The following is a 72,089-nucleotide window of genomic DNA, read 5'->3' on the forward strand; positions in this document are numbered from 1 at the left end:
CTTCTAAATAACTTAGTTCTGCCTTCATTTAAACTGCTGATCATGCAGCATGCCTTCTTTAATCAATAAACATTCAAAATATTCTCTGTTTTTAAGAAACTCTTTTTCACATTCTACAACTCTACCTGAGCCCTAGTTAACCGATTTAGTAGTCACTTCCTAGATTATATTTTGCCTCAGCTCACAATTCTTAACATAGCTAGCCACCTCGTTCCTATCTTTTCCCATCCCGCCCCCCCCCCCCCTCTCCTACCTTTTTCTACGGTTTCGTCTACAGCGCTCACCAGGCCAACTTCCTATGAAATTTTGCCCATGTCTACCATTATGTAGGTATGCTGTTTAGGTTTTTTTGTTGGTTACGCCGCCGCCACGTAGCGCGGTGTATGAAAATCACTGGATGTGCCGTGTGCAGTCTGTGGCTGGTTTGCATTGTTGTCTGCTATTGTAATGTTGGGCAGCGGCAGCTAGATGTTAACAGCGCGTAGCGTTGGGCAGTTGGAGGTGAGCCGCCAGCAGTGGTGGATGTGAGGAGAGAGATGGCGGAGTTTTGAAATTGGTAAGACTGGATGTCATGAACTGCTATGAATATTATGACTACTAAGGTAAATACATTGTTTGTTCTCTATCAAAATCTTTCATTCGCTAACTATGCCTATCAGTAGTTAGTGCCTTCCGTAGTTTGAATCTTTTATTTAACTGGCAATAGTGGTGCTCGCTGTATTGCAGTAGTTCGAGTAACCAAGATTTTTGTGAGGTAAGTGATTTGTGAAACGTATAGGTTAATGTGAGTCAGGGCCATTCTTTCGTAGGGATTTTTGGATGTCAGATTGCGTTGGGCTAAAAATATTGTGTGTCAGTTTAAGCACAGTCATGTATAATTTTTCAAAGGGGACGTTTCATATGTCGACCCTTAGCCGAGGATACCTCACTGGAATCTTCTGATTTTTTCTTGTAGTTTGTGTAGTTAGTGTAGCCTTTGTTTATTGCTAGCACGTAATTGTAGAGAGAATTTCCTCTGTAGTGGCAGTCTTTCATTGTTGTACAGTAAAACAGTTGTGGCATGCATGTAGTTTTGCACGAAGTATTTCGCAGCTGCGCTTGCAATTAACTAGACATTATTTTCAGTGCTATGTTAATGTGTTCTCTTATTTTTGCTCTTCAAATTGTGTTTTTCTGTGTTGTCTTGTGAAATATTGTGACAATAATGGGGTGTGAAAAACGTAATACTAGGCTCCAAAGTAAACTGAGAAATGACAGTGAAGACGAAAGCAGTGTGTTAGCGCCACCATGTAATGAATTAACTAATGTTCAAAGTAGTAATTTGGTAATTGTGCATAGGGAAATGGAGTGGGTTGCAAATAATGGCAAATAATGCAAATAACGGTGTAGGCAGTGAAACAATTAGTGAACAGGGAAGCATTATGGATCGATCGGTCGGCAACAGCTCGCCTCAGGTTTTCGAAATGATAGGACACAATCTTGCAAATACTGTAGATTCAGATTTTGCGTCCTCACCGTTTTCTCACATAAGTCAAACTGCGAATATTGCCGGTGCAAATACATTGCCAAATAGCACTAAGGAACATGTTTCAGACACCAGTGCATTGTTATTACAATTAATGCAACAAATGGGTCAAAAGCTTCAAAAGTTAGACACAATGGAACAAAATCAGAGACAAACACACCAAAAGCTTCAAAAGTTAGACACAATGGAACAAAATCTTCAAAACCTAGACACAATGGAACAAAAGCTTCAAACGTTAGACACCACGCTTGAACAAACACGTGAAGATTTAACTACTGAGTTAGATAACATTGAATCGAAATGCCAAAAAATCTGTAATGAGGTAAAAAAACAAATTTGTGAGCATTTCCAACCTATTTTTTCGTGGCATGAAAATGCATTACAGAATCACGAAGCAGCCATAAAAGAACTGCAAACCGTTGCTCATGAAAATTATGAGACCTTGCAAGCTAAAACTGACTCAGTTGCATCTTCCGATTCAGTTATGCAAGTTGCAAAAACTCAGGAAAACTTAAAGGACACAGTAGATACGATTTCAACACAAATGGACACTCTGAAACTTGGTTCAGAAAAACACACAGAGGAAATAATTTCACTATCGGATAAAGTAGCCGAACTTTCAGATCAGTTCACTAACTTATCTACAAAGGTAGATGATGATCTGAATGACACAAAACCTGTATCTTTCATTGACACTGAAGAGTATGAACAAATTAGAAAATTCAAACACAATCAGAATTAAATTAATACGCAACACCAAAGAGAAATCCGGGAAGTACAAGATTAGCTGACACAGGTAATACAAGAATTACGTATTTCAAAGGACACTTAAGCTCCAACACGGGAAGAGGAACTTAGAAATACGGAAAAGCCACAAAATAATAACACAGGGCATTTCGGAAATCATGAAAGAAATTGGGAAGGTACACCGAATTTTCCGATGGAACCGCCGAAACGACCTAACAATGACCGACATGCGACTCGCCGACATGATGATTTTGACTATAAGCTGTTCATTACTAGACGTAGTTTCAAAACATTAAAGAATTCGGGCAACGAGATTCATCCACAAGCGAGGCTTCATCAATTCTCTCATTGTTTTCCTCCTAACTGGTCATTAGAACACAGATTAGAATTTATGTGTGGCTACTTGGAGCATGAACCAGCTGTAAGAATGCGATCAGTCATTCACTATTGCCACAGTGAAAGAGAATTTTATCATGCCTTCCTCTCAGCATATTGGTCTCAAGCTACACAAGACCGAGTAAAACATGACATCATAATGATGAAACATTTCGAACAATCTCAATTTTCCAGTCTTGTGAAATATTTTGAAGACATGTTGCACAAGAATCAGTACCTGTCAAACCCATACAGCCCCTCAGAACTCATCCGCATTTGCTTAATCAAATTGCCTGAACGTTTACGACATAGTATTTTGGCAGGACATTGCAAAGAGGACATTGAAGCTTTTCAGGGATTGTTAAAAGAATTGGAAATTGAAACTGACAATTGCGGAACGCGGAAAGAGGACCACAACAAGTACAGGTCACATCCGTCGCAATTCCGCGATGAAAGAAATAATAACTGGACACGACAAGGCTATTCTCACAACACAAATCGTGTCCAAAACAGACACCACCCATATGACAACCACTGTCAGAGTAATAATAGTTACAGAGAAAGATAGCATTTCCGTAGTAATGAGTATGACAGAGATAACCATAGAAACAGACAATATGTGAACAAAAATAATTACTATCAAGGGAGACAGAATAACTTCAGACGCAACGGTCCTCCACGCAGTTACAATTCCGGGAGAAATTCTCCACCACATAACTGACAAACAAGAAACTATGTAAGCTACCAACATAACGATAGACCTGAATTCCATCAGAACTGGCGAGCTTCAAACAGGGCAGGGCCTTCTCGTCAAGGTGAATTTGTAGAAGTTAGGTCTCCTAATCCCAATAACGGCGAGCGCTAACAAAGAGACAGACAATGAACGCACAGCAGGCAGCCGTGTGCGCCGGCTGGCACGGTGAAAAATAACATAGACGCTAACCTTGAGAAAAACTCAAGTATTCTTTACCGATGTATACCACATGATAGTTGCTTTCAAGTTCAAACTCTGAGTACTATGAAGAGTAAAGGTTTACACCACATTTCACATGTAAAACCGGTTATTGACAGATAATCTGCTTTTTAACTTTGTATTTGCCATATAACATTTCACTTTACATTACTAGTATGCTTTGTCAGACTTAAGAAATTGCTAACATGCAACAATGTTTTGAAGTTAACTATCCAGTCTAGAACCTAGGTAACATTTTTAAACAGAAATTACGAATGCATTGTTATAGTGAACAGACGACACAATGTTGTTATTTGTACATTCTTGCTTGTTAGTTGCACGATTACGTAACGACTATCAGGCTTACATACTTAGGGCGTATACTGGTACTGCTAATGAGATTTTACTGCAACATTTTGGTTTACTTGAAGATACATTCTGGATTTAAAGTACTTTCTGCAAGATACCAGGTGACACAGTGGTTAGTTTATTTGACAGCTACACGATTATATCACGACGCTAGTAGTGAGTGACACAATGTTGCTTTTGCAGTGTATCTGTTTTATATCTGAACAGTTTTTCTGAATTCTTCTGGAAAGTAAGTACATTGACTTCTGCAGAACTTAGCTTTCGGAGGACGATAACTACGACACTTCCACAGAGATTATCTTACAACAAGACGCACAGTTTATCGCTACTGTACACGTATCTGAGTGATTAATTTTGTACTTAAAACATTTATTTTTAAAGATATTTGAAGTACAATGATACAAAGGTTTTCCATGATACATTTCATTCCATTGCTGTAATCTGTAACACCTGAGGATATAATTACATTAATCCTCAGGGGGGTACACGCTTACTTTGTGTTTCATGTGTCTGGCAAGCACAAGGAGCCCTAGCTAATATGGTATTTGCTTATACAACTTTACACATCGGTACCATATTTCTCTAACACATAAGTTACACAGCTATCTGATCACTTAACTGAGAGAGACAAATATTTATTTTACTACATCAGTGACAGATGTTTACGTAATTACATGGTTGGATAACTTCACACTTATGAAATTGTATTTCGTCTGTACTTTGTGAAATGTTCATATTTTTTCAGAACCATTGTGATACTAAGACAGCTTTGAATGATGTATTTAGTATGGGATCATGATTTTTAAAGTACGTTTGGGGCAGATGATACTTTTGACACGAGCAGAGAATTTTTTTCAGGTTTTGAAATTATCGGAGGAAGCTACGACGATCTTGAGAGTTGACTGAGGTGTTATGATGTTATTATTACGATGACTATGTGTATTATGCTGTTGCGGTAAGTTTATGATCATTAAGCTGATACTATATGAGTTATCTGATTATGCTACGTATCTGTTATGATGAAATATTGAAGAAGTGTCGACGAATAAGGTAAGGAATAATGAGTAGTGATTAGGGACTCTGGTTTGTGAAAAAGGATGTTGGAAACCAAGAGTTATGAAATGTGTGTAAATGCGTAATGTATCACAATGCCAACGAAAATTTTTTGGACTCTGTTATATTTATAGGATTTTGTTTCTACACATTTGTAACGTAATTCTCAAACTGTGAAATTTTTTATATGAGACTGTCACTGTAGCGGAAACTGCTGTCGTAAATATTTCAGTAAGAAAGGTAAGTGACCGTGACATAATGCGTTTTGGGCGCCCAGCTGAGAGGTAGTCGTCTGACAAAAGAAAGCCATTAGGGGAAAAAAAGACCCATTATCCTCGCTATTGACATTCATTCCTTTGTAGAAAGCATCGCAAATACGACACGCTCAAACTTGAAAACATATGATTACTCGTACTTTGCGGAACGTACTGAAATGCTTATGAACTGATGGGAAATATTCGTACATCTGCATATCTGATTATGACAAGTGTCTTTCTACGACAATTGAGAGAATTTCTACTAACTTATGATATGCCTCATGACTACTGAATGATTAATTTATGCTTTACTTTGTACATAGTTGATTATTTTATTTGATATCTGTTTTCCAGGTGTGTTGCATCATTGCTTTTATAAAATAAAATTAATTGCAGTTGCTAATGTGAACACTTTCTGTCAACAGATCTGTCAGATAATAATTTTATGATCCACCTTCTTCAAAAAATAAAAAAAATGGAGGACTTGGAAAGGAAAGAACAGTATGAAGGGACTAATAACAGTAACTGCATACATAATTTACTTTTCAAGTACTTGGTAATTTTTATGGTAGAATAAGTTGTGGTTCACCACTTTAATTATATAGACATTAAGATGTGAATAGACATCTCCCTTATCTGCATTGTAGTCTTTAGTGTACTATTTTTTCTGCTTGAGCTTTGTCATATTTAGATATAAGTTATTGCCTTTGCTGCTGCTGTTTGCCAGGCTTAGTGTTACTGAATTTCACTTTGTATTACTCTGTTAAGCCAGTTTTATTACTGATTTATTTTTCTTGTTGCTGCTCATTGCTTCAATTAGTTGTAATGTGGCATTTGCTAAGTACTATATAGCTGCCTTTTTTCGGCCAATTTGCATTTTTTATTTGCTGTTTGTGTTAATTGTTTTGTGCTGCTGCATTGCATCGGCCCTTAATATAGCATCTGAGCTCAGTAGGTTTAAGTTAGCTTAAGAGGGGGATAGACTATATAAGAAACTAACTATGATGAATTGGTAGAGAAGCATTGAGAAGCTATAAGAAAATGGTTGGGCCAAAAAAGTTGTGTACAGTGGAGAAAAACTATTTTTGAAAGAGAATGTGAACAGAATACAGAAAGCATGCTTAGATAGGATTTTTTTTGGCTGGAGCAAATATTGAAATAAAAGGGACGATCTATGGAATGAAGTTTTGGGTTGGACTGCAGTACCAAATGTTACCCTGAAAACATACCCTGTTCATTCCTTTTGTGTTATCCTACTATGTGTTTGTGTACCATTGTGTATATATTGTCTTCCTGTCTCTGTGTACTGTTTCATAGAATTTTTTCTCTTCTAATACTAAGATACATTCACTATGATGAGGAATACTGTTATCCTCAAATATAATTTGCATTAATAACATGTTATTTACTTCGTAAAGATGTTTACACATTATTTATTCTCTTTTGTTCTAATGCTCATGTGTGAAGTTGATTTTTCAAAAGTTATTCTGATCTTTTATGTATGTACCTACGTCATAATTATTGTAACACTGATCTATATTTCTATTTCTATTCTTTTGTAAAGTCTGTGTTATTACAAATGTTATCTGTACTGTTATGTTCTTTAATGATGTATTTTGTACCTTTGTTATTGTATTCTTTTGTTATAAAATTGTAATTGACACCAGTTCATCGAATTAAGTAACTAGTAAGTTACATTTCACTGCATACATTTCTGTTGGTCATAGTCTATGGACAATATGTGAGAAGTAGGGACTGTTAGTGTTTGCACATGTGTTGATAATTCAGTAAGGGACTGGTTAACAGCATTGCTCATTCTAAGGACATTTCAAAAGCAATTTTTGTGATTGCACAAGTGGTGGTTATGGACTTCCTATATTATCCGCAAGACTCTTCAATGGTGATTGTGCGCCAGCACAGTCAAACAAATGGCCGCTGGCCATCTCTACAAGGACTACAGTGGGTCTACACCTTTGATGACTCACCAATACCATTATTTCTACAAGGACTGCAGTGGGTCTGCTCTGTGATGACCAACCTACCAATATTCTTCAAAACTTCGACTGACTTTGCTGTGGGTTTGTTCTGTTGTGGCCCATTACCCGTCTGCATGTCAAGAGTCAACACAGTCTTTCCCTTGGAAGGACAACACTACTTCTTCAAGACTGCATGGAAATCCACTACTTCTGTGTGCATTTTCTTTTACTGCTCAGACTTTGAGAAAAACACCGAAATTTTGCTGTGATGAACGATCAGGACTGTCTTTACGGACTGTGAGCTTTTGACCAACAGTGTATCAATAAGTGTGTGCATTTGATTTCTTTGTTATCGTAATTATGAAAAAAATTTTCAAATCTGTATTGGCCACTACCCAAAACAATTTGTAAACTTTTTTGTGGGGAGCGTGGGGGCTATGTAAGTAGGCTGTTTAGGTTCTTTTAATGGTAACGCCGCCGCCACATAGCGCTCTGTATGAAAATCACTGGCCGTGCCGTGTGCAGTCTGTGGCTGGTTTGCATTGTTGTCTGCCATTGTAGTGTTGGGCAGCGCAGCTGGATGTTAACAGCGCATAGCGTTGTGCAGTTGGAGGTGAGCGGGCAGCAGTGGTGGATGTGAGGAGAGAGATGATGGAGTTTTGAAATTTGTAAGACTGGATGTCATGAACTGCTATATATATTATGACTACTAAGGTAAATACACTGTTTGTTCTCTATCAAAATCTTTCATTCGCTAACTATGCCTATCAGTAGTTAGTGCCTTCAGTAGTTTGAATCTTTTATTTAACTGGCAGTAGTGGTGCTCACTGTATTGCAGTAGTTCGAGTAACCAAGATTTTTGTGAGGTAAGTGATTTGTGAAAGGTAAAGGTAAATGTTAGTCAGATTGCGTTCCGGTAAAAATATTGTGTGTCAGTTTAAGCACAGACATGTATAATTTTTCTAAGCGGGCGTTTCAGTTATTACTTCTAAATACCCCATCACTATCTTACGTAATTTTTTACACCCCCCTTTTACACTTTCAGTATTTCAACTGAGAACAGAATTTCCTTGTCCCATTTCTGTAGTAAATGCCCATATACTAGATTGCATTTCCCTCGCGTTAGAGTTCATATTGGACAGAACTTCCTTTAATCGCATCATTGTATCAACACCAATCACGTGTGTTTTATCTGATTTAGGAGTAATTTACCCACTAGTATCGTCCCTATCAACAATATCACATTCAGCTTTTGGACTAACTGGCCCACTAACGTTATTTGAACCACACAGACTGGGTGATTGCTTAATCGTGGGAAGCTCTCCATCACTGACAGTAACTCTGCCGGTCGACACATATTGATACTATTGGCACTATTGCTTACTTGGCGGTCATGCGGGCTGCTTCTGCCGCCCGATGCTGCTGCTGCTGAATGTGTAGATGCTGCCATTACGAGGCTGACGATAGAAGTCGCCGCTCGTACGCAGCGCTGCCGCTGCCGCCGCGTCCCAGCTGCTGCTGGCCGCTGCAGCCTCGAACTCAGCGCCCCTCTGCGTAGCCTCCTCCATTTTTCTTGAAGTTCCGCGCCCAGCTTCCCCGCATCTAACTTCTGCTACCGATCCTGAAACACGCAACTGCTCCAAAATCTTATGCTTTGAGGTCCCCACGCAGACTGCCTATCATGCAATAGATTTATGGACCTGGATCACAGGAATACTCTCTTTCGAATTCTAATGGTGGCAGGGGTAAAACACAGGAAGCGTAGGGATATTTACAATTTGTACAGAAACCAAAAGACAGTTATAAAAGTCAAGGAGCATAAAAGGGAAGCAGTGGTTGACAACGGAATGTGACAGGCTTGTAGCCTATCCCCAATGTTATTCAATCTGTATGTTGAGCAAACAGTAAAGGAAACAAAAGAAAAATTCGCAGTAGGAATTAAAATCCATGGAGAAGCAATAAAAACTTTGAGATTCGCCGATGACATTGTAATTATGTCAGAGACAGCAAAGGACCTGGAGGAGCAGTTGATTGAAATGGACAGTGTCTTGAAAGGAGCATATAAGATGAACATCAACAAAAGCAAGCCGGCCTGGGTGGCCGAGAAGTTTGGTTTGTTGTTTGGGGAAGGAGACAAGAAAGCGTGGTCATCGGTCTCATCGGTGTACAGAAGGATGGGGAAGGAAGTCGGCCGTGCCCTTTCAGAGGAACCATCTCGCCATTTGCCTGCTTTGATTTAGGGAAATCACAGAAAGCCTAAATCAGGACGGCCGGACGCGGGATTGAACCGTCGTCCTCCCGAATGCTGGCTGAGAAGGTTCTAGACACAACAGTCTGGAACTACGAGACAGCTACGGTGGCAGGTTTGAATCCAGCCTTGGGCATCGATGTGTGTGATGCTCTTAGGATATTAGGTTTACGTAATTCTATGTTCTAGCCGACTGATGACCTCAGAAGTTAAGCCCCATTGTGCTCAGAGCCATTTACCATTTGAACAAAAACAAAACGAGGATAATAGAATGAAGACAAATTAAATCCGGTGATGCTGCAGGAATTCAATTATGACATGGGAGGCTTAAAGTAGTAAATGAGTTTTGCTGTTTGGGGAGCAAAATAACTGATGATTGTCGAAGTAGAGAGGATATAAAATGTAGAAAGGCAATGGCAAGGAAAGCTTTTCTGAAGAAGAGAAATTTGTTTACATCGAGTATAGATTTAAGTGCAGGAAGTCGTTTCTGAAAGTATTTAATGGAGTGTAGCCATGTATGGAAGTTAAACGTGGACGATAAATAGTTTATCCAAGAAGAGAGTTGAAGCTTTCGAATTGTGGTGCTACAGAAGGATGCTGAAGATTAGATGGATAGATCACATAACTAAAGAAGAGGTATTGAATAGAAATGGAGAGAAGAAAAATTTGTGGCACAACTTTACTAGAAGAAGGGATCGGTTGGTACGGCATATTCTGAGGCATCAAGGGATCACCAATTTGGTATTGGAGGACACCGTGGACGGTAAAAATCGTAGAGGGAGACCAAGAGATGGATACAATAAACAGATTCGGAAGGTTGTAGGTCGCAGTAGCTACTGGGAGATGAAGAAGCTTGCACAGGAAAGAGTAGCGTGGAGAGCTGCATCAAACCAGTCTCTGGACTGAAGACTACAACAACACAGGATACAGTATAGTATTAGAATTAAAATTGCAATTCGAAAGGGATTAGACTCATATCCTGGACGAGAAAACCTTACCTGCGACGGTACCTAGTAATTACTGCTAATGCTCTTCGAAACAGTAACCCATACGAGCAAACGAGTTGCGTCTTTACTCGCGGTTACTTGTATGTTGGGTACTTGGGCTATGCATGGCTCTGTTTATAAAAATAGATGTAAGCGTATGGTCTAGTAGCGCACGGCTGATTTCTTGCCCCGCAGCTATTTCGCTGCAAGTAATGATCTGGAGTTGTGATCCTGCTGTCAAATAGTCTAGGCTTTGCCGGGAATCGCGAGTTAATAAAACACACACAAATACATGACAAAAGATAAATGATTACTTTAGTAACAAGGGTTCCATTCTACTGTCTATAATTAATTTAGACGACAGAGAATTAAGTTGAATAATATTTATTCAAGACAGGACGTCTCAAATAAAAGGGACGTGGTCCTACGATATTCAGTAAAAATAAGACAAAAAATACTCTTCTAAAACGCAATAATGATGCATTGAAAACGTTACAAGAAAGGTAGGAAAACCCTGAACCTAAAGTGTAATCAAAGGTACACGAGAGCTAAGTAATCATAACACACGAAATATTCACAAACTCAAAAAGGTTCAGAGTTCAACAAGACGATTTACAAATTATCGCCCGCGAGATGACAAGCAGGAACTCATACTCGACCATCCTCAATATAAAGTCCCAGAATCTATCACCCACTCCATCAAAAATCGCACGATACCAAAAGGAAGTCCCTCTATTTCCAGAATGAACCTCTAAGAGTCCACCTTCTCCGAGATGTGACGTAGAAGTTAGTCTCTCAGCGGCCGAACACCGCTGGGAACTATCAGCTACGCTGCCGAATAAAACGCTATATCACAGTCAAGTCCTCATTCTTCAAGAACTCGAAATAAACTGTCCAGAATCGCTCTCTTGAATTCTTCATCCAAAGCGTTCGAGTCTCCAGTAGACTCGCATGCCGTTCTACTGCTGCTTCAAGTTCCCTCCCTCTGATCTGAAGTTAAGTTATTATAACTGAATAATATGCAGGTGCTTGAAGGGAAACTCTTAGGCGAGAGGAGTCACTTACCCAGTATTTTTATACCACTATCTCCCATCTTCAGGTATAAAATTAATTACTGCACCTGGAAAAAAATCTGTGTGGCTCTGCAGAATTCCGGCTATCGTCGACTCTGAAAATTCTTAAAATTATCAGAGGCACAATCGTGTGCCGTGGGAAAGCTGTCTTGTGTGCTGTGACGTCCTCATTCTGCAGCATGGAAATCACCGTATAAGATGTGTATCAGTTTCGATAAAATCCAGAATTTAATCTCTTAAAATAGAGCATAAACGACCGTAGTGCATGCTCTACTGATTGCCCAGGATACCAATTTCCCTACGAGTTAGGACACATCAAATAATGTTTCGAGCCACAAACAAGGGAGAAATTAAAGTAACCAAAGAATTAACGTACCTTTTCCATTCACGAAATTATAGTTTTCCATAAACGATTTTCCGAGCTGCATTCCAGTATGCATTATCCTCTTGTATGAGACGAAATGTTGTCACAATTAAATTTAATTGCGTATTCAAGATGGCAGCTTACGACAGTGTCACTAATTACAGTTCCACTGCGATCCTATTCTCCGCAATTGTAAATCAGAAGTAAGTTAGGTCATTCTACACATAATGTTCACAATCTATGCACAGACTTTTTATCGCGAGTCAAGATAATCTGTCTCTCGCAGTCTGCGCCACATAAATTGTTTGCTTGGTTACATTCTGATGTTTGAGGTGTATATTGGCATGATTTTAAATGCTCTTTGTTGGCCGACCGTTTCGCAACTGCACTATCCATAAGCACTAAAGAAATTTGTTTCAATGTAGGCTGTCAGTTAAGTATTGGCTGAAGGGCATCCGTTCCAAGAGATGTTATGATTCGGCAAGTGAGTCACATTCCAACCATTTACTACATATACTCGTATAACTGACAATTTGTTCGAAACAAATAAGCTAGTATTCTTGCGCAGGTGCGCTAGCTTTAAATGACCAAGAATTATCATTAAATATTGTTCATGCAGTTATTTATACCTTCTTGACAGAAGCGTCTTTTCGTTGTCTTTTCAATTGTGGTGTCCACTAACACATGTGACCGAACATTTAAATCATCGCACTTTTTTTAGTAGCAGTTGCAATCAATATTTAAATAAAGTTACTTGGGATTGCTATTCGCTAAATAACTACTCATGTATGACAAGACGTGAGGTATTCACTCTGTTTACATTGGCAGTGTATATGTAGAGAGTATGATGTTCTGACAAACATTTGCGTAGTAAAAAAAAAAAAAAAAAAAAAAAGACGCAATACATCAATAAATAAGATAAATACAGATACCTAGGTTTCAGGAATGACTCCTACACTGCAATACTGTTATCTAAGACATCGCATGTTGAAATGAGATATAGCGTTTAAAAGTTATTAATCCAGAGGTTCGTTGTGAAAATGTTTATTCACTGTGAAATATTAATTTTTTTGTTTTAAAGATGTTGAAATTATTATTGTGTCATTGGACGCACCCCGTTTTTATGGGATAGCTGTAGTATTCATATTTGCGTTACTACGTAAATTATTAGAGACTCTCGAAGAGCTGTAAACCGCCATCTTGTCCCAAAGTCCGTCAATGCTGGCCATTCTGCATATTGCCAAGCGACTGACAGTAGTCTAGCTTTTCTCTTTTGGACTTTATCTTAATTCGGCTACACCACTATTCTTCTTCGGAGACTGGTCTAGAGTGTCCAGGCGTCTGGGCGGCCTGAACACGTAACGTTACAACGCCATGGGTAGCGAAGACATATTACAAAGGCGTGAAATTCCTGTCTCCTTCTAACTCTTATTATACCATACATGCTTCATCGATTGTACTGTGCTATATATTTTTCGAATCTCAACGGATGCCATATATTTGCATCGTGTTATAGTTGTTGTTGTTGTCTTCAGTCCTGAGACTGGTTTGATGCAGCTCTCCATGCTACTCTATCCTGTGCAAGCTTCTTCATCTCCCAGTACCTACTGCTACCTACATCCTTCTGAATCTGCTTAGTGTATTCATCTCTTGGTGTCCCTCTACTACTTTTACCCTCCACGATGCACTCCAATGCTAAATTTGTGATCCCTTGATGCCTCAAAACATGTCCTAGCAACCAACCCCTTCTTCTAGTCAAGTTGTGCCACAAACTTCTCTTCTCCCCAATCCTATTCAATACCTCCTCATTAGTTACGTGTTCGGCGAACCTCACATTTTTTACTCCTTCTCCATGAATTTTAATACCTACTCCTAATTTTTCTTTTGTTTCCTTTACTGCTTGCTCAATATACAGACTGAATAACATCGGGGAGAGGCTACAACCCTGTCTCACTCCTTTCCCAACCACTGCTTCCCTTTCATGCCCCTCGACTCTTATGACTGCCATTTGGTTTCTGTACAAATTGTAAATAGCCTTTCGCTCCCTGTATTTTACCCCTGCCACCTTCAGAATTTGAAAGAGAGTATTGCTGTCAACATTGTCGAAAGCTTTTTCTAAATCTACAAATGCTAGAAACGTAGGTTTGTCTTTTCTTAATCTTTCTTCTAAGATAAGTCGTCAGGTCAGTATTGCCTCACGTGTTCAAACATTTCTACGGAATACAAACTGATCCTCCCCGAGGTCCGCATCTACCAGTTTTTCCATTCGTCTGTAAAGAATTCGCATTAGTATTTTGCAGCTGTGACTTATTAAACTGATAGTTCGGTAATTTTCACATCTGTCAGCACCTGCTTTCTTTGGGATTGGAATTACACTCCTGGAAATGGAAAAAAAGAACACATTGTCACCGGTGTGTCAGACCCACCATACTTGCTCCGGACACTGCGAGACGCCTGTACAAGCAATGATCACACGCACGGCACAGCGGACACACCAGGAACCGCGGTGTTGGCCGTCGAATGGCGCTAGCTGCGCAGCATTTGTGCACCGCCGCCGTCAGTGTCAGCCAGTTTGCCGTGGCATACGGTGCTCCATCGCAGTCTTTAACACTGGTAGCATGCCGCGACAGCGTGGACGTGAACCATATGTGGAGTTGACGGACTTTGAGCGAGGGCGTATAGTGGGCATGCGGGAGGCCGGGTGGACGTACCGCTGAATTGCTCAACACGTGGAGCGTGAGGTCTCCACAGTACATCGATGTTGTCGCCAGTGGTCGGCAGAAGGTGCACGTGCCCGTCGACCTGGGACCGGACCGCAGCGACGCACGGATGCACGCCAAGACCGTAGGATCCTACGCAGTGCCGTAGGGGACCGCACCGCCACTTCCCAGCAAATAAAGGACACTGTTGCGTCTGGGTATCGGCGAGGACCACTCGCAACCGTCTCCATGAAGCTGGTCTACGGTCCCGCTCACCGTTAGGCCGTCTTCCGCTCACGCCCCAACATCGTGCAGCCCGCCTCCAGTGGTGTTGCGACAGGCGTGAATGGAGGGACGAATGGAGACATGTTGTCTCCAGCGATGAGAGTCGCTTCTGCCTTGGTGCCAATGGTGGTCGTATGCGTGTTTGGCGCCGTGCAGGTGAGCGCCACAATCAGGACTGCATACGACCGAGGCACACAGGGCCAACACCCGGCATCATGGTGTGGGGAGCGATCTCCTACACTGGCCGTACACCTCTGGTGATCGTCGAGGGGACACTGAATAGGGCACGGCACATCCAAACCGTCATCGAACCCATCGTTCTACCATTCCTAGACCGGCAAGGGAACTTGCTGTTCCAACAGGACAATGCACGTCCGCATGTATCCCGTGCCACCCAACGTGCTCTAGAAGGTGTAAGTCATCTACCCTGGCCAGCAAGATCTCCGGATGTGTCCCCCATTGAGCATGCATGTTTGGGACTGGATGAAGCGTCGTCTCACGCGGTCTGCACGTCCAGCACGAACGCTGGTCCAACTGAGGCGGCAGGTGGAAATGGCATGGCAAGCCGTTTCACAGGACTACATCCAGCATCTCTACGATCGTCTCCATGGGATAATAGCAGCCTGCATTGCTGCGAAAGGTGGGTTATACACTGTACTAGTGCCGACATTGTGCATGCTCTGTTGCCTGTGTGTATGTGCCTGTGGTTCTGTCAGTGTGATCATGTGATGTATCTGACCCCAGGAATGTGTCAATAAAGTTTCCCCTTCCTGGGACAATGTATTCATGGTGTTCGTATTTCAATTTCCAGGAGTGTATGATAATCTTCTTGAAGTATGAGGGTATTTCGCCGGTCTCATACATCTTGCTCACCAGCTGGTAGAGTTTTGTCATGACTGGCTCTCCCAACGTCAGTAGTTCTAATGGAATGTTGTCTACTCTGGGGGCCTTGTTTCGACTCAGGTCATTTAGTGCTCTGTCAAACTCTTCACACAGTATCTTATCTTCCATTTCGTCTTCATCTACATCCTCTTCCATTTCCATAATATTACCCTCAAGTACATCGCCCTTGTATAAACCTTCTATATACTCCTTTCACCTTTCTGCCTTCCCTTCTTTGCTTAGAACTGGGTTGCCATGTGAGCTCTTGATATTTATGCAAGTGGTTCTCTTTTCCCAAAGGTCTTTTTAATTTTCCTGTAGAGAGTATCTATCTTACCCCTAGTGAGATAAGCTTCTACATCCTTACATTTGTCCTCTAGCCATTCCTGCTTAGCTATTTTGCACTTCCTCTCAAGCTCATTTTTGAGACGTTTCTATTCCTTTTTGCCTGCTTCCTTTACTGCATTTTTATATTTTCTCCTTTCATCTATTACATTCAATATTACTTCCATTACCCAAAGATTTCTAGCAGCCCTAGTCTTTTTACCTACTTTATCCTCTGCTGCCTTCACTACTTCATCCCTCAGAGCTACAAATTCTGCTTCTACTGTGTTTCTTTCCCCCATTCCTATCAATTGTTCGGTTATGCCCTCATTGAAACTCTGTGCAATCTCTGGTTCTTTCAGCTTATCCAGATCCCATGTCGTTACATTCCCACCTTTGTGCAGTATCTTCAATTTTAACCATAGAGGTCATAACTAGTAGATTGTGGTCTTAGTCCACATCTGCCTCTGAAAATGTCCTACAATTTAAAACCTGATTCCTAAATCTCTGTCTTACCATTTTATAATCTATCTGATACCTTTTAGTATCTCCAGGATTCCTCCATGTATACAACCTTCTTTTATGAATCTTGAACCAAGTGTTAGCTATGATTAAGTTATGCTCTGTGTAAAATTCTACCAGACCCCTTCCTTTTACATTTCTTAGCCCGAATCCATAATCACCTACTATGTTTCCTTCTCTTCCTTTTCCTACAACCGAATTCCAGTCACCAATGACTATTAAATTTTCGTCTCCCTTCACTATCTGAATAATTTCTTTTATCTCATCATACATTTCATCAATTTCTTCATCACCTGCAGAGCTAGTTGGCATATAAACTTGTACTACTGTAGTAGGCATGCGCTTTGTGTCTATCTAGGCTACAGTAAAGCGTTCACTATGCTGTTTGTAGTAGCTTACCTGCACTCCTATTTTTTTATTAATTATTAAACCTACTCTTGCATTACCCCTATTTGATTTTGTATTTATAACCCGGTATTCACCTGTCCAAAAATCTTGTTCCTCCTCTCACCGAACTTCACTAATTCCCACTATATCTAACTTTCACCTATCCATTTCCCTTTTTAAATTTTCTGACCTACCTGCCCGATTAAGGGATCTGACATTCCACGCTCCGATCCGTAGAATGCCAGTTTTCTTTCTCCTGATAACGACATCCTCCTGAGTAGTCCCCACCTGGACTTCCGAATGGGGGACTATTTTACCTCCAGAATATTTTACCCAAGAGCACGCCATCATCATTTAATCATACAGTAAAGCTGCATGTCCTCAGGAAAAATTACGGCTGTAGTTTTCCCTTGCTTTCAGCCGTTTGCAGTACCAGCACAGCAAGGCCGTTTTGGTTAATGTTGCAAGGCCAGATCAGTCAATCATCCAGAGTTTTGCCCCTGCAACTACTGAAAAGGCTGCTTCCTCTCTTCAGGAACCACATGTTTGTCTGGCCTCTCAACAGATACCCCTCCAGTATGGTTGCACCTACGGTACGGCCATCTGTATCGCTGAGGCACGCAAGCCTCCCCACCAACGGCAAGGTCCATGGTTCATGGGGGGCGTGTGGTAGTATGAGTCTATAAATGTTTCTACAGCAGCGTCTTTCGTAGAAAAGCTGTAGGGTTCCTGTAACCTACAAATCAGAAACTGTGGTTTGCTGTACTTGCAACTTAGCCAGTATGATCTTTGCTGTACACAGTGCCAATCATCATGATTTCCTGATTTTTAAATGAGATGACGGAGTACTTTTTTCTACTTTATTTATCTACTACATTCTGAAAAATTGCATCCTTTTGTGTTTGAAGGATTTTATGTGATACATTCAAGACGTTTCATGTCTTTGACATTTTTTTTAAATTCTTAAATTTAATTGTGCTCACTTAAATGTGGCAGGTTACACGCTATAACTTAACTGTAATTACCAGTTTGTAAGAAAGCCTGTTGAATTGTAAAGGATTTAAAATGGAAGTCACTAATTAAACCAAAACAAAAATGGTTGTGTTTAACTATTTTCAGTGATTTTGTTTGCGGCTCCTACGAGTGCACCAATCTACAGTTCAATTTTCGTGGGCATTTTCAGCAGATATTACCCGTACAAAGAACCATTTACATTCACGTAGTAAGAATAACTGGCTTCTTAGTGTGTAGCGCGCCTGTAGTCTCCAGCCAGCTTTAGTACACAGTCTAACAGATATTACTTAAGCAAACAGTATTTGCTATTCAGTGTATGGACTACAATTTATAAAATGATCATACCCTTAATGGGTATAGTGTGACTTACTCGAAGTGTCTCTCCGATGCGTAACATGTTGACACTATATATTACTCTTGCGGGTATCCACACTACAGTACCCAGTATCAAAACGCACAGAGATCACATTACCTACATCTTTACCATGAGCTCTTCCATCTCACAATGTTTCAGTCAAGTCATCGCACCTTCACATCTGCAGTGACCGTAAATTACAGGCCGCTGGATTTTTCAGCGGAGCTGGTGCAGTACAGCATCCCAGATGTGTTCCATCTGGCTTACAAAAATCGAATTTAGTGGTCAATACATCACCTCGAGTTTGTAATTGGTATTTATTACAATCAGTGACTGCCTTGTTTCCATCTCTATTTTTTTGGCAACAGACTGCAAGATTAATAGTCTACGAGCTGGCTGACAAACGCTAAGTTTTCTTAAGAGGAACAGACTGGACCACCTAAATGTTCGAAGTCCAAGACTGCGTTTCAGCCCAGGCAGCCGGCGTAGTATTTACTTCCACAACCTCTGCATTTTAGGCGTTGGAAGGGACAGCCTCCTTTCCGTAAAAAAAATGTATTGTTCGAAGAAGCATTTTAAAAGTATAACAGTCAATTCAGGTGTTATTTTCGAGAGGCCAGAGACAGAGCCATCGTTTGCTTCAGCGTCCACACTAACGTTCTGTTTAAATTTCTAAAATATGTGTGAATACATGTAAGCTCCCCTATGCGTCAAGTTCAGAATAGTATCATGGAGAGGGATAAGTGTCCCGGTTTCTTCCTCTTGCCACAACACTATTGTATCATAATATCGAAATCCGCAAGACCAGCAGTTTGTTTAAACTTATTACTGATATTTTGCTGGACGCATCTAGCAATGTCTGTATCTGTTGGCTGGCGAGATTTCTGCTCCGACAGAAGCACTGAAGTTTCAGAACCCTATGATAGAACCTACCTGTTGCTCAGTGATGCGAAAGAACCCTTGCTGCTCAAGGAGATACGGTGTAACGCTTGCTGCCATGAGATCGTGGATTAAGCAATTCCTGCTTAGAGGGGCAGCAGTAAAGACTTCTTTCCAGGGTGGTGATAAGTATTGTCGTGGTACACAAGGGTGTCACCAGTAGAGTGCTGAGCACAAAAGGCAGGCAGACCGGCAGACCCCAGAGTCTCCAGCCAATGCCGCAGCCTCTTCCTGCACTCACGCCACCCAAATCTCGTAAGGTGGGCCAATGCAGCATACACCAGAGCGATAGAGACGTGTGGTTAGTAGCGCGCTTCAGGAACCAAATGTAAAGTTCTAACGTTTTCCTGACAGCTAGTTGCTTTCATTATTAACTTTGGATAGCTTTCTTGTCTTTGTACCTATTTTTCTGTGGTCTTCCCGTAATCAACTAACCACTGTTGCTGCCGCTTGTCGTATTCGCGAAATATTATCGTAACTATGCTTTCGTCGTGCCCGCCCTCCTGTACTAAGGTTTGATTTTACAATTATATTTTCTTGTCCAGTTATTAAATCTTCACTCACTTACATAACCGGGTAACTCGTTTACTGATATTTATCTATTACAGATAAACGATCCCTCCTCTCATTAATATGTCTATGTGGCTGTTGGGGTATCCACGTTTTCATGCTAGCTTGGGCCCCCATTGACTAGCAGTTCAATAAGACGTTCCATTAGTGCGATATTATCATTTCCTTTAAATTAACTTTTATTATTTTATGTGGCTCTTCAGCTGCCTCTGAAGGTCACTCATCATCTGCACAACTATTAATAAGACTATCCCCAGGGATACTTGCCACAATTGTACGCTGCCCAGCCCCATACATGTGAGAGGGCACGCATTGATGTTGTTGTTGTTGTTGTTGTGGTCTGCAGTCCTGAGACCGGTTTGATGCAGCTCTCCATGCAACTCTATCTTGTTCAAGCTTCTTCATCTCCCAGTACCAACTGGAGCCTACATCCTTCTAAATCTGCTTAGTGTATTCATCTCTTGGTCTCCCTCTACGAGTTTTACCCTCCACACTGTCCTCCAGTACTAAATTGGTGATCCCTTGATGCATCACAACATGTCCTACCAACCGATCCCTTCTCCTAACCAAGTTGCGCCACGAAATCCTCTTCTCCCCAGTTCTATCCAATACCTCCTCATTAGTTATGTGGTCTACCCATCTAATCTTCAGCATTCTTCTGTAGCACTACATTTCGTAAGCTTCTACTCTCTTCTTGTCTAAACTATTAATCGTCCATGTTCCACTTCCATACAGGGCTACACCCCATACAAATACTTTCAGAAACGACTTCCTGAGACTTAAATCAATACCCGATGTTAACAAATTTCTCTTCTTCAGAAACGCTTTTCTTGCTATTACCAGTCTACATTTTATATCCTCTCTACTTCGACCATCATCAGTTATTTTGCTCCCCAAATAGCAAAACTCCTTTACTACTTTAGGTGTCTCATTTCGTAATCTCATTCCCGCAGCATCACCCGACTTAATTCGACTACATTCCATTATACTCGTTTTGCTTTTGTTGATGTTCATCTTATACCCTCCTTTCAAGACACTATCCATTGCGTTCAACTGCTCTTCCAAGTATTTTGCTGTCTCTCACAGAATGACAACGTCATCGGCGAATCTCAAAGTTTTTATTTCTTATCCATGGATTTTAATACCTACTCCGAACTTTTCTTTCATTTCCTTTGCAGCTTGCTCAATATACAGATTGAATAACATCGGGGAGAGGCTACAAGCCTGTCTCACTCCTTTCCCAACCACTGCATCCCTTTCATGTCCCTTTCTTATAACTGCCATTTGGTTTCTGTACAAATTGTAAATAGCCTTTCGCTCCCTGTATTTCACCCCTGCCACATTCAGAATTTGAAAGAGAGTATTCCAGTCAACATTGTCAAAAGCTTTCTCTAAATCCACAAATGCTAGAAACGTAGGTTTGTCTTTCCTTAATTTTTCTTCTAAGATAAGTCTTAGGGTCTATATTGCCTCACATGTTCCAAAATTTCTACGGAATCCTAGCTGATCTTCCCCGTGGTCGGCTTCTACCAGTTTTTCCATTCGTCTGTAAAGAATTCGCGTTAGTATTTTGGAGCTGTGACTTATTAAAGTGATAGTTCGGTAATTTTCACATCTGTCAACACCTGCTTTCTTTGGGACTGGAATTATTATATTCTTCTTGAAGTCTGAGTGTATTTCGCCTGGCCGGTCGGTATGGCTGTGCGGTTCTAGGCGCTTCAGTCTGGAACCGCGTGAATGCTAGGGTCGCAGGTTCGAATCCTGCCTCAGGAATGGATGTGTGTGATGTCCTTAGGTTATTTAGATTTCAGTAGTTTTAAGTTGTGGGTGACTGATGACCACAGATGTTAACTCCCATAGTGCTCAGAGCCATTTGAACAATTTATTTTATTGTGACTATTTCATAGATCTTGCTCACCAGATGGTAGAGTTTTGTGAGGACTGGCTCTCCCAAGGCCGTCAGTAGTTCTAATGGAATGTTGTCTACTCCCGGGGCCTTGTCTCGACTCAGGTCTTTCAGTGCTCTGTCAAACTCCTCACGCAGTATTGTATATCCTGTTTCATCTTCATCTACATCCTCTTCCATTTCCATAATATTGTCCTCAAGAACATCGCCTCTGTATGGACCCTCCATATACTCCTTCAAACTTTGTGCTTTCCCTTCTTTGCTTAGAACTTGGTTTCCATCTGAGCTCTTAATATTCATGCAAGTGGTTCCCTTTTCTCCAAAGGTCTGTTTACTTTTCCTGTTGGCAGTATCTGTCTTACCACTCATGAGATAAGCCTCTACATCCTTACATTTGTCTTCTAGCCATCCCTGCTTAGCCATTTTGCACTTCCTGTCGATATCATTTTTGAGACGTTTGTATTCCTTTTTGCCTCCTTCACTTGCTGAATTTTTGTATTTTCTCCTTTCATCAATTAAATACAGTTTCTCTTCTGTTACCCAAAGATTTCTACTAGCCCTCGTCTTTTTATCTACTTGATCCTCTGCTACCTTCATTATTTTATCTCTCAAAGCTACCCATTATTCTTCTACAATATTTCTTTCCCCCATTCTCGTCAATCGTTCCTTAATGCTCTCCCTGAAGCTCTCTACAACCTCTGGTTCTTTCAGTTTATCCATGTCCCATCTCCTTAAATTTTCACCTTTTTGCAGTTTCTTCAGTTTTAATCTACAGTTCATAACCAGTAGATTGTTGTTCCTAAATCTCTGTCTTACCATTATATAATCTATCTGAAACGTTTTTGTCACACATTGGTGATTTAATTAACATTGATAGCGAGAGGGAACATGTAATGTGTTTAATTAGGGTTGAGCGATATAGTCAGGAGCAGGTGAAGAGGTGATGGAAAGACATATGAGGGGCGTTTGAAAAGTCCGTGCAAAGTCCGAGAGATGGCACCACCGTCGCATTTGGAAGTCATGTTTAGTTAGTAGCATCTTTGGAAAGAGCGCACACCAAGTTTCAACCATATTGGTCTATTTCTTTGTGTTTGGCATTCGTTTGAATCAAAGAAGTAGATTAATTGTCAAAAAATGGAAGAAAAAGAATTTCGTGTGGTGATTAAACATTACTTTACGAAAGGCAAAACGTCTCAGCAGACTAAAGACAAGATTGATAATGATTACAGTTACCCTGCACCTCCGATCAGAATAGTCTATAAGTGGTTTAAAATTTTTGATATTCCCATATGGGCACAAGTTATGCTGAACGTTCTGGACGCCCTGTGGAGGTTACGACTCCAGAAATCATTGATAAAATTCATAATATGGTGACAGATGACAGAGGAGTTAAGGTGCGTGAGATTTCTAGTGCTGTGGGCATCTCGAATGATCGGATGCATAATATTTTGCATAAACATTTGGACATGAGATATCTATCCGCAAGATGAGTCCCGTGATTTCTCACGCTTGACCGAAAACGGAAACATGTTAAGTGTTGCAAGAATGGTTTGCAGCATTTTAGGAAGGATCTGCAGGACTTTAAGCGTCGTTTGGTCACTGTGGAAGAAACATGGATACATTACTATACTCCTGAGTCCAAACAAGAATCTAAACAATGGGTTACCATGGGAGAATATGCACCAAAAAAGGCGAAGACCATTCCTTGGGCTGGAATGGTTGTAACCTCCCAACAGTAAAAAAATATATAGTTATATCATTCACATTCAGTGTAACTACCCAAGAGATAAATCCTGTAACATACCAATAATAAAAAATGTGAGTAATCTCTGAATAGAATTGTGGCTCACTTAAAACCTTTCAATAATGACTGTGGAATTAAACTGGTAAATTTTGGACATTAGCAGCGTTGCGTCATGGCGCTGAAAATTTATTCTGAATCAATTGAAAATTCTTACCTCAATAAGGTCGCCGGATAACGCGTACATATCTCCCCTATAAGAAATTTTTCTGGCACAGGTCTGTGCAATGTTGCCCGATAGATTTGTCGTGTATAAAAAGAAACAACTGATTTTTCCTTACAATAACCGGGATGACCATGTATTGGAGAAATTAGTAAAATCCTTAAATTGAGTTGAATTATTGTCAAAGTTAATTTTTATAAGAAAGATTATTATTCTGAAAAAGGTGAAACGTCCCCTTAGAAAAATTATACAAGACTGTGCTTAAACTGACACACAATATTTTTAGCGCAACGCAATCTGACTTTCAAAAATCCCTACAACAAGAAATGGCCCTGACTAACATTAACCTATACGTTTCACCAGCTAAATAAAAGATTCAAACTACGGAAGGCACTAACTACTGTTATGCATAGTTAGCAAATGAAAGATTTTGATAGAGAACAATCAATGTATTTACCTTAAAAATTATAATATATATAGCAGTTAATGACATCCAGTCTTACAAATTTCAAAACTCAGCCATCTCTCTCCTCACATCCACCACTGCTGGCGGCTCACCTCCAACTGCCCAACGCTACAATGGCGAGTATTACAACAATGACAACCAGCCACAGACTGCACACAGCACAACCAGTGATCTTCATACAGAGTGCTATGTGGCGTTACCAATAAAAAAAACCTAAACAGCCTACTTACATAGCCCCCATGCTCCCCACAAAATATTTTACAAATTGTTTTGGGCAGTGGCCTATACAGATATGAAAAAAATTTTCATAATTACAACAACAAAGATATCCAATGCACACACTTATTGATACAATGTTGGTCAAAAGCTAAAATTTTCTCACAGTCCATAATCACAGTCCTGATCGTTCATCACAGTAAAATTGCAGTGGTTTTCTCAAAGTCTGAGCAATAAAAGAAAATGCACACGGAAATAGTGCATTTCCATACAGTCTTGAAGAAGTAGTGTTGTCCTTCCAATGGAAAGACAGTGCTGACTCTTGACATGCTGACAGGTAATGGGCCACAACAGAGCAAACCCACAGCAGAGTCAGTCGAAGTTTTGAAGAATATTGGTAGGTTGGTCATCACAGAGCAGACCCACAGTAGTCCTAGTAGAGATTATGGTATTGGTGGGCCACCAGAGGTGCAGACCCACTGCAGTCCATGTAGAAATAATGGTATTGGGGGGGGGGGGGCATCAAAGGTGCAGACCCACTTCAGTCCTTGTAGAGATAATGGTATTGGTAGGCCATCAAAGATGCAGACCCATTATAGTCCTTGTAGAGATGGCCAGCAGCCATCTATTGCGACTGTGCAGGTGCTCAATCACCATCAAAGAGTCTTGCAGAGAATATAGCAAGTCCATAAACCACCACTTGTGCACTCACAAAGTTTTTTTTGTCCTTAGAATCAGCAATGTTGTTAACCAGTGTCTTGCTGAATTATTAACACACGTGCAAACACTATCAGTCCCTACTTCTTACACATTGTCCATATACTATGACCAACAGAAAAATGGTTCAAATGGCTCTGAGCACTATGGGACTCAACATCTTAGGTCATAAGTCCCCTAGAACTTAGAACTCCTTGCAACTAACTAACCTAAGGACATCACACACACCCATGCCCGAGGCAGGATTCGAACCTGCAACCGTAGCAGCCCCGCGGTTCCGGACTGCAGCGCCAGAACTGCACGGCCACCTCGGCCGGCTATGACCAACAGAAACATGTGCAGTGAAATCTAACTTACAAGTTACTTAATTTGATGAACTGGTGTCAATTACAATTTTATAACATAAGAATACAATAACAAACGTACAAAATACATCATAGCCCGCACCTTGTGGTCGTGCGGTAGCATTCTCGCTTCCCTCGACCGGGTTCAAGGGTTTGATTCCCAGTGGGGTCAGGGATTTTCTCTACCTTGTGATGGCTGGGTATTGTGTGATGTCCTTAGGTTAGTTCAGTTTAAGTAGTTCTAAGTTCTAGGGGAGTGATGACCATAGCTGTTAAGTCCCATAGTGCTCAGAGCCATTTGAACCATTTTTGGACAAAATACATCATTAAAGAACATAAAAATACAGATAACATTTGTAGTAATAGGGGCCTTACGAAAGAATAGAAATAAACACATGAATCAGTGTTACAGGAATTATGACATAAGTAAAGATATAAAAGATCAGAATAACTTTTGAAACATCAACTTCACACGTGAGCATTAAAACAAAACAGAACAAATAATGGCTAAACATCTTTACGAAGTAAATAACATATTATTAATGCAAATTATATTTGAGGATAACAGTATTCCTCACCATAGTGAATGTAGCTTAGTATTAGAAGAGAAAAAAATCTATGAAACAGTACACAGAGACAGGACGAAAACAAATACACAAGGGTACACAAACACATAGTGGGGTAACACAAAAGGAAAGGACAGGGTTTGTTTTCAGTGTAACATTTTGTACTACAGCCCAACCCAAAACTTCATTCCATAGATCGTCCCTCTTATTTCAACATTTGCTCCAGCCAAAAAAAAAAAAAAAATCCTATCCAAGCATGCTTTCTGTATTTATTTGTTCACATATTTCTTACCTCATTATTTATTTTCCATCATCTTACCTCATCATTTATTTCCAAGAAAGTCCTACGTAAACCTGTTGTCCCTAATCCCTACTTTTTTTGTTCCTATCTTCTTTCAAAATACTTATTTTGGACAAACCTTTTTCTTATAGCTTCTCAATGCATTCCTTCCAATTCATCACAACTCATTGTCTTATATAGTCTACCCCCTCTTAAGCTAACTTAAATCTACTGAGCTCAGATGCTTAACTAAGGGATGAGGCAATGCAGCAGCACAAAACAATTAATACAAACAGCAATGACAAAAAAATGCAAGTAAGCAAAGCAAGCAGCAATAAATGTAATGACTTATACCCAAACATGACAAACCCACAAGCAGAAAAAATAGTACACTAAAGACAACAATGCAGATAAGGGAAATGTATATTCACATCTTAAAGTCTATATAATTAAAGTGGTACACCACAAAAACTTATTCTATGAAATAAATTACCAAGTGCTTGAAAAGAAAATTATGTTTGCAGTTCCTGTGAAGGGAAATGTCTTTTTTGTGCTCCCTCATTTTTTTTTTGAAAGTAAATCACATTATTATTATATACTGGATCTGTAGACAGAAAATATTTATATTAGTACGTCTATAAAATTTTATTTCATATTAGAAACTAGATATTAAACTAAATAGGCAAAGCAAGGTGTGACACGTCATTCGCTAGCCATAAGGCATTTCATAATGCAGTAAACAATCTTCCAACTAGCAAGACAATAGACATGAAACGTTTCTCATCATTTCATTTCAGTAAATATCATAAATTAAGAACTTTAGAGTGTAATCATGTTTTCAAGTTTGAGGGTGTCGTATTTATGATGCTTTCTACAAAGGAATGTCAATGGCCTCTTTTTTTTTTTCTTCTTCTCCTCCTGTGCCTCTGAAAGGCACACACTAATGGCTTTTTTCCAGGCATCTGTCGCGCAGCTGGGTGCCCATGATACATTACGTAAAGGTGGTCACTTAACTTTTTTACCGAAATATTTACGACAGCAGTTTCCGCTACAGTGACAGTGTCATATAAAAATATTTCGCAGGTCAAGAATTTGCGTTACAAATCTGCAGAAACAAAATCCTTTAAATATAATAGAGTCCAAAACATTTTCGCCAGCGTAGTGATACATTCAAGCATATACACACATTTCATAACTCTTAAAGTACGATTCTTGGTTTCCAACATCCCTTTTCACAAACCAGAGTCCCTAACCACTACTCATTATTCCTTGCTTTATTACACATATACATATTCGTCGACACTTCTTCAATATTTAATCATAAGAAATACGTAGCACAATCAAATTCCTCATATAAGGTAGCATCATCTTATTGATCATAAACTTACCTCAACAGCATAATACACATCGTCGTCGTAAAAATAACATCATAACACGTCAGACAAGTATCTAAAACACTGTAGCTTTATGCAATAATGTCAAAACCTAAAAAAAATTCTCTGCTCATGTCAAAATTGTCATCTGCCTCAAATGTACTTTAAAAATCATGATCCCATACCAAATACATCATTCAAAGCTCTCATAGTATCACAATGGTTCCAAACAAATATGAACATTTCACAAGGTACAGACAAAATAAAATTTCATAAGTGTGAAATTATCCAACTGTGTAATTGCCTAAACATCTGTCACTGATGTAGTAAAATAAATGTTTGTCTCTCTCACTTAAATGATCAGATAGCTGTGTAATTAATGTGTTAGAGAAATATGTTACCGATGTGTAAAGTTGTATAAGCAAATACCATATTAGCTAGGGCTCCTTGTGCTTGCCATACACATGGTACACAAAGTAAGCGTGTACCCCCCTGAGGATTTATGTAATTATACCCTCAGGTGTTACAGATTACAGCAATGGAATGAAATGTATCACGGAAAACTTTCTTTGCAATTCAAAAATCTTGAAAAATAAATGGTTCAAGTACAAAATTAATCACTCAAATGTGTGTCCTGTAGCGCTAAATGTGCGTCTTGCTGTAAGATAATTCTGTGGAAGTGTCGTAGTTATCGTCGTCCGAAAGCTAAGTTCTGCAGAAGCCAATGTACTTACCTCATGATAAACAAAAGTGAATCGCTTTGCGTATAAATATCTTAGTTATTATGCTAATTGCTATGATGAAGAAAGTACTGTGCTGTAACGTATTGTTGTGCTACGGAAAAGGCTGTCTCATTGTAGCTATACCACAAAAGTTACTACTAGAACATGTTTTACTTTACAGAAGAATTCAGAAAAACTGTGCAGATATAAAACAGAAACACCGCAAAAGCAACATTGTAAATTGTCACTCATTAGTAGCGTCGTGATAAAATCGTGTAGCTGTCAAATAAACCAAATACTAAGTCATCTTTAATGTCACAAAAACTACTTGAAATAAGGAATGTCTTTTCAAGTAAACCAAAGTGTTGCATTAAAATCTAATTAGCAGTATATGCTCTAAGTATGTAAGCCTTATAGTCGTTAGTAATTGTGAAACTATCAAGCAAGAATGTACACACACAGTAACACTGTGTCCTCAGTTCACAATAACAATGCATACGTAATTTCTGTTTAAATAAGTTCTATTGGTTCTTGACTGGATATTTAACTTCAAACATTGTTGCATGTTAACAATTTTTAGTCTGACAAAGCATATTATTAATGTAAAGTGAAAAGTTATATCAAAGACAAAGTTAAAAAGCAGATTATCATTCAATAAACGGTTTTATATGTGAAATGTAGTACAATCCTTTACTCTTCCTAGTGCTCAGAGTTAACTTGAACGCAATGATCATGCGGTATACGTCGGTAAAGAATACTGGAATTTATCTCAAGGCTAGCGTCTATGTTATTTTTCTCTGAGCCAGCAGGAGCACGCGGCTGCCTGCGGTGCGAGTCATTGTCTGTCTCTTTGTTGGCGCGCGTCGTTATAGGGATTAGGAGACCTAACTTCTACAAACTCACCTTGACGAGAAGGCCCTGCCCTGTTTGAAGCTCTTCAGTTCTGATGGAATTCAGGTCTGTCGTTTTGTCGGTAGTTTACATTGTTTCTTGTTTGTCTGTCATGTGGTGGAGAATTTCTCCCAGAATCCTAACTGCGTGGAGGACCGTTGCGTCTGAAGTTATTATGTCTCCCTTGATAATAATTGTTTTTGTTCCCATATTGTCGGTTTCTATGGCTATCTCTGTCATATTCATTACTACGGAAATGCGATCTTTCTCTGTAACTATTATTACTCTGCCAGTGGTTGTCATATGGGTGGTGTCTGTTTTGGTCACGATTTGCGTTGTAAGAATAGACTTGTCATGTTCAGTTATTGTTTCTCTCGTCACGGAATTGTGACGGATGTGACCTGTAGTGATTGTTTTCCTGTTTTCGTATCTGGCTACGGTCTGTGTCAACTTCTAATTCTTGTAAGTATCCCTGAAAAGCTTCAATGTCATCTTCGCAATGTCCTGCCAAAATAATATTTCTTAAATGTTCTGGCAATTTGATTAAGTAAATGCGGATGAGTTCTGAGGGGCTGTATGGATTTGACAGGTACTGATTCTTGTGCAGCATGTCTTCAAAATATTTCACAAGACTGGAAAATTCAGATTGTTCGAAATGTTTCATCATTATGAAGCTCTGTTTTACTCGGTCTTGTGTAGCTTGAGACCAATAAGCTGAGAGGAAAGCATGGTAAAATTCTCCTTCACTGTGGCAATCGTGAATGACCGATCGCAGTCTTACAGCTGGTTCATTCTCTAAGCAGCAACACATAAATTCTAATATGTGTTCTAATGACCAGTTGGGAGGAAAACAGTGACAGAATTGATGAAGCTACGCTTGTAGATGAATGTCGTTGCCAGAATTCTTAAACGTTTTGAAATTACGTGTAGTAATGAACAGCTTATAGTCAAAATCATCATGTTGGTGAGTCGCATGTCGGTCACTGTTACGTCGTTTCGGCGGTTCCATCTCAAAATTCGGTGTACCTTGCCAAGTTCTTTCATAATTTCCGAAGTGGCCTGTGTTATTATTTTGTGTCTGTTCCGTATTTCTATGTCCCTCCTCCCGTATTGGAGCGCGAGTGTCCTCTGAAATGCGTAATTCTTGTATTACCTGTGTCAGCTAACCTTGTATTTTCCGGATTCCTCTTTGGTGTTGGGTATTAATATGATTCTGATTTTGTTTGAATTTCCTAATTTTTTGAAACTCTTCTGTGTCATTAAAGACTACCGGTTTTGCGTCATTGAGATTATCATCTACCTTCATAGATAAATTATTTAGCACATACGAAACTTCAACTACTTTCTCTGATAATGAACTGCTTTCCTCCATGTGTCTTTCAGAACCAATTTTCAGAGTATCTTCTGTGTCCTTTGAGTTTTCCTGAGGTTTTTTGCAAGATGCGTAACCGAATCGGTAGATGCAACTTAGTCAATTTTAGCTTGCAAGGTCTCATGATTTTCATGAACAATAGTTTGCAGTTCTTTTATGGCTGATTCGTGATCCTGTAATGCATTTTCATGCCACGAAAAAAATAGGTTGAAAATGCTCACAAATTTGTTTTATTACGTCATTACAGACTTTTTGACATTTCGATTCGATCTTATGTAACTCAGTAGTTAAATCTTCACCTCTTTGTTCAAGTGTATGTTCCATTGAGTCTAACTTTTGAAGCTTTTGTTCCATTGTGTCTAACGGTTGCTGTGTTTGTCTCTGGTGTAGTTCCATTGTGTCCAACTTTTCAAGATTTTGTCGCATTTGTTTCTGATTTTGTTCAAGCGTTGTGTCTAACTTTTGTAGCCTTTGTCCCATTTGTTGCATTAACTGTAATAACAGTGCACTGGTGTCTGAAACATGTTCCTCAGTGCTATTTCGCATTTTGAAAAGCAGAAAATGTGTCTTGATTTATTTGAGAAAACCGTGAGGACGCAAAATCTGAATCTACAGTATTTGCAAGATTGTGTCCTGTCATTTCGGATTTCTGAGGCGAGCTGTTGCCGACCGATCGATCCATAATGCTTCCCTGTTCACTAATTGTTTCACTGCCTACGACATTATTTGAAGCCCGCTCCATTTCCCTATGCACAGTTACCAAATTACTACTTTCAGCGTTAGTTAATTCATTACATGGTGGCGCCAACACACTGCCTTCGTCTTCACCGTCATTTCTCAGTTTACTTTGAAGCCCAGTATTACGTTTTTCACACGCCATTATTGTCACAATATTTCACACAACAACACAGAAAACCACAATTTGAAGAGCAAAATAAGAGAACACATTAACGTAGCACTGAAAATAATATCTAGTTAATTGCAAGCGCAGCTGCGAAATACTTGGTGCAAATCTACATGCATGTAACAACTGTTTTACTGTAGAACAATGCAAAACTACAACTATGGAGGCAATTCTCTCTACAATTACGCGCTAGCAATAAACAAAGGCTACACTAACTACACAAACTACAAGAAATAAATCAGAAGATTCCAGTGAGGTATCCTCGGCTAAGGGTCGACATATGAAACGTCCCCATAGAAAAATTATACAAGACTGTGCTTAAACTGACACACAATATTTTTAGCGCAACGCAATCTGACTTTCAAAAATCCCTACAAAAAAAATGGCTCTGACTAACATTAACCTATACGTTTCACAAATCGCTTACCTCATAAAAATCTTGGTTACTCGAACTACTGCAATACAGCGAGCGCCATTATATATATATATATATATAGCAGTTGATGACAACCAGTCAACTCCGCCATCTCTCTCCTCACATCCACCACTGCTGGCGGCTCACCTCCAACTGCGCAACGCTACGCGCTGTTCACATCTATCTGCCCAACGCTACAATGGCGAGTATTACAACAATGCCAACCAGCCACAGACTGCACACAGCACAGCCAGTGATCTTCACACAGAGCGCTACGTGGCGTTACCAATAAATAAGTCTAAACAGCCTACTTACAAAGGGTAACGCTATTATAGGTGCATATTATTCATCGTCATTGGATCGTTTGAAATCCGAGCTGCAAGATAAACGCCGGCGAAATTACCGCAAAAAAGTCCTTTTCCTTCATGACAATTCGCAAACAAGACAAGTCAGCAATTGTGGTCGCATAAATAATCGAAATAGGATTCCAGCTCGTTTCACATCCCCCCCCCCCCCCCCTATTCTCCACAAATTGTAGAAATGGCTGGCGGGACAAAGATTTTATTCAAATGAGGAGGTGTTTGCAGCAACTAATAGCTGTTTCGCAGACCTGGACAATTCCTATTATTCAGAAGAGATCAAAAAATTAGAACAGCGATGGACGAAGTGTATAAGTGTAAAAAGAGACTATGTCGAAAAATGAAAAGGTTTTACACCAAACACGTAAGTAGATTTTATTTTTGCACAGACTTTTCAAACGTCACTCGTAGTGCAGTAATGGCGTACTCATATTACTAGACGCCAGTGTGGTTTGGGTTTCAAAATGTTCGAAGACATAAGATCACACCGTGAAAGAACTCCGACACAATGCAGGTGTGGGGCTGGCGCTTCAAACGATCTGACAGAACACGCCCACATAGCTGGCGCCGGGCACCCACTCCATTCCCTGAGAGAAGGGAAGAGCCGGGGTCTTTGTAGCGGCCTCTGGCGATTTCAGGTAACTGGAATCAGCCGCATTAGGCGCTCGATAGTTTGCGTGCCGACGTCTGCGCGCATCATATTGCACCATTAACAAAATTCAAACTACACCCTGCAGCCAGGCTGGTCACTGGCAAAATCTCCCGCATTGTACCACAGCTATATAAGAGTAGAAACAAGTCATAAATCGGGCATTTCGTCACGGACCGACATGGGAACCAAATGCTCTTGACTGGAGTACTCGCTAGTGTATGAGGTGGTATAAAGTGGTTCAGGCAGGAATGGAAGTTCAATAATTATGGAAACGTGGCAGTGAATCCTCCTTTCATGAGATTTCGTAGTTTTATCACGTTTTGTAGAGCGTCTTTTCTGTGTATCTGTTTTCTCGTACTTTTACCATGCCACAGGGCGAAGGGGACCGAGCTGAGTGAGTTTCATTGTCACTTGTATTTAAGAACTTTCAGCATTGCAGCGCGTCAGCAATCGTAATTATCTAAATAAATTATGAATAATCCGCCTCGATTGCGAAAATTCCCGGTGTTTACCCAGGTTTCAACGTGGATAACCACGCCTTCTTCAGAACAACATAAAAAACAAAACAAAAACAGCTTGCCTAAATGGGCATAGTCAATTTCTAAAATGAACCCCCACAACGGCAGGTCCCCATAAAATTTATTAACATTACACTGCAGTGGAGAGCCTGTGACCCATCGCACGTTGGCTGGGGCGAGGCAGCACACACAGTTAACTAGTGTTATTGACTTGGTACGGATGTACTGTGTAATGTTAATAAATTTTATGGGGACCTGCCGTTGTGGGTGTTCATTTTAGAAATTGACTATGCCCATTTAGGCAAGCTGTTTTATATTTTGTTCTGAAGAAGGCGTGGTTATCCACGTTGAAACCTGGGTAAACACCGGGAATTTTCGCAATCGAGACGGATTATTCATAATTTATTCACTTGTATTTCATTTGATACTCAGCACCCTATGTATCTTTACACAGCTTCCCTTAATGTGACTGACTGCTAGAATGTGTAAATGTCGGTATAATGGCAAATCAATTCACATTGGTGAAATCTGGTGAACGTTTCTGGTTCAGCCCTATACCCGAGCCTGAGAAAGGCCGTTGAGTTTCATTTTCGAAGCTGGCTTGAAGCGGCAGTCTGACAGGGTGTTTATCTGCCTGGGCTTTCTCAACGTATGACCTCGCGTTTGACTCCCTCAGATTCACGTGAAAGGCACGCACTTGTTCATGTTTTAGACATTGAACGGATGGAAAATTTCGAGTAAAGGAACGAGACTTTGTTTCTCCTACTTTCTGACTGGAGGAGACCAGTGGTACAACTGAAATATTAGTCTTACCTCTTGGGCAGTACGCCTCTTCCAAGCCTCTGTGCACAAAGGTCAGGCAGGCTGGATTTGGAGGCGGGTTAGTTATTCACACTTCGCACGTCACTCTATTAGGTTCAGACTGGTTCCCCCTCTAGCGTAGCGCCACGAGAGATTCCTTGTTTCACTTTAGCGCTGTGTAAGTCTTTGTACGCATCGCATCGTTGATTGTCTCTCAGCGTCTCACGTTCGAGAATCAGTTCTGAGATGGATTTGTCTTGCGCCGTGATGTCATTCATGGCGCTCAGGAACAATCCACGTACAAGTGCTGTCAGTTTTAGTTTTCACAAGTGCACGCGGCATGTACATCCAAGCTCTTTAGAGATTGATGATTGGCTTGTGACATGATCATGGTAACTTCGGAATAAATTCTTACGACTCACATCAACTCTGAATTTGTGTGTTTTAGGTCAAGTTTTAGATCCGTTTAAGGTGGACAGGCTTCTTTTGTGGCACGGACAACTCCATTTCACTGATCGTGATAGTTCTAATAGTATGCTTATTCTGGCAAAAGCGGAACATGTGGATGTCAGGGTGTTTAACCTTCCGTCCGCAGGTGATGACACTTTTCTCAAGACCATCCTGCAGTCTGGAGGCATAAGGAATATATGGCATGTCGCTGGTCTTTTCAACATCGTTTACAAGTCTGTAGCGGTTTTCGATCACTCGATATAATAAAATGAAATATCCTCTCTCATTTGCGGGTGTGTGAATGCTGAGAACATATACATTAAAGCGCCAAAGAAACTGGTATATGTATGTGTATTCAAATACAGAGATATGTAAACAGGCAGAATACGACGCTGCGGTCGGCAACGCCTATACAAGATAACAAGTGTCTTGTGCAGTTGTTGGATCGGTAATTGCTGTTACAATGGCAGGTTATCAAGATTTAAGTGAATTTGAACGTGGCGCTATAGTCGGTGCACGAGCAATGGGACACAGCATCTCTGAGGTAGCGAGGAAGTGTGGATTTTCCAGTACGACCATTTCACGAATGTACCGTGAATATCAGGAATCCGGTAAATCATCAAACCTCCGACATCGCAGCGGCCGCAATAAGATCCTTTAAGAATGGAACCAACGACAACTGATGAGAATGTTTCAACGTGAGAGAAGTGCAACCCTTCTGCCGACTGCTGCAGATTCAGTGCTGCGCCGTCAACAAGTGTCAGCGTGCCAACCATTCAACAAAACATCATAGATAAGGGCTTTCGGAGCCTTGATGACTGCATGACACAACGCTTTACGCCTCGCCTGGGCGCGTCGACACCGCCATTGGATGGTTGATGACTGGAAACATGTTGCCTGGTCGGACCAGTCTCGTTTCATATTGTACCGAGCGGATGGACGTGAACGGTTATGGAGACAGCCTCTTGAATCCATGGACAATGCTTCTCAGCAGGGGACTGTTCAAGCTGGTGGAGGCTCCGTAGTGGTGTGGGTCGTGTGCAGTTGGAGTGATATGGGACCGCTGATACGTCTACATATGGGTCTGACAGGTGACACGTACGTAAGCATTCCGTCCGATTACCTGCATCCATTCACGTTCACTGTGCATTCCGATGGACAATGCGACACCCAACCCGTCCAGAAGTGCTACAGAGCGGCCCCAACAACAGTCTTCTGAGTTTAAACACTTCCACTGGCCACCAAAGTCTACAGAAATGAACATTATTGAGCATATCATGGATGCCTGGCCACGTGCTGTTCAGAAGAGACCTCCACCCCGTCGTACTCTTACAGATTTATGGACATCCCTTCACGATTCATGGTATCAGTTCTCAACAGCACTACTTCAGACATTAGTCGAGACCAAGCGACCTCGTGCTGCGGTACTTCTGCGTGCTCGCGGGGGCAATATTAGTCAGTTGTCGACAAATCCTATGAATGTGTCCTGATTTTTCTTTAGTCTTGTTTCCATTATTGACTGCAACGTCAGAATTGCCTCTCTCTTGCCTTTACTTTTCCTAAAGCCAAACTGATCGTCAACTGGCGCATCCTCATTTTTCTTTTCCAATCTTCTGTATATTATCCCTGTCAGCAACTTGAATGCATGAGGTGTTAAGCTGATTGTGCGATAATTCTCGCACTTGCCAGCTCTTACCATCTTCGAAATTGTGTAAATGATGTTTTTCCGAAAGTCAGATGGTATGTTGCCATACTCATACATTCTACACACAGACGTGAATAGTCGTTCTGTTGCATCTTCACCCCCCAGCCTATTGTTGTTAAAATGGTTCCATTATTTCGACGATATATGGAGGGTGTGGACACGTACATGAAGAAACAATTGGTTCTACGATTACTTTACCCCCCGTTAATCGGTCCGTGATCCTGGTACATTTTCACCGATGCATTTACTTCTCTCCTGGATTTCGTTGTTACTCCTGCATTAAGTAATGACTTTCTCACTGATTTTACTTGAGATGATATATGTCGCCTTGTTGGTAGTTCACTATCGAAGAAATCGGCAGGACTTGACAGTATTCCTAAGAACTTTTATGCGTACTTCTGGCCTCTTTTAGGCGATATCATTATGTCACCGGTATGAGATAATACCGGGGTGGGGGGCGGGGAGGGGAGGGGTTGATGCTTGCCCCTTTCAAGGTTTATACAACCGTTGTAACTCCGAAAACATTTGGACGTCCAGACCACACACCGCCCGAAAACACTCCTCACTTTCGATCACAATACGGTAGCGCGGCTGTCAATAGCCGTTTGTCGACATTGGTAGAGAAAATTGTTGCAGTTCACCCAAGTTGCCTGAGATACGATCCTGACTCCTCTAGTCCAATATAAGCTCGAAGCCTCGGTGGTTGCATCTACTTCTGTTTCCGGAGAATTACATTTTATTGATTTTAATAAGGTATTTGACCGAACCAGTCAAAGTTTCTTGAGGCAGGTGTTCGAGGCAACTGGTCACAACCATACTGTGAGTCAGGTTTTACAAGCACCTGTCCAATAGCTTGTTTGTCCTTTGGAACGAAATACTTCATTGATCCTGCGTGTCAGGGATCCAACTGTTGGTTGGTAGGTTCGTGGAGGTATGTTACATTAGATGTATACGTACAGGTCATGTAATTTGCGTAAATAACGGGCCGCTGATTTGCGTACACGGTGATGGCGCCCGATAGTGACCCATATGGGTACAATAGAATTTGTATCAGGCGGATTTGATCGTCAAAGCATCATTGTCAGTTCAGTATAATGCTCCTCAAACCACTGTAGCACGGTTCTGGCTCCGGGACACGGACGATTATACTGCTGAGTTATGACATCGTTGTCGGGGAAGGTACCAAATATGGAGGGATACACATGGTTCGCAGCTGTCAGCCTGTCTTCAATTACTACCAGAGGTCCCATGCAAGAGCAGGAGAATGTCTCCCACAGTACAATACTGCTCCCAGCAGCCTGTAACTGTGGTGCGCTGCATGTTTCGAACTGCCGTTCACTTCGATGACGGTGTCTGTGGAGCCGGTCATTGACTTAGTGTAGCGAAAATGTGATTCACCCTAAGAGCAGACACGTTTCCATTGATCGACGGTCGAATCCTGAGGGTTCCGTGCCCACTGCATTGGTAATTAAAAATGCCGTTGGGTCAACATGTGAGCGGGTTGGAGTAGTCTGCCGCGGAACTCCACGTTCAACAATGTACAATGAACGGTTTGCTCCATAACATTGTTGTGTGCACCAGCATTATGCTCTTTCGGCAGAGATGCTACAGACCACCATCTATGCCACTTTAGAGAGCAGACAAATCTCCGAATCCCACATTCTGTGAAGAGTCGTGGACGTCAGTCTCGTTAGCGCCTAGCGGTAGTTTCACTGTGCTTCTACCTCTTTCCGTAGACGCTCACGACAGTAGCACGTGACTGCTTCACCGTTTTCGAGATACTCGTTCACAGGCTCTGTATAGTAGTAACCTGCCCTTTTTCAATGTCGCTTATCTCATTGGATCTCCCCATTCATAACGTGATCCCAGCTAACGAATGTGTCTCTCAAATTGATTTCTTCCGACTTGCCTTGACACATGCCAGCAACCTGATACATCACCATACAGCCTTGTCTCTTGCGGACGAGAACACTGACAGCTGGTTCATCAACAATCGTCTTTTGTTACCCGACTACCTGAAGCTGCCTTCTCGGTTAAACTACTTCTCTGTCCGGACTGTCCCTTCCCTGAGCTTAGAGGTCAACATGTCTGACGGCCATGCACTGGGTCGGGGTTCGTTTCTTGGCCGGATCTGCGATTATGCCCGCTCAGGGTGTAAGGTGTCAGGCAAATCCAACACCTTCCATGAAAACCCTGACATGATAAGCAAATCTAGCAGTATTTCACATAGCTCCGAATAAATCCTGACATTAAATTAACCAAAGTAATACGATCAACGAGTGAGCAAATAGAATACCGCAGATTAACACAAGAACTCCTAAATGCATGTCATACCTTCCCACCGTGAAACAGACGCTGTTCCGAGGGAGGAAACGAGAACAGAAGCCGAGAGCAGAACCGTGTTAAGCTAGAAGGCCCTACAATAAGGGACGGACACCCACGTCTCCAGCCAACCACCAGGACCACCACTCAGCCCATGTTAAAAGATAGAGCCCTCCAGAAGAACTGCATACATCTTATGATAACACTAAAAGGGCCACACCAGCTGCAAGTTTTAGCGTGAGACTTTTTCGCGTCTCTAATACGTTGCAAACCTTAAAAACATTGCCCCACCACGAAAAGTATAACGTTTCTCATTGGATTGACAGAATTTTTGTAGGCGGAGCTTAAGGTTAACATTGAGACCTTGATTAGTCAGATGAAAACACAGCCAGATAGTTTTTTTTAACCAACTTCGGTAAATTGTAGTAAGGAGAAGTTAGGAGAGAGTTGCTTCTGAGACGGCGAGGTGCGTGGAGCAGTGCCGCCTGCTGCCCCCTGACGAACACCGACAAGGTAATGATACCTCTAATAACAATTCAAAATGCTTAGACATTGTTTTTGTATACTGGATAATAAAAGATATTATTATAATAGGAATAAAATGAAGAAATCACGAGTGTTTTCTTATAAAAACGACTTTTTTAATTCGATACACTACATGAAGCAAACAAAATTTACTGTCTCATTCTGCAACGCATTTTTCACACAACACTGTCTTCCTGCAATGTTTCCCAGAGACGTGTTTGTGGCACTGAGAGCAGGTAACAGTTGACTTTCCCAGCTTGTTGTACTTGATCTTTTTAGATGCATCTTCTTGGCAGCATAGCTGGCACCGTCCACGTGTTCCTGGTTCTGCTGTTGAGGATGATGGTTCTACAGAGCAGCTGAGCTTCCGTTGTGTGATGCTTTCCATTGCCATTGTTACTGGCTTGTGAAGTCCGTACAAATTTTGTGCCCATTTATCTACTTGAGATCTTATTAGTTCGAGACCTAAGTTAGTGATAAAAACCCTTCTGCGGTTTAGCAAATTCTTTTTCCAATTCGGAAAGTTGAGGAGGAAGAGTGAATATGCATTTATTGCTGCTATGTCAATGAGTGTGTAGAAGAGGGACAAAGGCCATCTTCATGTTCCTCTCTTTGTGCTGTAGTGTCCTGCCATCTGGTCTATGGTGTCCACGCCTCCCTTTGTAGAATTATAAAAAAGATTTATGTTAGTCTTTTTTGAGTCTTCATTCAACACCCCTTCTGAGTGATAAGTTGAAAGCATCAACAGCAGTCGCTTTGGCTTCTCGCGGACTAGCGTTGATGCAAGAGTAACTGGTGGCCTCTGTGTCTGAGGGTCAGTATAAGCAAAGATGGAAGAGTGTAAACTGCGGCCAGTTGTAGTCTTCAGCTCTTCAGGTATGTGTCGTCTGTTAGACTGTAGGGTGCCAACAAGTGTGAGGTGAAAATCATTCCATAGAGTCTCAGCAAGCTTCACTGAAGTATAGTACCGATCTGTGGTAACATTACGGCCTGATTTTTCAATAGGTTTTATTAGTCTCCTTACAATTTCCATCGGTCCATTTGAATGCTGTGTATTTCCTGGCTTGCCTGTATAGATGTCCATGCTGATCACATATCTAGTCTCAGAATCAGACAGCATTCGAATTAGAATGCCGTATTTTCCAGGTTTTTCTTTTAGAAACACCTTGAATGGACAGCGACCACGGAACAATGACAACATCTCATCCACTGTTGTATGTAGACCAGGAATGAAATACAATGGAAGGGAAGAATTGAAGCTTTCAAAAATTTCCCTCATTGGAGCAAACTTGTCAGTCTGGCGACGAATTTCTCTTGTGTTCTTATCATCAAACCTCAATATTTTAGTCAATTCGAAAAATCGGGTCCGACTCATTGATCCATAGTACACTTGTCGGCCCTGAAGCAAAGACCATAAATCTTGGACAGGTATCTTATTGTCATGATTTGAACCCATGATTAGCAAGAGTCCTATATAACAAAATAACTCATCTTCATCTGTGTGCTGAATACCTAGTCGAGAAGCCTCTTCATTTGAGTGTAGTTTTATTAGATTCATAATTTGAGGTGTAAAAAAGAGCTCTATAGCCTCTTTCGGAGACGCAATTCTTCCTTGTTGTCCTAGCCCCATTCTTTCCCGCACTATATTTTGTACAGAACGCCGATATTGTCGAGATGGCTTAGTAATATACTCTCGTCCACTTTTTGCAATGAATTTATCACATTCCGTATCATTATCATCTGGTGGATTGGCTTCAACCTCATCTTCATTCTCAGACGATGAATTAGTTCTAATTTCTTCCACATCATCATCCACTTCACTTTCCTCTAAATCTGATTCGTTCAAAACTTCTTCTAGCACTCTTTCAATGGAACTATCACATAAACGTTGTCGACTCATGTTGCTGGTTCAACAGCAGCAGAAACACTGAAAATAACAATGGTCCGCTTCATAATAATATGTCTGAAGGCAACAATGCCAAAATTCGTTTCATGGTAAGAATTTGAAACGAAAGACTCAACCTCGTAAATCTTTCCTTGCTATTACCAACGGATGGGCTTCTAAGGCCCACAGAGAATTAAATCAAGTAAATGAATTTTAATTACATTTTTATTCCGAAATTCTGTAATGACTCAATAGTACATTCAATAACGAACAATTACCTTTGCTTTCAAGTTCATATATCAAAGGGTGTGGATACAACATAGAAAAACTGAGTCAGTGGGCCTACGAGGCCCCCCCGTTGGTAATGCTAGGGTTAAATTGAGAGGGATGTAGAATATAATCACTGTAATGTTAATATTGTATTCTCTTTTGTTTCATACTCCAAGAAGGAGATAAGATGCACTTTCGATTGTTACCTTGTAGGGGATGGACGTAATCTTTTGTGTGTGCGGAAAGGCAGCCATCTTGAAAGTATTTATGGTTTGTGTGACGAGCAGAGGAAGTCTTAAAACCTCAACTTACACACGAGTTCATGAATGAAAACAAAGGACTGGTTCCCTCTAACTGATTAATGGAGAAAGGTGTGTCTGTCAGTAAAATCCAAGAGGAAGCCGCCACTATGAGTGGTCAAAAAAATTTACAATTTTCGTCGATAGTTTCTTCCTGTAATTAACGTAAACAATGTTTTTTATGTGTTATATGTTATTCCATTGTATGCGATGTATTTTATATTTCATACCAAGTCCCGTGACTTACAAATTTGTGATTACTTACATGCATTGACCACAAGTATCGAGGCGAATGAATCTCGGTGCAATAGGTAAAAGGGGTTAATGCGAAGAAAAAAGTGTAGTGGAAAAAAGTTTGTGCAAAGTCGTGCTACGTTGCAAGTGTTATCAAGACTAAACAAGTGACATCGAAAATTGAAGATAATATCGTCAAACGACCATGGCGACACAATAAGAGGAGACAATGCCAAACAAGTTTGATATGGTACGCTTCTTACCTGGAGCTGCATCGACGGGATCGTCCTCCGCCTCGAGCATAATGTGGTGTGTTCTTTGGGGCACATATTCCGATGTACCTCGTCGTAGCCGGTCTACGTACTACGAAAGGCACACGCATACTGAGGTGGGAAGTCTAGACGGTATCCTCACGTTGGTGTATATTGACTGCACTGGCGCGCACATTCAACCAGCGTCGCCCACTAACGGACGAGTAAACAATCAAGCGCGCGTATCTCCCGCCCGTATTCAACACTGGGGCCTGCGAACAAAGCTCGTCGCCCCAGAATAAATACAGAAAGCAATACGAGGACTTAATTTTCACCTCTGAGGAGGAAGGAAACAAATGTAAGTAACGTTGTATTCTTTGTATATTTTATTGTACAAACTTTACTACATGATGTCGTTTTCTCAGTATTAATCAAAAGTTTGTATGTAAGGATTTGTAAATATTAGCATAAGTATGCCCAAAAACTGACACACACTCAGTAACACCAAAGAATTTACAGTGCCATGAAAATGAGACAGTAAAAATGAAGTGCTGTTGGAGGCTTTTCCGGCGCCGCATCTGCTTGATAGGTTCCCGGGAATTACGCCGGATAATACTGAAGAAACCGCAAAATATTTCAGCGAGACAACTGTCCGCCATCTTCAGGTGCTACTGTCGCGTCGCTGAGAAGCTCGCCAATTTATATGCTGGCTTTCCAGAACAGCGCAGGCACCAGCGGGGCATAACGTCATCGAAGACCAATCGTAGACATCTTCGAATACCAGAGCCCTCTGCTGGAGAAACGGGTCGCGGTCTGCGGAAGCGCGCCGCGGCGCGGGAAAGTGCGGCTGGGAGCGACGGACCCCGTTCGCGCCCGCGAGGTGTTGGCGCGCGATTTAAGCATCTGCGATGAGGCTTCCCATCTGCGTTGACTCGGTGCGGTTGCTAATCTGCCGCTGAGGATTACTTAGTGCCGCCAAGGCTGGCTCGCAGGCTTTGCTCTGGTGAAACCCCGTGTCTCTGTTTACTACGTCACTGCTTCTACGTATTTCGACCGCCTCTTTGATGATGGAGTCCCAGTATGTGGAATCATGCGAGAGGATCTTGGTTTCTTCATAATTCATGTCGTGTCCCGTGTCAAGGCAGTGTTCAGCAATAGCAGATTTCTCTGGCTGACCCAACCTCGTGTGGCGTTTATGTTTGTCGCATCTGTCTTTGATCGCACGACACGTCTGGCCAATATGAGACTTCCCTCATTGGCTCGGGATTTTATATATTCCTGGTCTCCTCAGGCCGAGGTTTTCTTTAACAGAGCCCAGCATTGATTGCACTCGTGCTGGAGGCCAGAAAACACATTTAATCCGGTATTTCTTGAAAATTCTGCCCATCTTAAAAGACACGCCACCGACATACAGTAGAAAAACCAACCCCCGTAGTGTTCTCTGCTTCTTCCGCCTGTTCTTGAGGTTTGGAGCGTGCTGGTCGAAATACGTTCCGGATCTGCTTCTCGGAGTACCCGTTCTGGGCAAACACGGAGCGGAGACGGCTAAACTCTGCCGATAAGCTCTCCTGACCTGAGATGGCTCTAGCCCTGTGCACTAGCATCCGTAATACACCGCTGCGGTGTGAGGGATGATGACAGCTCGTAGCTTGTAAATACAAGTCTGTGTGCGTAGGCTTCCGAAACACTCTGTGACCGAAGGAGCCGTCTCCTTTTCTACGAACCAAAACATCCAGAAACGGGAGCTCACCATTTTTTTCTACCCCCATGGTGAAACAGATGCTTGGATGGAGGGAGTTCAGATGTTCCAGGCAAGAAGGAAGCGTTGCTGTCCCATGCGGCCATACCACAAACGCATCATCTACATATATCCTAAAACATTTGGGTTTCAAAACCGCCATCTGAAGTGCCTTGTCCTCGAAATCTTTGCTACTATGGGAGACAGAGGGCTACCCGTAACTAGAGAGCCTGTGTAGGGAGAGAGTGGCCAACCGAACGATAAGGTGGCCATTTTTCTGCCAAACTGCGGGCTGGACTTTTGAATGGCCAGTAGTGGAATAGTGAAGTACACACTCACCGAATCAAAAGCACAAGACAATATGGCCAACTCATTCGTTAAATGCTTTTGTTTATAAGAATAATGTGTTATAATAATTTTCACACAGCCAATTCACAGCTCTGTTTTCAAATTTAACTATGTATACTGCAAGTTGTTTTATATGTAGTAAAAAGCAAAAACGACCTACTTCGCATAGATAAGAGTATTTGGTTGGTTTACACAATGCTCCCTGTTGGATGCGACTGCCCACTGATTTCTTCATTGCGTGGAAATGTTAACGTGCGAAATCCACCTTCACCTCTATTGGAACAACCAAATGGAGCACAACCTGGCATCGTTTACGAACGTCTGCAGAGCGAATTACAGTTGTCAAAAACAATACTGTAAATTACTAAGGTGTTTACTTCAAACATGTAGGCCTACCAACTTCATCAAAAACGCTTCATTATTTCAACTCGTATTTAAGATCGCAAATGCTAATTACGTACTAAAAACGATATTCAACTAAATTGAACATGCATGCACAACGCATAACAAGTCTCTCAATAATTCAAATACCTTGTAATCGTTTCCAAAAGTCCTCTGAACTTCAATTAAACTCAAAAGCACGGCGAACATAGGAAGTACGAGAGGCGTTTGGTGCCATTTTTCTGCCAAAGCTAATCAACCAATCACCTGCAATTTCACCTATGGCCACTCTCTCTGTATACAGGCTCTCTACCCACAGCAACACCGTCAGTCTGCTAAAAATACTGGTCGTTCAATAAAAAGTAAGTCGAGGTAAGCACGTGTTAGAAAATGTATAAGACGTACTCTTCCAGCTTAGCTTCTATGAGTTGTAATGTGTCCATCAGAGGCACCTGTGTGAACAAAGAAGCCACATCGAAACTCAATAGTAAATCGGTAGATTCAAGACGGAGGTTTTTCAGTCGCCGTATAAAATCTTCTGAGTTTCGAATATGGTGTTCACATTAATCCTCCATGAGACTCAGAAGAGAAGCCAGATGTTTAGCTACGTGGTATGTTGGGGCACCTATGTTACTTACGATAGGGCGAAGCGGAACATTCTCCTTATGTACTTTGAGCACACCATAAAGTCGTGGCGGAACTGGTGCTCGTTCTCTTAAACTCTTCTTCATAAGGTCGGGAAGTACGCTGGATATGAGGAGAGCGAATGTCTTCCATTGTACGGCATCCGTCGGTTCTTTCTGGAGACGACGATACGCTGTATCCTGTAGTAGGTCCATCATCTTGCCAAAATAAGATTTAGCGGGCAGAAGAACAGTGGCGTTACCCTTGTCAGCCGTTAAAATTACTACATCATTATCTTCTTTTAAAGAACGGAGCGCTCTTCCTTCTTCAAGGGTGACGTTCTGTTTGGGTGCAGGCATAGTGGTTATTTATCTGCAAGCCTCTCGCCTTATTTCTTCAGCAGAATCATTCGGAAGTTTTAAAATACCTTGTTCCACGGCACTGATGAACTCCTTGATGCCCCGCTGGCGCCTGCGCTGTTCTAGAACGCCAGCATAAAAATTGGCGACGTGACAGCAGCACCTGAAGATGGCGGGCAGTTGTCTCGCTGAAATACTGTGCGATTTCTACAATATTATCCTGCTTAATTCTAGGGAGCCTATCAAGCAGTAAAAATGAAGTTTGTAAATAAAAGACCCCCAAACCTATCAATTGCAAGTTTGACTACTTTATCTTATCAACGAAATAAAATTTTCTAGTGACAGTATACAGTAGGGCGGCAGTTGTAATGACACACTCCGACGCAGAGACATACAATACCTTAAAGGCTGCGCTAAAGATTAAATTGAGAACGATGTAGAATATAATCTCTGTAATGTTGATATTGGATTCTCTTTTGTTTCATACTCCAAGGAGTTAAGATGCACTTTCAATTGTTACCGTTTAGGGGATGGACGTAATTTTTGATGTGTGCGGAAAGGCAGCCATCTTGTTAGTATTTATGGTTTCTGCGACGAGCAGAGCCAGTGTTATTGTATTGTGAATAAAAAATAGTGAGAAGTATCTGAGTTTTACGAGAATTATTTAAAGCGACGTAGCATTGTATTCCTTGGTTTGCACTGTATTCGTGACGTAAACCGATTCCGACTTAGGAAGATACACACGGTCAACCAAGAGAAGTACAAAGATGGCGATTAATGAATTAACATTGTGGCAGAAGGACTAATTCTACGTCTAAGGTGAGAACTCTGATTAAATCAACAATGACGTAGAATTCGAAAACGTAATTAATTGAAATTGTAAATTATATTACAGGCAAATTTCACGCAGCACTGAATTTGACCGTATTCGAGCCGGTTAATACAGTCCGTTGTAAAGCCTTTCAAAAATGCTGAAGTTGAAGTTCCATATCCATAATAATTCTCTTTTCTAAAAATCAATATTTTTTTTAATTTATTTCGCCACAGTATGTAGTATTTGCAGTTTCCTGAGTGAGCGCTTCAAATTTTCGTCACTTCCAACAAAATGCGTAACAGAAGGACTGTTGCAAAATGGCGTCTGTACGTGACTTATGTTACAAGCAACGTGCCGTCATTGAATTTTTCACTGCAGAGACAGGAACTGTGGAGAATATTCACAAACGGTTGTGCGAAGTCTATGGGACATGTACTGTCGTCGCAAGTACAGTTAGTCTGTAGGCACAGGGGGTGAGGTCATCAGAAGGCGGTTTGGCGGAGTGCCACGATTGGCAGCGCTCGGGAGTCCATCCACGGCTGTTACACCTGACATGCTGCAGCGAGTTGATGATGTCTTTCGTGAGGACAGATGCATTACTACTCGGCAGTTGGAAGATACTTTGAGGACGATGACGAGGTGATGCACACAGTGAAGCGCTGGCTCCACCACAAGGACAGGGTCTGGTACCGACAGGGCATACGCGCCCTTGTTTCGCAATGGGATGGAGATTACATGGAAAAATAAGGTTTGTAGATAGAACACCATCCTTTCGTGCGTGTTATTCTCATTATGTTTAATAAAGAATTACTTTCTCGGCAATCCTTGTATTATAATTATCTGTTTATTTGCTAACAACACGAACCCCTGACTACCAGTCGGTTATGTCCGCACTATAACACAACAAATATTCCGTGGTAACCAAATTTATTTGACCTTCTGTCACTCAAAACAAAACTTAAGTTCGACTACACAACACTTCGCTGGCTGTAGCGCCAAGGAGAAATCAGAGTCACTAGTAGAGAATACAAGTCAAAACCACTGCCAACCAGTCGATACCGACGCGTAGCAAGTTTCCAGCCAGGGAGGCCACAGTACGGTTCGGTCGTCGTGAATTCAGCAGCCCGGGAGTAACACAGTCATCGGCGAAGATATTCAACTGGTTAAACGGGCTCAGGGAGCTCGCTTAAATCCGCAGGTACGGCCAGTCAGAGTGTTGGTAGATGGCGCCCTTATACAGCTGCTCGCTCTGGTGGCAAGGGCAGCGCCGCCAGGGTAATCCGTATCGATAGTGGTGTGTACGCTGCCGCTAACCCCGCGGCGACGCGTTCACTTGCGGCAGATGTTGACATCGTGTGCGGCGCCAGCGGTACTCGCTGTGTGCGGCGCGTGTTGTAGCACGCTACGCCGAGTTGACAGCTGCTGTGCGGCGGCCGATACGACACAGTCCATTCTGTGAAAACCATACATCCACAACACTTCACATTACCGCAATATTTGCGGTGTAAGTTTTATGTAATGAACTTTATATGGAACCGTCAGATTCGAAGTCGAACTCGTGCGTGTTCCTTTTCTTTCGTTTAATATACACTCCTGGAAATCGAAAAAAGAACACATTGACACCGGTGTGTCAGACCCACCATACTTGCTCCGGACATTGCGAGAGGGCTGTACAAGCAATGATCACACGCACGCCACAGCGGACACACCAGGAACCGCGGTGTTGGCCGTCGAATGGCGCTAGCTGCGCAGCATTTGTGCACCGCCGCCGTCAGTGTCAGCCAGTTTGCCGTGGCATATGGAGCTCCATCGCAGTCTTTAACACTGGTAGCATGCCGCGACAGCGTGGACGTGAACCGTATGTGCAGTTGACGGACTTCGAGCGAGGGTGTATAGTGGGCATGCGGGAGGCCGGGTGGACGTACCGCCGAGTTGCTCAACACGTGGGGCGTGAGGTCTCCACAGTACATCGATGTTGTCGCCAGTGGTCGGCGGAAGGTGCACGTGCCCGTCGACCTGGGACCGGACCGCAGCGACGCACGGATGCACGCCAAGACCGTAGGATCCTACGCAGTGCCGTAGGGGACCGCACCACCACTTCCCAGCAAATTAGGGACACTGTTGCTCCTGGGGTATCGGCGAGGACAATTCGCAACCGTCTCCATGAAGCTGGGCTACGGTCCCGCACACCGTTAGGCCGTCTTCCACTCACGCCCCAACATCGTGCAGCCCGCCTCCAGTGGTGTCGCGACAGGCGTGAATGGAGGGACGAATGGAGACGTGTTGTCTTCAGCGATGAGAGTCGCTTCTGCCTTGGTGCCAATGATGGTCGTATGCGTGTTTGGCGCCGTGCAGGTGAGCGCCCCAATCAGGACTGCATACGACTGAGGCACACAGGGCCAACACCCGGCATCATGGTGAGGGGAGCGATCTCCTACACTGGCCGTACACCTCTGGTGATCGTCGAGGGGACACTGAATAGTGCACGGTACATCCAAACCGTCATCGAACCCATCGTACTACCATTCCTAGACCGGCAAGGGAACTTGCTGTTCCAACAGGACAATGCACGTCCGCATGTATCCCGTGCCACCCAACGTGCTCTAGAAGGTGTAAGTCAACTACCCTGGCCGGCAAGATCTCCGGATCTGTCCCCCATTGAGCATGTTTGGGACTGGATGAAGCGTCGTCTGACGCGGTCTGCACGTCCAGCACGAACGCTGGTCCAACTGAGGCGCCAGGTGGAAATGGCATAGCAAGCCGTTCCACAGGACTACATCCAGCATCTCTACGATCGTCTCCATGGGAGAATAGCAGCCTGCATTGCTGCGAAAGGTGGATATACACTGTACTAGTGCCGACATTGTGCATGCTCTGTTGCCTGTGTCTATGTGCCTGTGGTTCTGTCAGTGTGATCATGTGATGTATCTGACCCCAGGAATGTGTCAATAAAGTTTCCCCTTCCTGGGACAATGAATTCACGGTGTTCTTATTTCAATTCCCAGGAGTGTATTTATCGTTCCTGTGCTTGCTTGAATTTGGTTCTCCACCACATAATGTTCTTGGAAAACTGGCGTGACTTCATCTCCATTCTGTATCGAATAACATATATTTATGAGAAAGGGAGTCATTAACAAACGTTGTTCGTTGAGTGGTCACCAGGCAGGTCTCCGTTACACGCGGTAGCGAAGCGTGACGCGACGCGCTAAGGCGAAGTGTCTCGCAGCTCTTAAAAGAACCATGTCAGAAGGGAGGAACGGCCGAGGAGACGGCGGAGTCAGCTGGCGGCGTTCCTGGGGAGGTGAGAACTCGGGCACTTTGGGAGACGCGACACGTCTGCGGGGCGTGGCCACGGCGGCGGAGACGGCCGAGTGAGTGCGCCAACTCCGGCCGGCCTGGAAACAAAAGTTGTCCGCCGCCGCAAGAAAGCGCTGACGGCGGGCCGCCGCCGCCGGCCCGGAGTGATTATCGGACATTGATTCTCGCGCCGAGAGCAGTGCTACCCCCCCCCCCTCCTCCCCTCCCTCCCCACCGGTAACAACTTCTTTCTGCGGGTGCCGCCGCAGCGGCTGAATGCCGCCAGCAGACCCACAGCCTCTGCGCAGCTAGGGAAGTTCCGATACCACCAAAGTATCGGTAGCTACTTAAATGAGTACTGACCATGCACTTCGTAGCTTAAACTGGTACGTAGGGGAGAAAAAGGCACATACCTCCATCTCCTTCAGGATTGGAAATGTCGCAATATCACTTTGATTGGCGAGCAGTTACGAAATGCGCCCGTTCTTGGGAGCACCTTTTGAAACGTCCCCTTTGAAAATTTTTATACATGACAGTGCTGGAAAACCTCTACGTTATTTGATTTTCAAACAGCTGAGCAGAACTGAACGTACTCAGACATTGCGCTCTTTACTTATTGTGATCAAAACTAAACTGACACACAATATTTTTAACGCAACATAATCTGACCTTCAATAATCTCTATAAAACAATGGCCTTTTCTGACAAAAACCTATACCTTACACGAATCACTTAACTCACAAAAAACTTCGTTACTCGAACTACTGCCATACAGCGAGCGCCAATATTGCCAGCTAAATAAAAGATTCTAACTACTGACGGCACTAACTGCTGATAGGCATAGTTAGCAAATGAAAGATTTTGATAGAGAACAAACAATGTATTTACCTCAATAATGTTCCAGAGTACACTCCTGGAAATGGAAAAAAGAACACATTGGCACCGGTGTGTCAGACCCACCATACTTGCTCCGGACTCTGCGAGAGGGCTGTACAAGCAATGATCACACGCACGCCACAGCGGACACACCAGGAACCGCGGTGTCGGCCGTCGAATGGCGCTAACTGCGCAGCATTTGTGCACCGCCGCCGTCAGTGTCAGCCAGTTTGCCGTGGCATACGGAGCTCCATCGCAGTCTTTAACACTGGTAGCATGCCGCGACAGCGTGGACGTGAACCGTATGTGCAGTTGACGGACTTTGAGCGAGGGCGTATAGTGGGCATGCGGTAGGCCGGGTGGATGTACCGCCGAATTGCTCAACACGTGGGGCGTGAGGTCTCCATAGTACATCGATGTTGTCGCCAGTGGTCGGCGGAATGTGCACGTGCCAGTTGACCTGGGACCGGACCGCAGCGACGCACGAATGCACGCCAAGACTGTAGGATCCTACGCAGTGCCGTAGGGGACCGCACCGCCACTTCCCAGCAAATTAGGGACACTGTTGCTCCTGGGGTATCGGCGAGGACCATTCGCAACCGTCTCAATGAAGCTGGGCTACGGTCCCGCACATCGTTAGGCCGTCTTCCGCTCACTCCCCAACATCGTGCAACCCGCCTCCAGTGGTGTCGCGACAGGCGTGAATGGAAGGACGAATGGAGACGTGTCGTCTTCAGCGATGAGAGTCACTTCTGCCTTGGTGCCAATGATGGTCGTATGCGTGTTTGGCGCCATGCAGGTGAGCGCCACAATCAGGACTGCATACGATCGAGGCACACAGGGCCAACACCCGGCATCATAGTGTGGGGAGCGATCTCCTACACTGGCCGTACACCTCTGGTGATCGTCGAGGGGACACTGAATAGTGCACGGTACATCCAAACCGTCATCGAACCCATCGTTCTACCATTCCTAGACCGGCAAGGGAACTTGCTGTTCCAACAGGACAATGGACGTCCGCATGTATCCCGTGCCACCCAACGTCCTCTAGAAGGTGTAAGTCAACTACCCTGGCCAGCAAGATCTCCGGATCTCTCCCCTATTGAGCATGTTTGGGACTGGATGAAGCGTCGTCTGACGCGGTCTGCACGTCCAGCACGAACGCTGGTCCAACTGAGGCGCCAGGTGGAAATGGCATGGCAAGCCGTTCCACAGGACTACATCCAGCATCTCTACGATCGTCTCCATGGGGGAATAGCAGCCTGCATTGCTGCGAAAGGTGGATATACACTGTACTAGTGCCGACATTGTGCATGCTCTGTTGCCTGTGTCTATGTGCCTGTGGTTCTGTCAGTGTGATCATGTGATGTATCTGACCCCAGGAATGTGTCAATAAAGTTTCCCCTTCCTGGGACATGAATTCACGGTGTTCTTATTTCAATTTCCAGTAGTGTATATATAAGTGCATGATATCCAGTATTACAAATTTACTCTTTCTGATTGGACACAGGACTAGACAGTCCGCTCTCAAAATTCTGCCATTTCTCTCCCCACATCCACCACTGCTGGCGGCTGACCTCCAACTGCGCAACGCTACGTACTGTTAACAGCCAACTGCCCAATACTACAATAGCGAATACTTCAAAAATGCCAACCAGCCACAGACTGCACACAGCACAGTCAGTGATTTACTTATAGAGCGCTACGTAGCTTTACCAACACAAAAACCTAAACAGCCTACTTACAACTCTGAGAGCTGCCTAGTGCACTACAAGACAGCCATCCACAAGGCCAGCAAGGAGAATGAAGATTAGCCTGTATGATGCCCTTGTACAGTGCAACAATCTGATTCACGATCTGAACGTAAAGTTGGTGCGCGTTTAGGCAAGCCTCTTCTTTAGCAATATTTGCTATGAGGTGTTTAACGAGGCTCCTAACAGCAAATAGTGGATATTTGTTTTATTTTGGGAATATATTTCCAATATACTAGGGTTGCCCAGAAAGTAATGCACCGTTTTTTTTACCTTCAACAATTCTTTATTGAACATAATAAGAATTACACACACGAAAGAATGATGTTTTATCTACACATCTTATTTTTCCACGTAATCTGCATCCGTTCTATGGACTTCCTCCAGCACGTAACAAGTGCGTTATGGTCTGTCGATACTAATCGTTGTCCTGGTGGCGGAAGCAATGCTTCTCTGTGTGAATCACCTCCTCATTGTCCTCAAAATGTCTTCCCCGAATGGCATCCTTTAATGACCCAAACAAGTGGAAGTCAGTGGGGGCTGCTCAGGTGTGTCAGGTATGACAGCCGTGGATGCTCTCCCCGATCGCTGCAAATCGTGGAGCTCCGCCGAACCGCCTTCTGATGACCTCACCCTCCGTGCCCAGCGACTAACTGTACTTGTGTCGACAGTAGATGATCCATAGACTTTGAACAAACGTCTCTGAATATTACCCACATTTTCTTTCTCTGCAGTGAGAATTTCAATGACGGCACGTTGCTTGTAACGTACGTCACCCACATACGCCATTTTGAAACTGTTCTGCAGCTACGCTATCTGTCGGAAGTGGCGGGAACTTGGCGCGCTCATTCTGGAGACTTCAAATAATACAAACGTAACGTTTCGCATTCGTAGCATTGTTTTCGGCTGAGAAAATTAAATGCGGTGCATTACTTTCTGGGTAACTCTTGTGTATTTGGCCCACGCCTGTTTATTCACTGAAGTAACTACAGTTGCACACATTCCCATTACTCCAATTTAACGTCAGCAGCTCACATGAAAAATAGCAGTATTACAAGTCTAGTACATCATAGAGGAGATTATTGTATATTTGTCAACGTTTTTTATTACATTTTGTAAATTCCTGTTAAGAATTTAAGCTGATGATATCAGTCATTAGGTTGGTCAAGTCTTCGACTGTGATAAGACTGGGTGCAACGTCCAACGGTAAAGGGTTAATATTTTTACATTTAATCGATGGTTTTGCAAATGTAAAATGACTGCTTCTGATGTTAACTTTCCTGTATTTGTTTATAAGAAATCACTGTGCTTTTACGTTAGATATATTCCTATAAAATTTCATCTTGTTCTTTACGTTGCAGGGTGTAACTTTATGTATTTTTTTTGTTACGCCTGTCTGCATTTTTAAAATGTCGCTATGACTTCTGACGGTAAAATGTCGTCATGTGATTTTAAAGGTAATTTTTTTATATAAGATATGGTTTTTCTATTGATGGTATTTGTTGTATTTGATATCTGCGTGTTGTACGCTTTGAAATATAGAAGGGACTATGGTAGTGTTTTTTTTTTTTTTGCAATACTGGGCTTAGCAAGTTCCCCGTGTATTTGTTGTATTTGATATCTGCGTGTTGTACGCTTTGAAATATACACTCCTGGAAATTGAAATAAGAACACCGTGAATTCATTGTCCCAGGAAGGGGAAACTTTATTGACACATTCCTGGGGTCAGATACATCACATGATCACACTGACAGAACCACAGGCACATAGACACAGGCAACAGAGCTTGCACAATGTCGGCACTGGTACAGTGTATATCCACCTTTCGCAGCAATGCAGGCTGCTATTCTCCCATGGAGACGATCGTAGAGATGCTGGATGTAGTCCTGTGGAACGGCTTGCCATGCCATTTCCACCTGGCGCCTCAGTTGGACCAGCGTTCGTGCTGGACGTGCAGACCGCGTGAGACGACGCTTCATCCAGTCCCAAACATGCACAATGGGGGACAGATTCGGAGATCTTGCTGGCCAGGGTAGTTGACTTACACCTTCTAGAGCACGTTGGGTGGCACGGGATACATGTGGACGTGCATTGTCCTGTTGGATAAGAAGGTTCCCTTGCCGGTCTAAGAATGGTAGAACGATGGGTTCGATGACGGTTTGGATGTACCGTGCACTATTCAGTGTCCCCTCGACGATCACCAGAGGTGTACGGCCAGTGTAGGAGATCGCTCCCCACACCATGATGCCGGGTGTTGGCCCTGTGTGCCTCGGTCGTATGCAGTGCTGATTGTGGCGCTCACCTGCACGGCGCCAAACACGCATACGACCATCATTGGCACCAAGGCAGAAGCGACTCTCATCGCTGAAGACGACACGTCTCCATTCGTCCCTGCATTCACGCCTGTCGCGACACCACTGGAGGCGGGCTGCACGATGTTGGGGCGTGAGCGGAAGACGGCCTAACGGTGTGCAGGACCGTAGCCCAGCTTCATGGAGACGGTTGCGAATGGTCCTCACCGATACCCCAGGAGCAACAGTGTCCCTAATTTGCTGGGAAGTGGCGGTGCGGTCCCCTACGGCACTGTGTTGGATCCCACGGTCTTGGCGTGCATCCGTGCGTCGCTGCTGTCCGGTCCCAGGTCGACGGGCACGTGCACCTTCCGCCGACCACTGGCGACAACATCGATGTACTGTGGAGACCTCACGCCCCACGTGTTGAGCAATTCGGCGGTACGTCCACCCGGCCTCCCGCGTGCCCACTATACGCCCTCGCTCAAAGTCCGTCAACTGCACATACGGTTCACGTCCACGCTGTCGCGGCATGCTACCAGTGTTAAAGACTGCGATGGAGCTCCGTATGCCACGGCAAACTGGCTGACACTGACGGCGGCGGTGCACAAATGCTGCGCAGCTAGCACCATTCGACGGCCAACACCGCGGTTCCTGGTGTGTCCGCTGTGCCGTGCGTGTGGTCATTGCTTGTACAGCCCTCTCGCAGTGTCCGGAGCAAGTATGGTGGGTCTGACACACCGGTGTCAATGTGTTCTTTTTTCCATTTCCAGGAGTGTAGAAGGGACTGTGATAGTGGCTTTTTGAAATACTGAGCTTAGCAACTTGGCTGTGTAAGCTTACTGTACATTCGATCGGCAACTGCTAAAGTTAACTGGTAAGGTTAGGCTTCTTCCGTAAACTTAAAATTATTGTATGCAGTAAAAGTGAAGATATCTGTTGGAAATAATCATCGCAGTGCATTTTACACATCATAGAAAATGTTGTGCTGTTATGATATGGGCTTCCGTATTTTTTTGATAGCGGTTGTAAATAAGGTAACATTTGGGTTGAGATCCTCCTGTCTGATGGCTCTTATGTATTTTTAGCACTGACGATGGTCATACAGTGACAGAAATCGATCTGTAAAACAAAGAATTTCCATATTTGATGCTGCCATATATCCGAAATGTATAGACAATAATACGGTCGTGGTGTACACGGTTCCCAATGTGTTTAGACATCAAGTTGTTCTCTGATAACACTCATTTGGATACTACAGATGTATCTATATTCCTCCAAATCGTTGTATAGTATGCACCCCATTTTCTTCTCTGCATTCCCTCTAGATTTCCGCCAGCTTCATCCTCTACCATCTCATCAAATTCCATCCCTTTTTCACCCACAGCAAACACCTCAGAATCGTCTATACTATCTACAGACTATCTTCCAGTCACCCCATTGTCTCCCTTCTGGTCGCCAACACTTGTATGGTGCCATGCCTTCGCAAATACATCCCTCCGTCCCTGCACTTACATACACTCCATATTCTATCCCACCGCGACTTCAGCCAACTCTGTCACAGACAATGAGAACTGCCCCAATATTTTCCCTCCTACATATTTTAATTGATCCCACTCAATATCACGGCTCCTCTCTCCTTTTCGCTCTCTATCCATCCCCATCCCTTTACTCGCAACCACTGTCCCACCCAAACAACACACTACTCCTCACCCTCTCTCTTTCCCACTATCCATCTCAACTCCTACCTCTCATCTCCATAGTTTTCCTATCCAACCAACCCCTAATGACGAATGGTAGTCCCCCCTTCCACCTCCACCGCCCATTTGGGGCGATGGGGATGAAATGAAAATGAAGTAAAAAAGTATTGATACTTGCTCATGTTGATACTTTCTTTAATTTTTTTGTGCAAATGAAGTGTTGCTAACTATGTATGTTTTCGTTCACTGGTTATTTCTACCCACACCTCTCAAACCTACAGAATATACACTCTCCTCTGGCAATACTTTTCATTCTATTGTAAGTCCTTCAGATTTTAAGTGAAAGCCAGTATTTCAGGGTTCCTATCAGAAGAAATTCATCTTCTTACGATGTGATTTTAGAATGTATATATTTTAAGTTCTTTTTGCTCTCCGTCATTGACTTTTAATTTAAAATAGAAAACAGCCCCAAATTTTGTTTCCGCTTCTCGTTATGATTTCTTTAATTCGTTTGGTTGAATGGTGGAAAATTGTACTAATGACGAATGGTAGTCCCCCCTTCCACCTCCACCGCCCATTTGGGGCGATGGGGATGAAATGAAAATGAAGTAAAAAAGTATTGATACTTGCTCATGTTGATACTTTCTTTAATTTTTTTGTGCAAATGAAGTGTTGCTAACTATGTATGTTTTCGTTCACTGGTTATTTTGTGTAGTCTAGTAATATGTGATAAATACTGTTATCTGTCCATGCACAGCATTACAGGGTACCAATATGTTTGTAAAAACTGTGTGTGAAAGTGCTGTTTTTCTGGGGGACATATCTCAAGTTCTATTGATCACAGGGGTAATGGGTCAAATGATTTGGATAGCCGTTGTCCTAATGACCATTTGGATACCTACTGCAAGAGCGGACATACTGTAGAAATACTACAGCACAGGAAAACTGAGAACCTCAGTTGGACCTTTCGTGTTAGCTGTAGTCTAGGTTGGACTTTACGAGATTTATAAAAGTATCGTTTATTCATGGGCCATCCCCGAGAAAACCCTAAAAAACCATGGTTTTTGGTAACCAAAAGTACCAGTTCCGTGGATGTCTAGTTCTATAATAACTATTGGAATTAAAACGTCGGAATTTTTGCAGTATGCTCTTAACATGATGTTCACGAAGAACTTCCAATATTTTTTTTGTATCATCACCCACTATCTAAATCCATACGTTCAAAATTACCGTATATATGTAGCAAGTAACAAAAACCGGTTTGTAGCTATTTTTGCTGCACTGTCCACAATTTCCTAAATAACTAATCGTAGCAAATTGTTCAAGTTCTTATAGTACATTTTACAGAAATTTATCTAGAAAGGCGATTTTTCCGTTTTCGAAAATATGTATCCACTATCAAGGCACATCTGAAAAATTATCCCTTTTGGGTACGACAAGTAACAATTAGTGGGGTGGCCACTTCCATAATTTCCGTTTATGGTAAATTAATGACCTTTTTTACGTGTGTTCTCAAGATGATGTTCTCAGGGAGCCTTAAAACTTTTTGCAGTGTTGTAGTGTCGCTATCCAGTGTGTTAGGGAGAGTGCTAAGAAGTAGTGAGAAAGTCACTGAAGTATTGCGTTAGCAGCTGCAGTGTGGCGACATGTGGGTCCGGATAGCGTGCATGCAAAGGAATTGCGAGAAGAGGTTAGCTGCGTTTGCTGACATAAAGATGGATATATGTCTTACAAAAATATGTGGGACATATATAAAGAAACTCCTTATGAAACAGGAATGAGAACGGGAATCCGTGAAAATCGGTGAAGTGTGAAAATTAGAGTTGAGGCACGTGATCTGTTTATCTACATATATTTAATAACATTGACAAGCAAGGGTGTAGGCCTATACAATTCATGATCAGAATATAGTTTAAGATGTGTAATGATCTTTACAACTATCACTGAAACGTTTCAGAAAATTATCCGACAAATGTGCTCATACTGAAAGGCAGGGGTCCCGGTATTGGGTACTGCAAAAACAGAAAAAGTATTGCATGGAGAGATAATAAAAGCGTGAGAGCTGAAGTGCTTAAAACCAAATAAGTCAAAGGTATCTTCTAAAGCCAGCATTAAAGCCATGTGTATAACAAGACGTTATGACTGACATTGGACTGAAAGGCTTATCAACTGATTTCGCATCTACGTTGAAACAGTGCAGTGTGCGCTATCTACAGTCGCGAATACCGTAAAGCGGTAAAATTAAGAAAAAAGTTATATTATAAGTAAAAATACAAGGAATAGCCAAGTAAACTGGTACACCTGCCTAATATCACGTAGGGCTCCTGCGAGCACGCAGGAGTTCCGCAGCATGACGTGGCATGGACTCGACTAATGTCTGAAGCGGTGCTGGAGGGAACTGACACCATGAATTCTGCAGGGCTGTCCATAAATCAGTAAGAATACGAAGGATCGAGATCTCTTCTGAACAGCATGTTGCAAGGCATCCCAGACATGTTCAATAATGTTCATGTCTGTGGAGTTTGGTGGGCAGCAGAGGCGTGTAAACTCAGAAGAGTGTTCCTGGAGCCACTGTGTATCAAATCCGGACATGTGGTGTGTCACATTGTCCTGCTGGAATTGCCCAAGTCCGTCGGAATTCACAATGGCCATGAATGAATGGAAGTGATCAGACAGGGTACCTATGTATGTGTCATCTGTCAGAGTCATATCTAGACGAATCAGCAGTCCCTTATCACTCCAACCGTACATGCTCCACACAATTACCGAGTCTCCATTCCGGCCCCTTGCGGCGCACGCACGCCCTTCCATTTAGTGGTAGGACCCTTGGGTCCTTGGAGTCGGAAGTGGCGGCAAAAGTGCTCGCGTGTTAGCAGGGCACCAGCCATTTGTTGACAGCTGGTGCTGCGAAGGGTGTCGTCCGCACCTGCCTCCATTCACGTAGCCCGATGGTGTTGTGTTGACCAGCTGCGCCCCCTCTGTCTCACTGGGCTGGTGGACGACCTTGACTGTCCCGTCTGCTTGGTGCCCCATCTGCCCAGCTCCTACAGCCGCTCCAGTGTTAGCGATCTCTCCAACTGACTGGTACGTCACCATCAACTCAGTTCCAACAGTCATCTATCCAGCTCCTACAGTCGCTCCAGTGAGCGATCTCTTCAACTGACTGGTACGTCACCATCAACTACCTCCCATAGTCTGCACAATGCTTACGTGGGGACTTAGTGCCATGTTTATAATGAAATTGTAATGGATTGCTTTACATGATTACTCCATGATTAATTTTATTCAATCGTGCAACTGTTATTTGATATTATTACAGCAATAATTCTAAATGATTATTTTTCTGTGTCTAAATCTTTATAATCTTAAGTAATGGTGAGGTGTTGTACTGTATGATAGTGTAGTGTTAATTCCCACACCCTTTCATACACTCTGTAAGGTGTCACGCAAATCCAACACCTTCTATGAAAACCCTGACATGATAAGCAAATCCAGTAGTATGTCACATAGCTCCGAATAAATCGTGACATTAAATTAACGAAAGTAATACAAGTAAAGAGTGAGTGAATGGAATACCAAAGACTAACTCAAGAATCCCTAAATGCATGTCATACCTTCCCACCGTGAGAGAGACGCAGTTTCGAGGGGAGAAACGAGAAAAGAAGCCGAGAGCAGGACCGTGTTAAGCTAGAAGGCCCTATGATAAGGGAAGGACACCCACGTCGCCAGCTAACCGACAGGACTACCCCCCAGCCCATGTTAAAAGATAGAGCCCTCCAGAAGAACAGTGTAGATCTTACGATAACACTAAAAGGGCCACACCAGCTGCAAGTTTTATCTTGAGACTTTTTCACGTCTCTGTTACGTTGCAAACTTTAAAAACATTTCCCCACCACGAAAAGTATAACGTTTCTCATTGTATAGACAGAATTTTTGTAGGCACAGCATAAGGTTAATATTGAGACCCTGATTGGTCAGATGAAAACACAGCCAGATATATTTTTAAACCAACTTCAGTAAATTGTAGAATCGAGAAGTTAGAAAAGAATTGCTTTGGAGACGGCGAACTTTACGGAGCTGCGCAGGCCGCCGCCCCGTGACGAACACCGACAAAGTAATGAACCCACGCGATGCCGCATTTTGGAGCGCATAAAGCTTCACTCAGAACAGCAGAAGTCTCATCTCTTACATTCCCTTTTTACGTAATACTAGTGTCGATCGTCAATTGAAGCTCATGGGATTCGCATTTGCTACGTAAGTTAAAATCTGAAACACAATGATTTTTCTGTTATATAATTACTGAGAAGCCACATCAGCCACTGTAATTTACGACAAGGTAGATAAGTAATAAAAGATAATTGAAGGTCATTGTAGACCATTTTGATAGTTTTCTCTTTTGTGAAACTTAATTGTTCATTCTCGCCAATGTTCTATTGTCGTTGAAGCCGGATCCGTGATTTCGCCATCCGTTGTTTTGTGGTGCGCAGCCTTCATTTCTCCTTCCATTCCAGCCTCTGTTGCGTAGTACATAACTATTGCGGTTCCCGTTCCAGTCTCTTCGTTGTTCAGCTTCGTTGCTCCCGAAATTTCCCGACCGTGAATGGTTTCCGTAAGGCGTTCAATTCTGTACATTTCCGTTCCTATTATTGTAATGGCTATATTATGGACGCGACACAGGGCCTGCGACGTATCTCTCAGACCTCCCTCTGTATGCTCTGATATTCTCTGCTCGGAATGCGTACTCTAATTCGTAAAGAGTGTTACGGAAAGTATCGAGTTCCACATTTCACGTGCCAGCAAATACTTTCTGATATGCTGACGAAAGTTTGGTGAAACAGTGACGAATGATTTCACCGGTGAAGCATAGTACGTCAGGATACTGGTTCTTGTCAATCATTGCAACAAGGAACTTGACAGGGCTTTTGTCGCCTTAACTCTCGAAATCTTTGCCAACAATTACTTCGTATTTTATGCGCTCTTGCGTCTCCTTGGAGCAGTATATAATTAGGAAGCTGTCCTTGAATTCCTCGTAACTTCTACATGTCGCTGACATTCCGTGAATTTTCTCCGCTACTGACCATTGCATGTGTCCGCAAATAAAGTCTAATTTGTATTTTAAGGGTCAATGTGCAGTTAAGGAGAGGTCAAATTCTGATATCCAAGTGTGTGGGTGAGTGAAGTTACCTTTCTCTCGGAAAATTTCAAATTTTCGGACTTGTGAGAAGTGTTGAAATTCAAATGGCGTTTCGTCAACAACATCTGTACTATGGTATGTATCAGACCTTTGGATGTCCTCGTTCGACGTCCCCTTATTACTGTTCCCTCCACGACTTCGAGAAAATGCGACTTTGATCTCACCATGTTCTCTTCTCGCTACCAACGATATACAGTTATCCGTCCCCTCTGAATTTGTTTCTCGTTCTGTTGCGCTCGCGCTTTGCCGCATTTGAATTTGTTTCCTTAGCGCCTCCTCCAATTTCTTCTCCATACGCATGTTGATAGATCCCCGTTAAGATTTGAACGAAAGGAGAGTCCGGACGTCTTCAGTCTCGCTCACTGGAGTTGCAGTTGTTACCTCCGAACCAGTCTCTAATTTGCGCAGCGCAGATTCTAATTTGTCCATGGCCGCTGTTGCATGAAGATCCGTGGCTTCACGTATTTTCGTGTCGATGCGATGCTCCGCGCCATTTTGCCGCTTTCCGACGCCTTCGACTTTCTTGTACAAATTGGTCACCGCCTCTAGTCTTTGCTGTTCTGTGCGTTTACTCGCTTTCGATGTTTCTGCTGCTACTCTTCTTGCGAAACTTGCTACTGTCTTGGCGCTCCCTGCCGTCTTCGTAGCATTTTGTGCAATTTTTAAGCCTTTCTTTGCTTTCGTGTTTACTTTACGTAGGTTTTCCTGGAGTTTATTTGCCCTTGACATGTGTTCCTCTCGCATCTGATTTAGCTGAGCAGGGATATTTTTGATGTCCGTTCTAGTCTCATTCTTATCTCGTATTAACTCATTAATTTTCTCGTCCAATTTCTTCTCCAGACCCATTAAAAAGCCATCAGTTTGAAATCCTCTTCCTTTTTCTCATTATAGTGATCGACGGAACTCATACTTGATTTCTGCGGTGTTGTATCCGCATCATTGCGTTCTGATACCGCCTGTTTGCCCTGTACGGATTTCTACACTACAGGTTATTAAAACTGTTACACCAAGAAGAAATGCAGATGATAAACAGCTATTAAGTGGACAAATATATTATACTAGAACAGACATGTGATTACATTTTGACGGAATTTAGGTGCATAGCCCCCCCCCCCGCCCCTATGAACCATGGACCTTGCCGTTGGTGGGAAGGCTTGCATGCCTCAACGATACAGATACCCGTACCGTAGGTGCAACCACAATGGAGGGTTATCTGTTGAGAAGCCAGACAAACGTGTGGTTCCTGAAGAGAGGCAGCAGCCATTTCAGTAGTTGCAGGGCAACAATCTGGACGATTGACTGATCCGGCCTGTTGTGGTACTACGAACGGCAGAAAGCAAGGTGAAACTAAGGCCGTAATTTTTCCCGAGGGCATGCAGCTTTACTGTACGATTAAATGATGACGGCTTCCTGTTGGATAAAATATTCTGGAGGTAAAATAGTCCCCCATTCGGATCTCCGGACGGGGACTAGTCAAGAGGATGTCGTTATCAGGAGAAATAGCAGTTTAACGGAATGGACAGTGTCGTGAAAGGAGGGTATAAGATGAATATCAAGAAAAGTAAAACAGGGATAATGGAATGTAGTCGAATTAAGTCGGGTGATGCTGAGGGAATCTGATTAGAAAACGAGACACTTAAAGCAGTAAAGGAGTTATGCTAATTGGGGAGCAAAATAACTGAGGGTAGTCGAAGTAGAGAGGATATAAAATGTAGACTGACAATGGCAAGGAAAGCGTTTCTGAAAAAGAGAAATTTGTTAACATCGAGTATACATTAAGTGTCAGGAAGCCGTTTCTGAAAGTATTTGTTTGGAGTGTAGCCATGTATGGAAGTGAAACATGGACGATAAATAGTTTGTACAGCAAGAGAATAGTAGCTTTCGAAATGTGGTGCTACAGAAGAATGTTGAAGATTAGATGGGTAGATCACATAACTAATGAGGAGGTATTGAAAACAACTAGGGAGAAGAGGAGTTTGTGGCACAATTTGATTAGAAGAATGGATCGGTTGGTAGAACATGTTTTGAGGCATCAAGGGATCACCAATTTAGTACCGGAGGGCAGCGTGGAGGGTAAAAATAGTAGAGGGAGAAAAAAAAAGGTTCAAGTGGCTCTGAGCACTATGGGACTTAACTGCTGAGATCTTCAGTCCTCGAGAACTTAGAACTACTTAAACCTAACTAACCTAACGACATCACACACATCCATGCCCGAGGCAGGTTTCGAACCTGCGACCATAGCGGTCGCGCGGTTGAAGACTCTAGCGCCTAGAACCGCTCGGCCACTCCGGCCGGCTCGTAGAGGGAGACCAATAGATGAATACACTAAGCAGATTCAGAAGTATGTAGGCTGCAGTAGTTACTGGGAGATGAAGAAGCTTGCACAGGATGGAGTAGCATGGAGAGCTGCATCAAACCAGTTTTAGGATTTAAGACCACAACAACAACAACAACAGATCGTGAGAAATCAGTACACAGAACAACCACCTCTGGCCGTAATAAAAGGCCTTGGTACGCCTGTGCATTGAACCAACAGAGCTTGAATGGCGTTTACAGGTACAGCTGCCGATGCAGCTTCAACACGATACCACAGTTCATCAAGAGTAGTGACTGGCGTATTGTGACGAGCCAATTGCTCGGCCACTAATGAACAGACGTTTTCAATTGATGAGAGATCTGGAGAATATGCTGGACAGCTCAGCAGTCGAACATTTTCTGTGTACATAAAGGCCCGTCCAGGACCTGCAATATGCGGTCGTGCATTATCCTGCTGAAATGTAGGGTTTCGCTGGGATCGAATGAAGGCTAGAGAAACGGGTCGTAACATATCTGAAATGTAACGTCCACTGTTTAAAGCGCCGTCAATGCGAACACAAGGTGACCGAGACGTGTGACCAGTGGCACCCCTTCCCATCACACCAGGTTATACAACAGTATGGCGATGACGAATACAGGCTTCCAATGTGCGTTCACCGTGATGTCGCCAAACACGGATGGAACCATCATGTTGCTGTAAACAAAACCTGGATTCATCCGAAAAAATAACGTTTTGTCATTCGTGCACCCAGGTTCGTCGTTGAGTACACCATCCTCAGCGCTCCTACCTGTGATGCAGCGTCAAGGGTAACCGCAGCTATAGTCTCCGAGCTGATAGTCCATGCTGCTTTAAACGTCGTCGAACTGTTCATGCAGATGATTGTTGGTCTTGAAAACGTCCCCATCTGTTGACTCAGGGATCGAGACGTCGCAGCACGATCCGTTACAGCCATGCGGATATGGTGCCTGTCATCTCGACTGATAGTGATACGAGGCCGTTGGAATCCAGCACGGCGTTCCGTATTACCCTCCTGAACCCAACGATTCCATATTCTGCTAACAGTCATTGGAGCTCGACCAACGCGAGCAGCAATGTCGCGATACGATAAACCGCAATCGCGATAAGCTACAATCCGACCTTTATCAAAGTCGGAAACGTGATGGAACGCATTTCTCCTCCTTACACGTGGCATCAGAACAACGTTTTACCAGGCAATGCCAGTCAACTGCTGTTTGTGTATGAGAAATCGGTTGGAAACTTTCCTCCTGTCAGCACGTCGTAGGCGTCGCCACCGGCTCGAACTTTGTGTGAATGCTCTGAGAAACTAATCATTTGCATATCACAGCATCTTCTTCCTGTCGGTTAAATTTCGTGTCTGTAGCACGCCATCTTCGTGGTGTAGCAATTTTAATGGCCAGTAGTGTATTAATCACCTCTGCTTCGATATGTTATGATACGCTCGTATCTTTTATCACACGCGATCTGACACTGTCTGTCCCCTCAAGAAAAGCCACATTTCCTTCGTCTCCCTGATTTCCCTTTCTTACGTCATCGTTGTTGCTAACACCGTTCAACAGCAACGCCTCTCTACGTTCTCAGTGCGCCTCCACCGTTTCATTACGCTCTTCCTCCATGATGTATGCTCTGTTTTCCCGCTCCCAGTTTACATTTCTAAATGCCCTATTTCTCGTTATCATTCAAATTCTCTCTTCACACAAACTATAATTACCTGTGCAACATGTGGACAACCGTATTATCTAAATCACAAGATATACGCAGTACAATACAATGACGTGAAAAAGAAAGAGCCAAGCAGTCTGCAGTCCTGGACTAAGATAATAGTGCTCGAGATTCAGAATCAAAAAACAACCAAATACAAAGCAAATACAATGTTAAACGTCGCAAAAATAATACGACAACGCCGTTGGTAACGACGGGAAAACGGTCGACAAATGACACGCAAGTCACTCATGTATACGCACTGTAAATAAAACAAATAAACACATAAACAACACAATTAGAGAATTAAGTATCTACAATATACTAATGAACCACAGTTTTTTGATTTCATCATAATCTGGGCTTGGCAAGGACGCAAAATGACAGCATCACATAGATCCTGGCAGCGGTTCGCCAATTGCCAACTTCCTACTTTATTTTGTAATGAGAACGTAAATAAAAATGGTACAGGTAATGTTGATCAGAACGCAGGGAGGAGCTGTGACCTAAAGAACAATACAATAGATTTATTCATTCCTAGTACCGCAAGATAGAAAAATGGCTAAAGAAACGTCCCAGAAACATTTGTATTTGGCAAACGCTTTCACTATGGTGGACAAAGTGATCAGCTGGGGATCAACACTAATCAGAACACTAATTGCTTTATCTGACGTCATACACGCGAATCCGGGGTATGGCACAAAATATACGCCACAATCAAGCATCTATACTCTACTACTCCAAAAAAAAAAATATGGTTCGAAAGAACAGGGTGCTGGAGCCCTACGCCATAGCAGCGAATACTTTACCCTTCTGCTGGTCAGCGCGGCACATCACGATGTGTTCGGCGAACGGGGAGGAGGAGGAAACTAGTGTTTAACGTCCAGTCGACAACGAGGTCATTAGAGACGAAGCGCAAGCTCTGATTAGGGAAAGATTGGGAAGGGAACCAGTCGTGCCCTTTCAGAGGAACCATCCCGGCATTGGCCTGAAACGATTTAGGGAAATTACGGAAAACCTAAATGAGGATGGCTAGAGACGGGTTTGAACCTCGAAAAACGAAGTCATGGATTCCTGCAATCTATTGTTAATGACGCGCGCCCGAAAATGATAGTACGCGGTCTCGTGTTCGGCTAATTCGAAACGCAGGTACTTCCCAATGAGCCTCTGAAACCGTGATGGATTCCAGTGTGTAGGTGGACCTGTTTGCTGATCTGCCAAATAAATTTGACTTCGTCCCATGACTATGTGTGACGGAATATGTCAAATGTTTTGACAGCCGACTCCAACAAATAAGTACACCCACACATCACCCGTTGTGTGCGTGATGCTAGAAGCTGTACCTCTGACGGTTCAGAAGGTGATGGGCACAGGCTCTAAAAGCACATTAGCAAAGGACACAAGTCTCACCATTTAGGTAAAGATCTGCAGTTCTTTACTAGCGGAGTGCCAGTACAAGAGTGTCCTCTTCTCTTTCTCTCTCCTTTCCTCGCCAGCTCTGTAGCAAAGCACATTTACATCTCAGACTACTCCCACTTTAACACAAGCCAATCACGGGCTGGAGCGCCGCATTCGAAGATGGGAGACTACCCCTTGCTCTGCATACAAAACATGGTTCAAAGGACTCTGAGCCCTATGGGGCTTAACTTCTGAGGTCATCAGTACTCTAGAACTTAGAACTAATTAAACCTAACTAACTATGCCCGAGACAGGGTTCAAACCTGCGACCGTAGCAGTAGCGCGTTTTCAGACTGTAGCGACTAGAACCGCTCGGCCACTCCGGCCAGTACTCTGCATACACGAATTTGACCAATTAGAGACTTTAAAGTTGACTGGGAGAAAAGGAAAGAATGATTCAGCTTTGAAACCTCTTTACTACGTGTTTACGTCGCGTGTTTTGCTAGCAACATGACCAGGATAGAACCACAGCCTTCCATAAAAAGAGCGTTGTCTCCCCTGTTGCGTCCATTTCTACTTTCTAAAGAATAGCCATAAACTCGCTAAAAGCCTCTTGCCTTCACAAGTATGTTTTGTAACAGAGTCTGGACGTCAGTGACCTGTCCCACACAAATTCGCAGAAATCTGACAGTCGTCTCGGCGGATTCCTCCCTAACAAGTGCCCACCCTCTGCTTTATCGCCGGTCTTCAGTGCTCTGCCCATTGCAGCGGCGGCTCCTGAGTGCTAGTAAGCCTACCTGGACGCGGCTGCCGTCTGACCAGAGCCATCCAACGTGTCTGCACAATGAGACTGCAGAACTTGGCAGTCTGCAAATGTTTTCACCCAGGTTCTGCAGAAGAAAAGCTCCCCTCGGTCCTCAGTCGCTGTGCACTTTTACTTCAGTCGTTTAAATCGGCACGCTATTCCTTTGAACGCAGATAAAGCTTACCACAATTCCTTCACTAGAGCACACAAGCAAGAGCGTTAACTACTCCTCACCATTTCATCGCGATGTATGAAGTCAGATCGTATCCAGGTATAGCAACTAAGTAATAGAGATCAACTTCTCTAACAACATTACGCAGCATAACACTGAAGCACTGGAATGCAAATTAAAATATTTTTTCACTTTTTGTCTTTTATTTCTTGCTATGTGTCTCTGTACTTATTCTGAACATAATATCGTCAGATCAACAGTGCCGACAAGTAAAGAGTATTCCAGTGGGAACTGTCACAATTTTCTCATCAACTTCCATTTCCTGAAAAAATATACTTGGTCATTATAATTAAACTTCCCTATTTAGCACGTTGTAGCGCAATTATCGCATGAGTACAAAACCTAGTGGCATTAATGTCAAGGACATTGCGAAGAAAAATGATGAAGAATCAATTCAATTGAAATACTTTAATGTCTTGCTACAGTACATCATACCATTACAAACCGGTACCATTTCTGCTACAAAAGGGTCTCAATATGGCGCCCACCAATGTCCAGAAGAATCTGAAAGCGCAGGATTTCATTCTACACAGCAGATTGAAGCATGTCCATAGGTAGGCTGCCTACTTCTCGTGATATGCTGGCTTCAGATCAGCACATGATTGAATGTTCCCCTGGTAAACCCTATCCTTTAGGTAGCCCCACAACCAGGAATCACTGGGAGTGAGGTCGGGTGATCGTGCCGTCCAATCACTTGGAAACGATTGGTTGACAATTCGATAGTTTCCTAACGTATTTTGGAGAAGACAGTGAATTTCACGACTGATGTGCGGCTGGGCCCCGTATTGCATGAAAACTGAGTTGAATGTGTCTCTTGTAAGATGGGTATGACATGCTTGCGAAGCATATCACAGTAACGCTGACTAGTCACACTGCACATCTTTGGTCCTTGAGCACCAGTCTGTTCAAAAAAGAATGGGCCAATGATGAACGTAGCCGTGAAGCGATATCATATCGTGACACTCTCACTATACAGAGGAATTTCATGCACATTGACAGGAGGTGAAAATCCGCACACTCGGCAATTCTGCGTGTTCGCCTTACCAGTCAGAGAAAAATGAGCTTCGTTTGTCAATAGGATGGTCCAGGGCCAGATCACGTCAACTTCAGTCGCTGTGAGAAAGCGGAGAGCGAAGTCAACATGTCGGTGTGCATTCTGTGGTGCAAGCCGCTGTACCATATGGCTCTTGTACGGATACCATTTGAGAATGTTTCGAAGCACCTTCTATACAGTGGACCACAGGATGTTCAGCTATACATACCGGTACCATTTCTGCCACAAAAGAGGCTCACACTGCTTTACGATTGGGAATTGCAACAGTGATTTCATCAACCACGTGTCGTTCAACCGGCTGTCGGCCTCTTACCAGAGTGACGCCCAGATCTCCAATTGATTCGAACTTCTTCGTCATGCTCCGCACAGCAGGTGGAGAAAGAGGACCACTCCATAATCCTTTCAGCCGGCGATATTCTCGAAGTGCAGCTGTAGCATTTTTTTTAAAATAATAGAGCTTCACCAATAAAGTTCTGCTCCTTTTGTCTAAGCTCATGTTGACACGTCAAGAAGCGCACTGCAACTAATAAGGTGTGTGTGACTACGAATCATGATGACTGATCACGGCACCTGCTGGCCTTAGTTAGAACTGGACAGTGTCGCTGCGATGCATTGAAATCATGCATCACACACTCTGGACATTAATACCACCAAGTTTTATACTCGTACAGTAATTAGTTTCCGTGTTAGAACCTGTTAAATAGGAAAAGTTTAATTATGACCACCCAACAGTAAATAACTTTCTTCTGACTTGCTCTGTTTCTCAACATTGCTCCAAAACGACAATTTCGGCAAATAATAATAATAATATGGAAGCGACATCAAAGTTTTCTTCGTAAATTAGACCCTCCCTCCAAATTAAAATTAAACGTTTCTGCTTTTCTTAGAAGTCCTAATCCTTCCTCTGTACAGCTACACTTTATTAAAGCATTATAAATGTTGGAAATCAGTGACAACATTTCGTTCAACTTATCACTTTAGACAGGGAAATTCTTCTAAGAAAGTGCTGAGTAAATTTCTTAGAACCTACAGGTATGTGGTGCTTGTTCCCTTCGGATTTCTTGAGAGTTAGTACTGGCTGCAGCTCGCCGCAAGATTTCGGAAAGCTCGTTGTGACGTACGACTGCACCCAGCCTGTGCAATGTAACAGCTCACGAGCCGAATTAGCCATGCTACTGGGCAGACTATGAAGACAAAGAAACGCAGAGGTCTTGTCAAGATTGTTGTTGTTGTTGTTGTCTTCAGCCCTGAGACTGGTTTGGTGCAGCTCTCCATTCTACTCTATCCTCTGCAAGCCTCTTCATCTCCCAGTACCCACTGCAACCTACATCCTTCTGAATCTGCTTAGTGTATTCATCTCTTGGTCTCCCTCTACGATTTTTACCCTCCACGCTACCCTCCAATGCTAAATTTGTGATCCCTTGATGCCTCAAAACATGTCCCACCAACAGATCCCTTCTTCTAGTCAAGTTGCGCCACAAACTTCTCTTCTCCCCAATCCTATTCAATACCTCCTCATTAGTTACGTGATCTATGCACCTTATCTTCACCATTGTTCTGTAGCACCACATTTCGAAAGCTTCTATTCTCTTCTTGTCCAAACTAGTCATCGCCCATGTTTCACTTCCATACATGGGTACACTCCTAACAAATACTTTCCTGATACATAAATATATATTCGATGTTAACAAATTTCTCTTCTTCAGAAACGCTTTCCTTGCCATTGCCAGTCTACATTTTATATCCTCTCTACTTCGACCATCATCAGTTATTTTACTTCATAAATAGCAAAACTCCTTTACTACTTTAAGTGTCTCATTTCCTAATCTAATTCCCTCAGCATCACCCGATTTAATTTGACTACATTCCATTATCCTCGTTTTGCTGTTGTTGATGTTCATCTTATATCCTCCTTTCAAGACACTGTCCATTCCGTTCAACTGATCTTCCAATTCCTTTGCCGTCTCTGACAGAATTACAATGTCATCGGCGAACCTCAAAGTTTTTATTTCTTCTCCATGAATTTTAATACCTACTCCGAATTTTTCTTTTGTTCCCTTTACTTCTTGCTCAATATACAGATTGAATGACATTGGGGAGAGTCTACAACCCTGTCTTACTCCCTTCCCAACCACTGCTTCCCTTTCCTGCCCATCGACTCTTATGACTGCCATCTGGTATCTGTACAAATTGTAAATAGCCTTTCGCTCCCTGTATTTTACCCCTACGACCTTCAGAATTTGAAAGAGAGTATTCCAGTCAACATTGTCTAAAGCTTTCTCTAAGTCTACAAATGCTAGAAACGTAGGATTGCTTTTTCTTAATCTTTCTTCTAAGATAAGTCGTAGGGCAGTATTGCCTCACGTGTTCCAACATTTCTACGGAATCCAAACTGATCCTCCCCGAGGTCCACATCTACCAGTTTTTCCATTCGTGTGTAAAGAATTCGAGTTATTATTTGGCAGCTGTGACTTATTAAACTGATAGTTCGGTTATTTTCACATCTGTCAGCACCTGCTTTCTTTGGGATTCGAATTATTATATTCTTCTTCAAATCCTAGGGTATTTCGCCTGTCTCATACATCTTGCTCACCAGCTGGTAGAGTTTTGTCATGACTGGCTCTCCCAAGGCCGTCAGTAGTTCCAATGGAATATTGTCTACTCCGGCGGCCTTGTTTTGACTCAGGTCTTTCAGTGCTCTGTCTAACTCTTCACGTAGTATCTTGTCTCCCATTTCGTCTTCATCTACATCCTCTTCCATTTCCCTAATATTGTCCTCAAGTACATCGCCCTTGTATAAACCTTCTATATACTCCTTCCACCTTTCAGCCTTACCTTCTTTGCTTAGAACTGGGTTGCCATGTGAGCTCTTGATATTCATA

The sequence above is a fragment of the Schistocerca gregaria genome, chromosome 5, assembly GCF_023897955.1.
Source record: "Schistocerca gregaria isolate iqSchGreg1 chromosome 5, iqSchGreg1.2, whole genome shotgun sequence".
Lineage (NCBI taxonomy): Eukaryota > Metazoa > Arthropoda > Insecta > Orthoptera > Acrididae > Schistocerca > Schistocerca gregaria.